The sequence below is a fragment of the Heptranchias perlo genome, chromosome 13, assembly GCF_035084215.1.
Source record: "Heptranchias perlo isolate sHepPer1 chromosome 13, sHepPer1.hap1, whole genome shotgun sequence".
Lineage (NCBI taxonomy): Eukaryota > Metazoa > Chordata > Chondrichthyes > Hexanchiformes > Hexanchidae > Heptranchias > Heptranchias perlo.
In genome coordinates, this window is record NC_090337.1 from 37,737,442 (window position 1) to 37,809,125 (window position 71,684).

At 40.3% G+C, this 71,684-nt stretch overlaps 3 protein-coding genes and 1 long non-coding RNA gene across 9 annotated transcripts in view; 1 reads left to right on the top strand and 3 right to left on the bottom strand.

Moving 5' to 3' along the window:
- c18h3orf33 (c18h3orf33 homolog (H. sapiens)) overlaps positions 1-3,974 on the bottom strand; it is an 18,949-nt gene extending 14,975 nt beyond the window's left edge. Inside the window, exons 1-3 of one of the 2 annotated variants that reach the window (XM_067995339.1) lie at positions 3,861-3,974; positions 3,578-3,637; positions 296-449 (exon numbers count right to left, since the gene is read on the bottom strand). In XM_067995339.1, the coding sequence (XP_067851440.1) occupies positions 296-449; positions 3,578-3,637; positions 3,861-3,944 (298 nt within the window). In that variant the 5' untranslated portion in view covers positions 3,945-3,974. The remainder of the gene's footprint in view (positions 1-295; positions 450-3,577; positions 3,638-3,860) is intronic. The other variant, XM_067995340.1, reaches the window with a different exon arrangement.
- A 2,169-nt stretch (positions 3,975-6,143) lies between these two features.
- slc33a1 (solute carrier family 33 member 1) lies at positions 6,144-31,383 on the bottom strand. 5 transcript variants are annotated; one of them, XR_010965513.1, is made up of 9 exons: positions 31,295-31,362; positions 25,993-26,789; positions 23,233-23,426; positions 19,273-19,457; positions 16,852-16,969; positions 14,569-14,784; positions 14,240-14,408; positions 11,412-11,488; positions 6,144-6,449 (listed from the first exon to the last, which is right to left on the bottom strand). XR_010965513.1 is itself a non-coding variant. In XM_067995342.1 (7 exons), the coding sequence occupies exons 2-7, from the start codon at positions 26,741-26,743 to the stop codon at positions 14,241-14,243; spliced, it is 1,632 nt and encodes a 543-aa protein (XP_067851443.1). In that variant the 5' UTR covers positions 26,744-26,789; positions 31,304-31,383; the 3' UTR covers positions 11,706-14,240. The 5 variants fall into 5 exon arrangements, 2 of the variants coding, with proteins under 2 accessions (XP_067851443.1, XP_067851442.1); XR_010965511.1 differs by having other exon boundaries at positions 6,144-6,543; XR_010965512.1 differs by having other exon boundaries at positions 6,144-6,546.
- A 15,627-nt stretch (positions 31,384-47,010) lies between these two features.
- Positions 47,011-71,684, top strand: part of gmps (guanine monophosphate synthase) — a 27,218-nt gene continuing 2,544 nt past the window's right edge. The window contains exons 1-15 of the mRNA XM_067995343.1: positions 47,011-47,147; positions 52,187-52,365; positions 60,209-60,323; positions 60,616-60,713; positions 62,491-62,594; positions 64,040-64,233; positions 64,374-64,539; positions 66,460-66,611; positions 67,073-67,246; positions 67,691-67,796; positions 67,906-68,021; positions 69,308-69,433; positions 70,075-70,190; positions 70,342-70,472; positions 71,096-71,268. Coding sequence (XP_067851444.1) covers positions 47,121-47,147; positions 52,187-52,365; positions 60,209-60,323; positions 60,616-60,713; positions 62,491-62,594; positions 64,040-64,233; positions 64,374-64,539; positions 66,460-66,611; positions 67,073-67,246; positions 67,691-67,796; positions 67,906-68,021; positions 69,308-69,433; positions 70,075-70,190; positions 70,342-70,472; positions 71,096-71,268 — 1,977 coding nt within the window. The 5' untranslated portion in view covers positions 47,011-47,120. The remainder of the gene's footprint in view (positions 47,148-52,186; positions 52,366-60,208; positions 60,324-60,615; positions 60,714-62,490; positions 62,595-64,039; positions 64,234-64,373; positions 64,540-66,459; positions 66,612-67,072; positions 67,247-67,690; positions 67,797-67,905; positions 68,022-69,307; positions 69,434-70,074; positions 70,191-70,341; positions 70,473-71,095; positions 71,269-71,684) is intronic.
- Positions 64,278-71,684, bottom strand: part of LOC137331508 (uncharacterized) — a 15,944-nt gene continuing 8,537 nt past the window's right edge. Inside the window, exons 2-3 of the long non-coding RNA XR_010965514.1 lie at positions 68,248-68,377; positions 64,278-64,497 (exon numbers count right to left, since the gene is read on the bottom strand). This is a non-coding gene — a long non-coding RNA (uncharacterized lncRNA). The remainder of the gene's footprint in view (positions 64,498-68,247; positions 68,378-71,684) is intronic.

The following is a 71,684-nucleotide window of genomic DNA, read 5'->3' on the forward strand; positions in this document are numbered from 1 at the left end:
TCAAATGACTATATGTTCAAGTCATTTTAAGGTTCGCTCTTATCAGTTGCATGCAGAAGGTGATATCACAAGCAGTATTTTAATCAGTCCCGAGCCAAGTCTGCAGTTCACATACATATGTTATCTTATATTACCAAACATCTTAAAAGCATCACAATAGTTAGACTATTTTAGGCTAATGAAAGGAAAATCAACCAGGATTCCTACTTCTGATTGCATTCCAGGAACCCCTGCAGGAATGTACATATACATGGACATCCAATGTGGCCAGGCTCATTCCTCCATTGATACTTACTTTTTCTTTGCAGAGATGAAATAACAGGAAGGGTAATGGGAATATGTTCCACTTCTAGTCCATTTTCTGTTACATGATGTACTCTCCCTCGAAGTTTGACACTTTTTGCAATAAAGTTATCAGGTATTTTTGTGACACAAGTAAATTTAGTAACCTGTGAAGATGAAGGAAAATGATAATAAAAATTTTCATTATTGATCTGACTCTATATTAGCAACTTTAAAAAGCATCTCAATAGGATTTTTATGAGTTTGCATGTAATAAATCACATGATTTTAAATTTGTTGCTAAACCCATTATATTCTACAGTAGGGCTCAATCAATCTCTAACAGGATGCCATTGTTACTTAGCTTCCAAGTTGAGAAAAAAGGAAAACTGTTCCCAGCATGAAAATAGTCTCAGCCAAGGTACTCAACACATTCTAGAAATACATATAATAAAAGTATCTTTAAAACCTAGCAGAATAGGCAGATACCAGGTTCCATTAAGTTAGCAGATCTCACCCAGGGCAGCAATAAAGATACCATTATTAGCTTCAGTGTTTTAGGCCAGCAAAGGAAAAATCAACCAGAATTCCTACTTCTGATTGCTATCCAGGACCTCCTACTCGAAAGTACACATGCATGGACATCCAATGTGGCCAGGCTTATGCTCAGCTGTAATAATCCTCCGTGGATAAATAACCAGAGTTCATTGTCTATGTTCAGGCGAGAAGTATGGACAGTTGGGCGAGATACCAGAGGTCTGGCAGTATCTATAGAACATACCCATCACAAGCTACTGCCTTCAAAGAAGGGGCTGGGGAATTGAAAAAAAAGCTCTTGTTTTGCGACAGGCTCTAGACCCAGCCCCAATCCTTTCTTCTATTAAATCTTAATAGGACAAATGTCTGGTGGTGGTCTTGTTGAAATTTGATTACAGCTGAGCTGTGTTACTAACTTTTTGTCTGAGCCCAGAATCCCAAAACATTTAGTTTGACGACCACTATGTAACAAACCACAGTCAGCAATACATTAGTACCACAGTTGAGAACTGATCATCACTGTATGGCCAATCTTAGGACACAAGCATGTGACCTTCTATTCCACATTGTAGCTCCAATGTGTTATCCTTCCATGCAGAGCTTAAGACAGCTGTTTTAATGAAATAGCATAGCAAGCAACTAAGTTGGTCGCTATATAAATATACATTGCTATTGTGACTACTCTTCCACTTATCACTTGGAAGCATGAAATAAAGACCAAGCAATGACTGCTTGGATTTTTTTCATTCTCGGGACTTGGGCACCGCTGGCAAGGCCAACTTTCATTACCCATTCCTAGTTGAGAAAGTGATAGTGGGCCTTCTTCATAGCGGTTTGATACAACTGAATGGCTTACTTCAGAGGGCAGTTAAGAATCAATCACGCTGGTGTGGGACTGGTGTTACATACAGGCCAAACTGGATAAGGATGGCAGCTTTGATTCCCCAAAAGGCATTAATGAACTAGTTGGATCTTTACAACAATCTGAAAGCTTCTTGGTCACTTTCATGGATACCAGCTTTTCATTTCCAGATTTTAAAAAAGTATATATACAAAATTCAAATTCTCAAACTGCCACAGTGGGAGTGAACTCACATTTTTTGGCTTATCAGTTCAGGCCTCTGAATTGCTACTCAAGTAACATAACTATCTCCCCTACAAGCTCAGCAGAGTGAAAAACTGTAATGGTCCACTTCCACTCTGTGGAACAACACATTGGTAGACTAATAGGCTGCACGACCATTCTGCCAATAGTTTCTTTTGTATATATAATCAAATTAATTGCAAAATCATGAACCTATGAAGTGCAATTTTGTAAATTTACTAGATCAGCCATTGTTCAAGGCAAATCATATAGTTTCATAATGACAGAAGCAATGAACCATGCAATGGAGTGCATTATTCTGCTGCAAAGATTTAAGCATGCCTGTCCTTTTAAGGCCATAAAAATTTAATTGCAGTAAGTAAACAGATCCTGAGGTCATTCACTTCAATTCTTCTTTGGTGAGGGAATTTTGCAGATTGAAATATGTTCATTAGTTTCAGACTGCAGGCAGAAAGAGTCAAAACTTCAAAATTATTTTACAGCTGGAACAAAGTGATGCACGCAGTATGATGCTTTTGTGCTCCACCTGCACCATTTTTAATAGATTGGTAGTGGTTGGTCCTACTCCCAGTAATTCAGATGATCTGCTGCTTTATAATGACAGGGTTATTATGCCACACAAGGCACAATGTATTTTTCTACTGCTAAAGTACAGCTGTGTTCAAGCTGGCCCGTCTCTTTATGGCCAGAAATTGCAACTGCTGAAAGTAAACATGTCTGAGGTCCATCTACAATAAAGTGCAACATTTGGAGTATGATATTTGGGCACACAGGCCACATTTTAATAGCAAATTTCCCATGGTACTGCTCACAATAAGAGGATGCCCTTTTGTAAGTGCAGGAACATTATGCAATGTAAAATATTATTTTACTGCTAAAGTGCAGGCCCCTGTCTCTTTAAGGCCATGAGATGTAATTGCATTGCATTTTGGTGTTTAGTTACAAGTCAGGTGACTAAGGAGCAAAGCTCCTAAAGCTTGTGATTTCAAATAAAGCTGTGCGACTCCTTATATTTGTCCACCCCAGTCCATCACCGACATCTCCACATTACAACTTCATACATGTTATTCGTTTTCTTTCATTTGATTTTATTTCAGTCAAGAGAGGGTTCTAAACACTTGAATCATCAACTTGTTTGTTCTCTTTAGGTTGCTATTAATTACAACATTTTCTGTTTGATATCAGATTTTCAGCATTTCCGGTGTTTCTTTTTTTATCTGCTCAATTATTGATACCAATATCAACACACGTGGGGGTGATTTTAAACCCGAAGAACGGGTGGGAGTTGAAAAGTTTTTTTTTGGGTCGCAACCGCAACATTTTCAAACTTTGCATTCCCAGTGGGAAGCCTGTACTTTCAAGCACCGACGTGAAACCCAGAAATAAATCCGAGTTGCGGTCGGGACCCAAATATCAACTATTTTCAACTCCCACCCGCCCGTTCTTGGGGTTTAAAATCCCCCCGCCACCGCCCGTGTTTCTGTAAAGATGAATTTCACTAACCCACTGCAAGGAAAATGACAAATTTGAAAGGCAAATTCGGTTTTTAAAAAACCGTCATTGGTATGCCTGGTTTTATGGTGCGGGAGCGAAGTTGTAAGAGAAAATCCCTCGCAGATATCAACGGGCGCATCAAGCTCGAGGGCCACTTACTAGTCTGACGCTTCTGCCTAATAACACGATTCCAAATAGTGCCAGGCCCGTGCTGATGTTCTGCAAAACAAACGGGAGTAACAGTGCGGTCAAATACTGCCAACCCTTCCGCGCTCACAACTCTTATAACCGCGTCGTCTGCTAAAGCCCAAGTTACAAATAAACCTTTTGGCTGAGTGTTCGAGTTCGGCCTTTTTACTGTAGCTAAAATATTCCAACAGCAAGACTCCTGGCCTAAAGTGGCTCGAGCTGCCTTCGCGCGAGTATTTGATATGCCCCATACCCGCAACACGTGAATATGCTCGTCCCCAAAATCCACAACACTGCTGAGGTACGAGCCCAGCACCTTCCCAACCTCATCCGACATGTTCACTCGCACTCTGACATTACCCCGCGCTGGGTGATGGGAAGAATGATTCATAAATAACCGAACCCGCTCGCGGCAGTCCAGTCGGTGCCCGGATAATAGACACGGGGGGGGGGGGGGGTGTCAAAGCATCCTTGCCCTGTTTTTGTTCAACATGGCCCTTACAGATTATTGAACAAATATGAAGCAACCCCCATTGTTATATATCCGACACCGCACGGAAGGGCTTACTCTGGAAAGTGACAAGGAAGGTAGGTGTAAGTATAAAGATCATATTAATGAGATTCATTTTTTACGTTCATTCTCAGGATATGGGCATCACTGGCAAAGCCAGCATTTATTGCCCATCCCTAGTTGCCCTTGGGAAGGTGGTGGTGGGCCATCTTCTTGAACCACTGCAGTCCTTGTGGTGAATGTACTCCCGTAATTCTGTTAGATAGGGAGTTCCAGGATTTTGACCCATCCACGATGAAGGAATGGCGATATATTTCCGAGTTGGAATGATGTGTAACTTGGAAGTGAATGTGTTCCCATGCACCCATTGCTCTTGTCTTTCTAGGTGGTGGAGGTCACAGGTTTGGGAGGTGCTGCCAAAGAAGCCTTGGCATATTGCTGCAGTGCATCCTGTAAATAGTATACGCTGCAACCAGAGTACACCGGTGCTGGAGGGAGTGGATGTTTATGCTGGTGGATGGGGTGCTGATCAAGTGGTCTGCTTTGACCTGAATGGTGTAGTTTATTGAGTGACATTGAAGCTGCACCCTTCCAGGCAAGTGGAGAGTATTAGATCATACTTCTAACTTCTACCTTGTAGGAGGTGGAGCAGCTTTAGTAAGTCAGAAGGTGAGCCACTCGCCAGAATACCCAGCCTCTGACCTGCAGCATTTAAGTGGTTGGTCAAGTTGTTTCTGGTCAGTGGTGACTCCCCTGGATGTTGATGGGAGATTTGGCAATGATAATGCCATTGAATGTCAAGGAGAGGTGGTTAGGCCCACTCTTGTTGGAGATGGTCATTGTATGGCACTTGTGTGGCACAAATGTTACTTGTCACTTATCAGCCAAAGCCTGGATGTTGTTCAGGTTTTGCTGTATGCCAGCATTGATTGCTTCATTATCTGAGGAATTAGAAAATGGAGCTGAATACCATACAATCATCAGCAAACAGCCTCCCTTGTGATCTTACGATGGAGGGAAGTTCATTTATGAAACAGCTGAAGATAGTTGGGCCAAGGATGCTGCCCTGAGGAACTCCTGCGGTATTGTCCTGGGGCTGAGATGATTGGCCTCCAATAACCACCTTCCTTTGTGCCAGCTATGACTCTAGCCACTGAAGAGATTTCTCCCTGCTCCCCTATTGACTAGTTTGACTAGGGCTCCTTAGTGCCACACTCACTCAAATGCTGCCTTGATGTCAAGGGCATGCTCTCTCTGCTCACCTCGTGTCCATATTTGGACCAAGGCTGTAATGAGGTCTGGAGCAGTGGTACTTGCAGCACCCGAACAGAATATTGGTGAATAGCTTATTGGTGAGCAAGTGCCGCTTGATAGCACTGTTGGTGACGCCTGCCATCACTTTTAGCTAATGTAATATAAATTGGAAATTCCCACATGGTCTAGAATCAGAGTTAAGAAATATGTATTACTGCTTTCTAACTCAATATGTTAGGAATAGGAGAGGTAGCTCATATCTTTACTTGCTAATGGGAAATGACCCAGTTAGGATATTGGAAAAAGAATTAGTGGCAACAACCCCTAATATGATTAAATTTGATATGATCCAGGATAAACAATTTCAAAAGAACAACTTCAAGGGAATGACAGAAGAGACTGGGAAGGAGAATCAAGAAAATCTCAATTGAAGGCAAATGGAACACCTTTATGGACATAATGAGCAGCATACAGAATAAATACATACCAAGGAAGAGTAAGTGCAGAATAAACAAATATAGCTGTAAATAGATTTATAATACAATATGAAGTGAAGAAGGATATGCTTTATAAAACCTGTAGGAAAAATGGCGAAGAAAATCACTGGGAACCCCCACAAAAGCAGTCAGAGCAGAAAAGGAGGAACTAGAAATGAGCATAGCTGTAGTGCAACAATGAGAAATTCTTCCAGTATTGTAACGAGGATTTTCAAAGAAGAATTCATAGCCCTTAAACATGTAAACTGCAAAAATATTGAAGACAAATTAAACATAGTTTTATATTATGTTTTTTAATTCATTCTTGGGAATTATGTGTCACTGGAAAGGCAGTTATTGCCCATCCCTAGTTGCCCTGAGGTGGTGGTAGGGCGCCTTCGTGCGTTTCGGGTGGTGAAGGTGCTCCCACAATGCTGTTAGGTAAGGAGATCCAGGATTTTCATCCATCGATGAGAAAGGAGGGGAACTTGGAGGTAGTGGTGTTCCCATGCATCTGCTGCTCTTGTCCTTCGAGATGATGGAGGTTGTAGGTATTGGGAGGTGTTGCCGATGAAGCCGTAGCCAATTGCTGTAGTGCATCCTATAGATTGTATCATGGCTGCACTGTGTACTCTCACTGGTGGTTGAGGGGTGGATGTTTGGACTAGTGGATGATGAAGTGCCGATCAAGCAAACTACTTTGTGATAGTAATTTTAAATGACAAGATTTTAAAATTAACTGAATAAATTGGAGAACTTAAATTATAACAAAACGAGTTATTAGTTTTGTTTGACTCTTTACAATTACAGAAGAAAAACTCAACTCCCACAGACAAGCTCAAAGCACGTGCATGACCACTCACTCAACAACAAATGGTTACTGATGAACACTGCAGCACAACTAAACAAGTACCAGTGGATTAATAAATTAATTAATGAAATACTGGCTGTCACTCATTTGATAAATTAACACAGAAGCAAGCACTAGCAAATTAATAAATGAATAGCACAGCAGGCACCAGTGAGTTAATAAATTAATGGAGAAATGGGCATTAGTGAATTAATAAATTCATAAGTGCAAGTGTGAATTAATAAATTAATGTAGACAGTGAATTAATAAAACAGCAGGTACATCACTGAAGGAATAAATTATCAGGCACCAGCAAATTAGTAAGTCAATTCAACAACTAGAACTAGTGAATGAATAGATTAATACAGCAGCATACCTCCAGTGAGTTAATAAATTTATAGAGCAGCAGGCACACCAGCAAATCAATAACACAATACAGAAGCAGCCTCCAGTAAATGAACAAAATGATGGAGCAGTGGGCAATGGTAAACTGATAGATTTATACGTCGGCAGGTACCAGTAAATAAATAAATATATTCTAACGGAATAGATCAGCAAATATTACATTAGTGGAGGAGCTGGATATACTCTGGCTGTTGCATATGTGCAAAAAAGTGCCCCACATAGAGGCATGGTATGTGATCAATTGCCATAATTCATTCATATGGCACAAGTGTAAATTTGCACATGCATACAAAAGCCTGAACCCCTTCAATATTCTTCCTGCCCTGACTGCCGCTCATGAATAAAGAATTTGTGCATAGTGAAATTTGGAAAAAAAACATTCCCTTGTCAATAACTGCACAGAAACAGAGGGTCAGTAATATGGACAACAAAATAAGTGGAGCAAGTGTCAGTGGGGGAACATTTAGGGAACAGCGATCATAGTATAAGGTTTAGATTAGCTATGGAAAAGGATGAGGACCACTCTGAAGTAAAACTATTCAATTGGAGGAGGGCCAATTTCAATGGGATGAGAACGGATCTGGCCCGGGTAAACTGGAATCAAAGATTGGCAGGCAAAACTGTACTTTAAAGGCTGCCCATTGTTTAAGAGGAGATGGTTCGGGTACAGTCTAGATACATTCCCACAAGGGAGAAAAGTCGGACAACTAAAACCAAAGCTCCCTGGATGACGAGAGGTAGAGAGTAAGATGAAGCAGAAAAAAGGGGCATATGACAGAAGTGAGAACCAGGCTGAATACAGAAAGTTCAGAGGAGACGCGAGAAAGGAAATGAGAGGTAAAGAAAGAGTATGAGAATAGACTGGCAGCTAACATAAACGGGAGTCCAAAAGTCTTTTATAGGCATGTAAACAGTAAACGGATAGTAAGAGGAGGGGTGGGACTGATTAGGGACCAAAAAGTAGATCTATGCATGGAGACAGAGGGCAAGGCAGAGGTACTAAAATGAGTACTTTGCATCTGTCTTTACCAAGGAAGATGATGCTGCCAAAGTCACAGTAAATGAAGAGGTAGTTGAGATACTGGATGGGCTAAAAATTGATAAAGAGGAGGTACTAGAAAGACTAGCTGTACTTAAAGTAGATAAGTCACCCGTCCGGATGGGATGCATCCTAGGTTGCTGAGGGAAGTAAGGATGGAAATTGCAGAGGTACTGGCCATAATCTTACAATCATCTGTAGATATAGGGGTGGTGCCAGAGGACTGGAGAATTGCAAATGTTCAAGAAAGCGTGCAAGGATAAACCCAGCAACTACAGGCCAGTTTAACCTCGGTAGTGGGGAAACTTTTAGAAACGATAATCCAGGACAAAATTAAGTCACTTGGACAAGTGTGGATTAATTAAGGAAAGCCAGCACAGATTTGTTAAAGGCAAATTGTCGTTTAACCAACTTGATAGAGTTTTTTGATGAGGTAACAGAGAGGGTTGATGAGGGCAACATGGTTGATGTAGTATATTTGGACTTCCAAAAGGCATTTGATAAAGTGCCGCATAATAGGCTGAAGCCATGGAATAAAGGGGGCTGTGGCAGCATGGATATGAAATTGGCTAATAGGAGAGAGTAGTGGTGAACTGTTGTTTTTCAGACTGGAGGGAGGTATACAGTGGTGTTCCGCAGGGGTCGGTACTAAGACCATTGCTTTTTTTGATATATATTAATGACTGGGACTTGGGTGTACAGGGCACAATTTCAAAATTTGCAGATGACAAAACTTGGAAGGGAGTGGAAAAGTGAGGAGGATAGAGATAGTCTTCAAGAGGGCATAGACAGGCTGGTAAAATGGGCCAACACATGGCAGATGAAATTCAACACAGAAAAGTGTGAAGTGATACATTTTGGTAGGAAGAATGAGGAGAGGCAACTGAAACTAAATGGTACAATTCTAAAAGGGATGCAAGGACAGAGATCTGGAGGTGTATGTGAACAAATCGTTGAAGGTGGCAGGGCAGGTTGAGAACGTGGTTAAGAAAGCATACAGGATCCTGGGCTTTATAAATAGAGGCATAGAGTACAAAAGCAAGGTGGTTATGAAGAACCTTTATAAAACACTGGTTCAGCCACAACTGGAGTATTGTGTCCAGTTCTGGGCACCGCACCTTAGGAAGGATGTGAAGGCCTTAGAGAGGGTGCAGAATAGATTTACTAGAATGATTCTAGGGATGAGGGACTTCAGTTACATGCATAGACTGGAGAAGCTGAGGTTGTTCTCCTTAGAACAGAGAAGGTTGAGAAGAGATTTGACAGAGGTATTCAAAATCATGAAGGGTCTGGACAGAGTAGATAGATAGAAACTGTTCTCATTGGCAGAGGAGTCAAGAACCAGAGGACATAGATTTAAGGTGATTGGCAAAAGAACCAAAAGGCGACATGAGGAAAAAAAAACCCTTTTTTTAAAAAAAAACACAGCGTGTGATTGTGATCCGGAATGCACTGCTTGAGGGGGTGGTGGAGGCAGATTCAATCGTGGCTTTCAAAAGGGAATTGGATAAATACTTGAAGGGAAAAAATTAGCAAGGCTACGGGGATAAGGTGGGGGAGTGGGACTAGCTAGATTGCTGTTGCAGAGAGCTGGCACGGACTCGACGGGCTGAATGGCCTCCTTCCGTGCTGTAACCATTCTATGAAACAAATATTTCATAAGCACTAAAACCCCATTTTCCCACTAAATAAATATTTTGCTTAAAAGCGTTAAATTAGCTCATTAAACTGCAACAATATTTTTTTCAGGTTGTGAATGTACATCAAGTAAAAGAATTATTTATTCTTGAACTCCTGGCAAATTAAAAGATATGATTTAAACATCTCAAAAAGCTGAGAAATGAGCTTGGGAAATGCAGCACAGACATGGATAAGGTAATTTATTTCAGGTTAAGTTGGTGCAAATGGATCTTCCATGAATTATTTATTTCTGATCAAAAAATAATATACTCCACATAAGGCTGATCGACCGAAGCAGAGGTGGGAGGGAAGCAAGACAGGAGAGAGCCATGTCTGGAATTAGAGGGGAAATCTGAATTGCAGAAAGTGCTTTAAAGAAAACCATCTTGCAGACACAAAATAACTATTAATGGGAGTGTGGCTAAAGATAAAATGGCCTTTATTTATACATTCCTTTGCCTACATTTAATATTAACCCTTTCCCATGTTTAAAGCTGAGGATATACAGCAAGATGGTATGCAAGATGTATCAGTTGGAGATATTTATCTGGTATTTAGCAGTAGAGGTGAAGGGAGAGGGTTTTAGCTGCTCTTGAGAGCATTCTTAGTGCTTTAGTAGCACTGGGGGATGGGCCTAGGGTTTGGCAGAACTAGGATGGAAGTCTTGAAGTTTGACATTACTGCAGTGGGGTTTGACAGCATGGGGGTTCTTCTGATCAGACATCACTAAGGGAAACTGGCATTTGGCACAAGAAAAGGTAGGTGAGGTTTGGCTCATTGGTGTTTTCCTGGAGTCTGTCAGCAGAGGGGGAAGAGGGAAAGTACAGGCCTGACAACACTGCTTTGGGGAATCCCATGCCTGGTAGCACTGGTTTGTCACTTCCAAGAAATCTCAAAATATTGAATTTTATGATTGGTTCCTGAACGTGGTTTCATCTCTGTCGCACAGAATTCAAAACATCATAAATTCTGTCAAAATATGGGTGATAATCACAGCTTTTCCATTTGCCTTTAAAATTGAACTCGGGTTTTTTAATCTGGAAAAAAAACCTCAAAATTAAGATGAGGACTGTCTGGTTGGGGTTTTCTGCTTCAGTGCTCACCAGCTCACGATTTGTCACCCATTCATTTTAGTGGGAGGATGCTTGCATATTAGTGAGTGGAAAAGCAGAAAACCCCGTTTCTATCTCTGACAGCTGTGAGTTAGAAAACTATTAACAAAACACAGGTGATAATAAGAGGCACTCTGCTCTCAAAACGCAACTTATTTTAAATTTGAAAAAAAAACTAGGATGAGGAAAGACATTCATTCTCAGTTCTTTTCTCAAAAGGTGTCAGAAAATATAAACATTCTAATTACTAACTGAACAAAACACAAGCAATGTTCAGAGATTTCTATTTGCTTCAAAATTCAACTTTTTTAAAAAAAAATGAACTCATATTAGGATGAGGAAAGAGTTTTTTTTTACACCTTAATACACTTTATGAAGTTAACAGAACATAAAACGTGTAGGTAGTATAGTCTGTCTTTTTTTAAAATCTCACATACAGACAGCCTTTCTATTTAAAAGACATGAAATAAACTTTACCTGAAAAAGCTTTTGAAATTTGTCCTCTAGTTTTTCTTTGACTAATTTTCAGATAGTTATGGAGAAACAGCTAGAAACTAAAGAAAAATATTTCAGCAGTTCAGCTGACTAAATAGTAACAATGCATCCTAGGCAATTAGGTACATTCAATAGGCTCAAACTGCACAATTTGCATTCAGCTAACAGACTCGCAGCTCTGGGCAAAATTTTGTTCAAGCCCAGAGTTTTGGGAGAGGCTGAGGCTTTCATGCAAAAAATGTAATGAAGGCATCAAAAGACACAAAGACACTGCAATCAAATTGTGAAATGTAATTTTTTGCTTAAAATCATTTTGTATTTTAGAAATTTCAGTAACATAAATGCAGAGGATTTTCTTTACATAAAGCATTTTGAGTAACTTGGAAAAAAGATAATACACTACCACCTAGACCCATGCCAGGTAATAGTTACAGATTATAGTGTTGTCATTTAACACTGAAATTCCCATTAGACTAAGAGATATTGTTGTTACAGGAAAATGCTACAGATAAGTGTGGATAGTTGAATTTTAGAACTCCAATAGGAAATGTTTACATAGGAGTTTTCAATGGAGTATGTAACCTGTACAAGAATTTTGAGAAATATGAACTCAATTTGCATTGGAATAAACTAGGATGCAGCACACTTAAATTGGTTGAATAAATGGAATAATTAATTCAAGCTGGCGTAAGCTTTGTCTTTATGATTTAGGAATGAACAGATTTAAATAAACTGAAAAATCAAATGTGCAAATCAATGTAAATTGTGCAAGAAAAATGTCATTAAGTACAAGTAGGAGTTTGTCAATATAAAATAAAGTTCACAAGCAACTTGGATGACCAAATAAATGGCTTTATGCTTGCAAACCATTTCCAAAAAAAACCTGCATTTATATAGCGCCTTATCATCACATCAGGATGCCACATAGCAGTTCACATTCAATGAATTATTTTCTCATTGATATCAAGGCAAATGTAGCAATTAATTTTCACACAGCACGATCCCATAACAGCCAATAAGATGAACGACCAGTTCATCTGTTCTTGGTAGTTTTGGCTGAAGGAGAACGTTGGCCAGAACACCATGAGAGCTCCACATTCTTCTTCGAATGGTGCCATGGTATTTTTCACAGCCCCCTGAACAGGCCGACGGGGTCTCAGTTTAACATCTTATTCGAAAGATGGCATCTCCACTGCTGCACTAAAATATTAGCCTAAATTATGTACTCAAGTCCTAGACTGGGGCCTGAACCCATCACCTTCTGACTCAGTTGATTACTACTGGATGATGTCACTGGATTTAGTTGAATCAACATTGACATCACCCAGTTGCAACCTTGGCTTCATTTTACTTCTTTAATTAACATGTAATACAGCATTACAAGAATTAAAATAACCATAAGGTTATGGACAGATCTGATTATTTTAAATGAAACCCTTTTGCTGTGCAGGATTACAAGGTTCAATTTTGGTGCTTGGTCAATCAAGTGCAGTTCTTCCTATTCTATGCAAGTCTAATTAGATGCAACTTTGTCCCAAATATATGTAATGGAATTCAAATGGTTTTCAGAAATTGAATGCAAAATTGAAATACTGGGGATAATTTTCATCTTCACTGCTTGGGAGTGGATCACCTGCCCATTATAGAACACACAATTTCTATAACGGGCGAGCAATCTGCTGTGCCAGTTTATCGCCCAAGGTGAAAATTACCCCCAATGTTTCAGCTTTGAACATTATTGCAAGCTCTGTGATCATTTCCTCTGATGTGCCTGTCGAAGCAATTAATTGTTAATTATACTTTGAAAATTTCAGTCAGTATTTGTTTTATACTTGCCTGACATTAAATTAGAAAATTCCCAGTCTAGATAGAATAAAATTGGTTTGTACTTTGGTGACATCAGCTGATTAACAATCTGTACAATAGTACCTCTCATCAATGAAGCTTATTCACACACTAGTATAATCTAGTGTACAATAAAATATATCATAATGCACGATTGCTTTTTAGCCCATCACATTCAGCATTTTGGTCTAAGCATTAATAAAGACTGCTGCCCTTTGAACTGTACAATGGATTAAGTGAGACACCTGTGAAATACTGGTATTCAAGATGACTGCAGCCAAACAATGGTTGAAATCTTCTAGGTAGAGATGATAAAATACCACCTACTGGTAACTCAAAAACACTGCACTACATCATTTCAGTTAAGTCTTAAGATGGCCTAAGCCTCTTCTGTAACTTTCAGGGCAGAAATCTAATTATCAAACTCTCAAAAGGAGCCAGTGTTTGCAGACACAGTATCACAAAGCACTAGACAAGGCTCTTTAGGTCTAATGTGCAAAAAGCAAGGGCCATTTAAAATACAGTGCAAAACTGTAGGTTAAATTTTTCAGTGAAAAGTGTTTTGATAAAGAACTACAATTTCTAAGAAACTATATATAACTTATAAATGTTACAAATTATCTGTCAGTTACATAAACCAAATGAAAAACAGGAATGAGTTGTCTGCATCTCACAGAAAAGTAAGAAAAAAGTGATCTGTTTTATATGGCACCTGAAGCAATGCAAGTTGATAACTACCTATGTATTGTGTGCTATTGCATAGGTAGTTAGTTTTAACTAACCAAAGCAAACAAAAACGCCGTATCAAAATTAGTACTATACATACTATCACCATTTATACAGCAAATATAATCATACTCAAAGAAACTTCATAAAACTGAGTAAAATCCCTTTTGTATTATTCCTTGAAAACTGGTCGAGAGATCACAATTTTATTTAACACTAAAAGTTCTAATCATCACAACCTCAATTATTCCTCTTGCACTGCCATGTGGATGGGTGCTCATCCTGTAGATTTCTGAATTTGTTTCCAAAGCAAAGCCACCATACGAGTCCAATAAAAATGCAGAATATAGATTCCACGTAGTAGCCATCTGTTGTGATTGAACAGGAACCACCAGATTTTGCACAAAGCTGTGTGGGGACAAAAAAAATAAAACTAATTGGAAATGGAATGTTTCAATTTTACCCCAACAGAAAATTGATTTGTTGTGAAGTTGATCAAATCTGAAAAACAATCACTTATACAATACTATAGATCAAGCATTTCTAATTTTAGAAAATGAAAACTCACTTCAGAATCAATTGCGTATCTACAACTTTGTTCAGGTGCACCTATACACTTCTTGACTGTAAGTGGATCCACCAACCAAAGAGCTAATGTAGCTGGCCAGTTTCCAGCAAGATTAGAAACGGTATTCAATAGAGTCATGTATGTTCCTCCAATCGAAGGATCACTAATTTTAGCATTAAATGACATGACAGCAACATACATGCTATAGACAGCCACCTAAAGGAACAGAATATTTAAAAATCTCAGTAATACATTAGGTAAATACAGTCAGTACAACATAATTCCAAGTAAATTACCTTTTTAAAATCTATAATGAACTTCATTCAATAGGAATGATCAGCAAAAAAGGGACAATGTGTTTTAAACTGGAGTACTGTGGAAAAGCTTAAACTATACTCCTACCCACAGCTATATTTAGACTCGAGTGTTGGAACTACTAATGTTTCCAATTTGTATCAATGACTTAGATTGAGAAACTCAATGCAAACTGGTCAAATTTGCAGGAAATGTGAAACAAGATGGGGTAATGGAATCCAAGAAGACAGGCTAGAGATTACAGAATGACCTAAATAAAATGAGTGGGCCGAACAATGGCAGATGAAATTTAATGCAAAACGTGAAGTATTGCACATAGGAAGGAAAAGTGGGCAACATCTATATTCCATGAATGGTGCTGAAATAACTAATGATAAAGTTTAAATAGACCTAGAAGTCTTAGTAGACTCGAAGTTCAACATATCCAACCAATGCAGAGCAGCAATCAGCAAAGCCAATATCAAACAGTAGAATCTGAGGAAGTTGTGATCAAACTGTACTCTGGTCAGACCACAGCTTGAGTACTCCAACCAGTTTGGGTCACTGAGTAACAAAGAAGACATTCAAGCACTGGAAGCAGTGCAGTGAAATGCAATGAGGCCAATGAGGGGTCTGAGTTATGTGGAAAGACTGGGCTTTTCAGCTTGGAAAAGAGGTGTCTAAGGAGGTGATCTTTGAGATGTAAAGGATAGCAAACAGTATGGAAAAAGGTTAATTAAACTGTAGGAATAGGACAAGGGGACAGAGGTTCAAACTAGTAAAATGCAAATTTAGGACTGCTATCAGGAAGTTCTTCTTCACACAGAGTGATCAACGCTTGGAAAGGATTTCCACGCAGGATGGGAGGAGAAAATCGTAAGAAAAGTTAGATACGGCAATAGGGGAAGTATAGGGTTGTTTTCGATGAATGAATTAAGATGGGCCGAATAGCCTTCACCATCCATAAATATCTTGTGATTTTGTTCTCCAACTACCTTTTTATGTCATTGTGACTATCTTTTTATCTGACCTCTCATCTCTTTATCCCGAATGAAACATGCAGCAACTGACTTCAAGTTGTATTTAATGCTACTCTGATCAGCTGTCATGAGTTGCATATGAGTAGTGAGAGTTGACTGTTCCTTTTTTCCCTTCCTTGGGGTGTTTACCCCCACCTTCCCTCAGATTTCTCCAGTGAAATTCAGAACTGATCATATTGTACCTACTGACTTAGGTAAATGTACAATCACAGTGGCATTAATCGATGTCTAGCTTTACTTTTGAATTGAAAGATCAGAAGGACCATACTCAGTAGCGTGATCAATTGCTTATGGAATTATGATTCATTTTAAACTTAGACATATTTGAATCAGGCCTCACTAAGCAGCCCATTAAAAGGAACTAATTATAGAAGTGCAGGGCCACAGACTCATTATGTTGCCAGTATCGGTCGCTGCCAAAAGAAAACAAATCTCTGTGCATACTGAGTTCTGGCTACCAACCGAAGTTAAATCTTAATGTTAGGACAAGGGGACAGAGGTTCAAACTAATAAAATGCAAATTTAGGACTGATATCAGGAAGTTCTTCACACAGAGTGAAGAACACTTGGTAAGGATTTCCACGAAGAATGGGAGGCGAAAATTGTAAGAAAAATTAGATAAGGCAATTGGGGAACAGGACGACACTGAGGCAATGAACGGCAGTGCTTATTTCCTATTCTAACCCAGCTCTTTTTCTTTTTGAGAATGTTAACTGGATGTTAGCAACCTCTTCAAAAAAGGGCAGAAGAGGGTTTCTCTTCTCTCTAGATACCTAACTATCTGGGTGATAAATGTTATGTTTGCCTGTCCAGAAATATGAATTAACAAGTTCCAGTTTTGCTTTTTGGAAAGTCACTAAACGTATGCTATCAGGAATATTGCATAGAAGATGATTCTACTGCATTACACTGAATCTTTTCTATTGTTATAATGGATACACTCACTCACCTGATGTAAGGCATAACTGAACAGCAGTACCCCATAATAATAAACAGGAAACTCTGTGCCATGTTTCATCATAGAAGTCCAATAAACCAACAAGGCAAATATCAAACCCATAACTAATCTGTAAAGAAGAGATGCAGTCACACACCATTTTAAATAAAATTTGATCATAAAAACATTTTGCACAAAATTATAATACTGTAATGGTTCACATAATAGTCACAGGTTAACATATGTTTGGACTCCGTTTCATAATGCAAAAAAAAAGTCCAGGTGAATATTTTAAGCTAAAAATTACAATATAAACTTTCATTCATGCATGCTGTGATTACAGACATGTTAAATTTTATATAACAATGCATTGTTATTAGTGTGTTTCTTCCTCATCACCATAAATAATGGTTCACTTACAGAAAAATAGCCCAGCCCATTTGATACACAAACCCAAAACAGGACGATGGGGTAGAATTTCCACAGGGGTTCTCCCATCTCCTGCCGTAACTTTGGTGAAAGAATAGCAGAAACCCCGGCGATGTAGCACAAACAACTGTTTATACCATTTCTACAGCGGGAGATCAGAAGAACCTCCACAGAAATTCCAGATGAATATATCTACAATCGGTATCGGGAGACGTACTTATATAAATGCCCAATGTTATAACCCTATTTACTGGCTTGTTTTGTTCAATGTGTTAAAAGTGCTGTTATTAATAGGCAACAATTGGATTGTTCCAGCAACCATTTGGTTGACGTTATTCTTAGTTGGGGAAACACCACATAGTTCATCCGAAGTGTTTGAGACAGATTAATTTGTTCCCAAGAAAGGGAGGCACACCATTCAATTGCAATAAAAATGTTTAATTAGCAGCTCTGTTTGATTGAGAGTTTAATTTTTAATGTTCCATTCTATCTTCAAAGGATTCTGAAAGTATACCTTGGGCTGACTTGCTTCAAGTCAATAGTCCTTCAGACAGGAGACTCTGGGAATTTAGCAGTGAACTGTCATGTAAAGTTGTAGACAAGGATCATATTTCAGGTCCAGTTTTGCATTAAGTGTTAGCACAAGAGACATGACTTAATTTTTCTACAATTCGAGGAGGACTGGTTATGTCTGCAATTACTGTGTGTATATACATTATTTATCCTTGCTACTGTTTTTTTTACATTCATAAATTTATTCTCTAGTTCATAGTCTAAGCTACTATCTGAGAAGTATTTATTCAATTACTTTTTGAAGTCAAGATCATCACATGGTGGCACATAATATTTAAAAGTAAGCTGAAATTATATTTTTGTTCAACCTCTGGGCTTTCTGCAGTTAAGTAGGTATTGGACACCCTCCAGTTCATAGGTATTGAACTTGAAGAAAATATTGGAGATGAAAAGCCTAAAATTACATGTAAAGAATCTCACATATAGAATTATGATCAAGCCCCCCCCCCCCCCTAAAAATAATGAGTTTTCAAAGAGGCTTGATCAGAATATTTGCAGCGGTGAGTGAGAGGCAAAAAAATTACATGTCGTCACAGATCTCCCATGGCAGCGTTCAAGATGAGTCAGATAATGGACTGTTTTAGAACAATAGGGGTATCAACAAAGTGGGATGGGGACTGCTTACATTTTCTAAGTGTCAACATACTCAGGTAATCTGAATAATTAGAGGCGGTTTACTTCAAAAATTCAACTTCTTGAAAATGAACAATGAGGAAAGACACTGTCTCTCAAAACTTAGTGATTCTAAAGTTTATAGAACACAAAAAACTACAGGTGTGTAATCAACAGATTTTTTCCCTTACTCTCACACAGAGCCTGTTTAAAAAAAGCATATCCTCTCAATTTTATATTAAAAAATTATAAACTTTTGCCTGAACGAAGTTTGTGAAACTTGTCCTCTAGCTTTTCTTCAAATAATGCTAAAAGAGAGCAGAAACTGCTTGAAGCTAAAGAAAAATATTCTAGTGTGAATGATACCGATACATCCTGGGAAACTGGGCACAGTGTACACGCTCAGACTGTGCAATCTTAATTAAGCTCTGGGCAAAAAATATCAAGTCCAAGCTTACCCTTTTGGGGAGAGGCTGAAGCCTTCAAATAAAAATTTTAAACAAAAGCATAAAAAAACAAGCGCCAATTTCAGTTAGTGAGGGGAAAAGTTGAAGAAGAAACGATTTGTGGGGTAATACAATGCCACCCGGTAGCCAGACTATGCAATGTGGCAAGTTTACATAAGCAGTTTCTATGATAAACATTGAAATGCAGACATGCAAATTTATAATGGAAAAGCTGTTGCAGAAGTGTAACAAAAAAACAGCAACTAAGGTTCTGTAAACAGGAAGTACATGCAGTCTAAGATAAAAATATTTGTACATCTAATTTCCCTCTCACCCCCCAATCTCTTTCAGAGGAAAGAAAAATACACTTTACCTAAATGGCATTGCCCAGTAAAAAACATTCAGTGGTTTTCGACCGGCTGTGTATTTGCTTATCACAAATGGCAGCAATATTTGCAGAGGAACCATAGGTACAGCAAGTAGAGCCAATTGCTCTTTAGGCACACCCAATTGAACCAACTTCAGTCCAGTAACTTCATCAGCAGCTGAGAAGCCAATCTGCAAATATACAGGTTCATTTGGAAAATTGTCAACATAACTTTTGTAGTCTTATAAAAATATTTCTGCAGATTTAAAAACAGCATCTCTTAATTTACAATAATTTTTTCTAAATAAAAATGAATTTTCATAATGAAGCAGTAAATATTCATTTCAACTGCACTTTCTAAGTAAGAAAAACTAAACCACATTTACATTACCTGGCTGGAAATGCAGTTCTCCTGCCCAGGAACATATCCTACACATGTGGTTATAGGCATGTGCAGAGCTCTCCTCCCAGCAGTTAAATTTTAAATATTTAGAGAGCATGGGCAGATGTGTCTCTCACACTACTTCTCTCCAAGTCAGGTTGGGCACTGACTGCAATTTTTATCATTGTTATTGCAATATCTGATATGGTAGAACTGCGGGCACACTACAGATGATGATCTGATAACCCCAGCACTCAAGTTTAATTCCCTGCTTTATCAGGACCAAGCAGATTTAAATAACTTAATTTTTTTTAAAGCTGCCAATTAAACACATTTGAAAAAAAAATCAAAATGTTTGTGAATTGAATGGCTTAACTCTTCAGACACCAAGTGCAAAGACTAAAATTGTAACAATTGCATCAAGTTAAGCAGGGATATAATTTCAGTGAATAAAGCCATTTTTAAAATCCCATCTGTACTGTGACAAAATTCAAGAAGCCTATACCGTGCTAAACCTTAGACAAAAATGTCTAATTTTTATCAGTGCCATCTTTATAAAGGGCTGCTACTTGTTCTTTTCTAGTTTGTACAAAATAGAACACTTCTCTTATCAAAGAGTGCAAAAGGATCACCAAAAATGCATTAAATAACTGAAAGCGGGAGAAACTTTGAGAAAACGAATACAATGACCTAATTAATGTCAGTTTTTAATATTCACTTTTATGAAGAGATGGGGCTATGGGGAGAAAGCAGGGCAATGGGATCAGAGTTAGATTCTCTATCAAAGAGCTGACACAGACATAATGGGCCAAATACCCCCCTTCTGCACTGTAAATTTGTATGATTCTAAAAAGGCACAATTTAATAAATTATTTGATTACAGCAGACCTTCTCCCTCCCCTCGAGTCATTGTGCCAGCTTTTTGCCATTTCAGCAGTTCTTATATTCAAAAAAATATATTTTTATGCACAATTGTACAGTGATGAGTAAATTTCCCATGACAGATCACTAGTCAATCATAAGGTACTTTTGTTATATAATAGAATTTAGTTGACCAACAGCAAAATTATTTAAAACCACCAACATATCATTGATTTCAGATAGATTGCATGAAAGTTTGTGTGACTGGAACATAATTACATCATGGCATGTATTGATGTAATTTTTGTAGACATATTGCAAAAATATGCATGGTTAAAATACTTAAAGGAAAGTTTAGGGAGGTGATTGAAAGTCTAGGGAGAGTTTTGTTTTGCTGAGTTCTCTCCTCTTCCCAGTTTTTTTTAAAAAAGAAAATAATTCTCTTCGAGTCTTGGCTTTTTAACATTTTTTTTATTGCCGCCATGGACACCATCAAATAAGATTTTAAAAAATAACTAGTTATAAATTACAATGCCCTTATTTTATATCCATCTATGCCACCAAGTTAGCTTGAACACATTATACTGGTACCCTTGCCCTGTACTATCTACTGATAAAAATATGTGTCTTGCTCCATATTAATACTGCACAATGTTTTGTGAACTCATAACATACTGCAATTGGGTTAGTTGAGCTAATGACATTAAGAATTAGGCAAAAATGGATCACTCTCATCTTGCCGTGCGAGATGTTAACAAGTCTATAACACCACCCTCACTAGGTTACTGAAGTACAAAGGAACTTAATCTAAATCCAGGCAATTTTATTTTGTTGTACATCATAAACTGACAAAGTAAACAGAAAGCTGCTGGGAAACTATTTTAATTTGCCCAAGGTGCAGCAATTAAAATTAATGACAAATAGAAAAGAAAGAAATTCAAATAACTTATACTTATCAGTAATTATCTGTAATGACAGTTGAGTTGTAAATCTTTCAGACATTTCCCAATTGAATATATTGGGATTACAACTGCAGAATGTCAAAGGTTATGGAATTTTGAACAAGCCTCAAGTACATCTAATAACTGAGGCTGATATGCTTACATTACATCACCAAAGAGGTGGCTTCAAGAATCAATGTAGAGAATACTTGAGCTGATCAATACCCAATTATTATCCTGGTCATAGATTGTTACATATCATCATGACTCTAGGCATGTTTCAGGTTGGAGGGCGGGGGGAGGAAAATGAGGAAGAGCAAACAAAACCAAAAAATATATTTTAGCCAGCCAAAGGTATATTAATGTTGATGCTTTAGAGCAGCCTACTGCTTGTATACTTGTGGAGTTAATGGAGATAAATCATTGTCCAGCTAAGCAAAAAAATACATTAAAAAAATCTCAGAACTATGTTTACTGGCATATTCATTTGTAATCACTTGTTAATCTAAACAACTCAATAAGGTAGTCAATCCGCAGCTCAATAGTGTTCCAATATGCTGTCCCATGTAGTAGTAAACCACATAAGGATTGGGAACAAGTCATTTGGCCAGGGAATGGCACATGGAAGCAATATAAAATATTCATGATAATAGCAGATCACCATATTAGAAAATTAGCCCAATAGCAATCTAGAAGAATTTGTGATGTTCAGAGTCCTGAACCTTTCAGCTCCAAAGCTGGTAGTGTCTGAAAGAGGCAAAATAATATTTACTTCAAGCACAAGTCAGTGTTGTTGACACTGTTCAGTAGTTTGTTCTTTTACTGTACAGTTTGAAATACATACTTGAATGGCACATAAAATATCTACAAAATAAAACTAAAGATTTACAAATGATGCAATAGCTGAAAGAGAAGTGTCAGTAAACGCAAGTATAACTGCATAAATGAAAACCTTACAAACCATATACTTTTGACTAAGTAAATAGACTACCAAGACATGGCTCCCATGTTAACCATTATGACAGCTTTATGAAAATTAGTCAGAGAGTTACAATTGGCACATCAGCTAGGACATTTACCTGGAATTCAAGATATCTGGGTAACCCAGGCGGACTAAATGGGAGCACAGAGTATTCTAGCCAAGAATAAGAGGAACTTGTACAATTGTTAAGCAGATTTGGGTGTGGGGCAGGAGTAATTAAGGGATTTACTAAAGAGTTTCACTACCCTCTTGCCACATGTAGCTCCGCTAAAAATGTATGCCAGAAATTTCTTCAGGAGAGTCTTCCCGATCGGCCGCTGTACCTTTGGCAGAAACCCTAAATACATTGTGTAAACAGGGTTTCTGCCGAAATTACAATGGCCGATCAGGAGAACAATCAAGAAAATTTCCAGCAGTAATATTTTCAACTACCTCTCTGAAAGAGATCTTCCTGTTTGCATACACACAAAAATGTTAATGCTGTGGCCTAGAAGTGCCCCCCACTTTAACCAAAGAAGATACTATCTGAAACAAGAAGTATTTACATGGTATAAAACCTCATTACTCACTATACGCAATGTTTTTAAAAAATATCTATATTGGCAATGGAAGCAGAAACTATTCTAGCTCAAACACTGTTGCACATAGCAGTTTTAAGTTCTTTATTAAAGGTTGCAACAAGCTAAAAGCAAACCATGATCTATAGATAAAAAAGTAATATACACTGTCAAATGTTAATTGACTGTAAGGTGCAATATGGTTTCCAAGATTGTTCCAAAACTTAAATTAAATTAGCTTACTTTTGATGTTAGCAGCATGACGCAGAAATTTAAGATAGCGGGCATCTTTATTATACAGATGAGCGACTTGTAGGTTTCCTTGATTCCTTGCTGAGCAACATCATGCAACGACGTTTGTCCCAAGTGTTCCTTTTTAAGTACCATAACCAAAGTTGTTGTCACCAAGAAAACTATTCCCCAGAAAAACAGAAAATCTAAAAGTAGGAATTTAAAAAAAAGTATGTGAAATATCTGGAATTTCTCAGTAGTAGAAGATGCTTATGTAATGCCATAGAAAACAGTATGACTACATTGTTTATACTTTAAAATTGGGCAGTCAAGTCCCATAACTTTTTTAAAAAATTTATGTGTGAGGAATTGAGTTTTTCACTTTCACCTGTCATATCAAGTGTGTATGAGGTAATGAAAATCTATCCTACTACTACAAAAAGACCACAGAAAATGTACAAAACTTTCAGAAGAGCTTGATTTCAATTCATGCCCTGTGGAAAAGAAGCCCTTCTGGATAGGGGTGACGTTGCTGAATAAGAATCGACATTCAATCTTGGATACAGCATCAGTAATACAAACCTCCACTGTAGATGTAGCACAGGTTAGCTGCAGCCCAAACTTCCTCCCTTCCTACTGTTCTTGCCTTAGACACACCCACATTATGGCAGCTTAACATTTCTATTTCTCTTTCTGATAGTCATTCCTACACACTCACAAATGCGAGTCTCCAATTACAGATAGATCTGAAACAGGAGAAGCTGGCAAAGCAAAACAGGAGAAGCTGGCAAAGCGGAACAGGATCCCACAATCAGAGAAGAAAAAAAGCAGACATCAAGAGTGCAGACTGCCCTACCAACATGATAATGGAAAGTTAAATTTGTTACATACAATAGAGTTTTTTAAATTATGATGAATCTTGATAGAGTGAATAGAAAAAAGGTCAGTGATGAGAGATCGTCAATTTAAAATTCAGATTGTAAGAGGTGATTACGAGAACTATCTGTACACAAGACGGTTGTTGGAGCATGGAAGCTTTGTCACAGGGAGTAGTTGAGGCAGAGACCATTACATCTTTTAAGGGAAATTTGGAGAAAGATTTGAAGCAGAGAAAAATACTATTGGAAAAGCACAGGGCAGTGGAATTAGTTTTAGATTACTCTAGCAAAGAACCGGCATGCATATGATGGGCCATATGGCCTCTTTCTGCACTTTAAACTCCTATGATTCAAACCCCAGAATTAAAGCACACACCAGAGGAGTCTACTACAAAAATAGAATTGTGTCGTGATTTTCATTTTTTTTCTTTTTATCTCAGTTTAACAAATACCATGTTCAAAATAAAGGTTGTACATTTAGTTAAAATTACAATCTATTGACTCAGGCAAAATGTCTGCAGACCCTTTGTGACAGTTACATTGTATATTGACACGCTAATATTTTGATTGCAAAATTATTCGAGCTGATGTCTCACCAAAACAATCCTTGTTAGCTATTTGATACAGGTGTAAATGTAATTTGCTCGGCTGTAGCATATTACAAGCAGGCAAACTCTCAGCGGAGGCAGAAAGGGGGTTCCTGAAGCCACCAGGGGAGGGGGATTGCGGCATACTCCCATTCCCTCCAGCGGGGCCCAGGAGAGGAGGTTTAGACTGTGGTCCCCTTTACTCCTCCAGGCATAGATTTTTGTCTCAGCAGATGCAGGGATTAGGGGGGTGGGGGAAGAAGGGAGGCAACAAATCGCTCAGTGTGAGGGAAAAGGCCAGCCACACATTAATCAATGGATCAGAAAGAGCTGCAAAATGGGAAAACTTTCAGTTGGGGGAAGTGGATTAGATAATCTATTGGGCCTGCACACGTACCATATAACACCCAAGAGGAGTGCACCAGAGCTCATTCATGGGGAGATGTTCTGTGCATTGTAGCTTGGGTGCAAGATTTAAGCAGAACGAACACAGCAGGAGCCAATCATGGTCCATGTCATCAGGCCAGAAGCGGCACTCCCCGATGATGTGATATGTGAACTTAGCGATACAGGGAAGTCCGGCAAAAACTGGGTGGGGGTTTTCGGAAGCTGCTGTTGATGGGTTAGCAGCTGAAGCGGGCAATAATTGCAAAACCAGCTGGGAGCGCAATACTCGCTCAGCGGAGGCGTAGAGGGATTCAGTAGACATTCATTCAATGGCCAATGAGGTTGGATTCAGACCAGAGGTTCTGACTAGAGCTGGGCAGCAGAGTTCTACATGTTAGGCCACTCGAGGAGCACAGGTGGAAATTTAGCGAAGCTGACTTTACTGGTGGATGTGATCGATTTTACATTCAGGCCAAAGGGAATATTAACTTTAGCAGAGTTATATTCAGTTTTATTCCCCCCTTCCAAAATATAACATTTCAACAGAACACTAACCGTTCATCCTCCTACTGCAATAAGTGCTGCCATCCAATGTTTTTATACTGAAACTGCATGCTGACTCTTGGGGTCATTGAAATGCATCAATAACTTTGCAATTAACATTACTGACAGGATTTTTTAACATTGTAAAGGTCAATCACAGTGCCACCTAAAAGCATGACAGGTACTGCAGGTAAATGCTGACATTTTGTAAAATGGATTTTGTTAAAGACAAAGCCTGACATAAGAATTTTCAATGCATTTTGAACTGAATATTGCGACCCAGTCTTTGATTTTAATATGTAATAGTGTAAATGCTTCCCAAAGAAACTCAAGATTGAAAGTTGAGCAATTTTAAAATTAGATCTTCAGCACTTTACCTGAAAGAGTGACAATTCCAGTTGGTTGAGATTCAGAACGTAGATACTTGTTGCAGAACTCTGCTGATTCCAATGCCAAGAAGAGCACATTACCCAGAAAGTACCCTGCTGTCTGTCCAACTGAATTGCAAGTAGAAGCAAGTCCTACATTTTCTTTGGACAACATAGTTAATGCCCAGCCATCCACTGCTATATCCTGAGTAGCAGCCAGGAACCCAAACATAAAAAACACAGCTGTGAGTTTAACAATATTGGGGCTTGTTAGCTCATCACTTTCCAGTAATGCATCCACTTCAAGTGACAGATAAAGCATAAAAAGCCCCAGAAAATACTGGGTTGGCACTAGCCAAGATTTTCTCCGCCCAAAGTTTCGGAAATAAACAGCATCCACTAAGGGTGCCCACAGCAGTTTCAGACTGAAAGGCCAAAACACAAAGCTGTAAATAGCTTGGTCTGAATAACTAACATTTTTGCTCTGCAGTATAAGTGGAATGCTCCCAGCCACACCAAGTGGAATTCCCTGCAAGACATAGAGGAATAAGAGCAACAAAATGTTATTGAAATCTTTTTTAAGGAGTATTTGATGATCAGATTCAGATAATCCATTGTCATAGTCTTTTAATAGGGCTTTGCTTCCATCCATCTCCAAATTGGTCTCATGGTTCCACACTTCATTTTGCATGCGCCAAGTCTCAAGAGGATTTTGAATACGTTGTCTGCTGCGCTCTTTGGGTATTTCTGATGACGGCATGTCAGATCTGAAGACTAGGGCTCAATTAACATGTCACATTAGGAGCCTAAAAACAATAGAACAGTGATAAAACTTATGATTTGTAAACTTGCAGACAAAAAAAGTTGCCTGTAATGGGCAGTCAAATATTTTTAGAAGCACTTTACATCGATCACAAATGATATCTGCATTTCCAAGAGCATTTTCCATTTTATTTAAGGATCTCCTAAATTATACAATTGGAGCTCTCCTCCATAGCACTTTAATATGCCCCTACTGCAGGAAAGCATTTCTGCTGCATCTCTGGAGCATTTTAATTTCTTACACACTATCTGAATGAAAGCTTCATTACAGTAACTTTAATTGCTGAATTTCAGGCTACTGTTTCAAAACAGAAATGCACTGGAAGCCAAGAATTATCAAAACTCATTTTACTTAGGATTCTCAATAACCAGGAAGAAGCAACCATCAACATCGCTCAACCCATCTCTATCCAAAATGGTTTTGAACCCATGTTTCAAGAGAAAAAAAAGTTATGCATATCAAATCACCCAGATTTTTCAAACAAAAAAGGTGAAGAAAATAGTTTGGTTAAGTGTTCAGCTTTTTGACAAATATCAGTTCTTTTCTCCCATGTTTTGGAGGATCAAAAGAAAGTTATCTGTAGCTCATTTTTTGTATCACAGCTCCAATGACCAAAAGCAGTTACAATTGATACATCAAGAATTTAAATTTGCATTTTGCTACTGAATTTACTTAATGCCCAACTGTAGCACCTTGTCAGGACTTAAAGCCACAACAAGCAGAATATTTTTCCAGCTTTCTCCCATCTTTCCTAAAGTGTCAACTCGTTCTTTGGTATGGTTCCACAGGCCATGTAACCTTAACCCAGAACCTCACATGCCCATTCTTCATGTGTAAGCCTAGACAGTGAGTGCTGACAGGCTGTATTGCCACTGAGACCATCAAAGCCAAATGCTATCCTATTCTTTCTTGACTTTATTTTCTAGCAGGGCTCACTGGATAGCAATTAGGAGCAAAACCATGGCTGATTTTCCCCCTTCTAAACCTAAGGATACAGAGGCCATTGTAACATCTTTACTTTTGTTCCCATTGAGCTCAGCTATCTCAGCAGAATCCCAAAATCAAACCTGGATCCTTCTGGTCAGTATGGCTTAGTGTTATGCTGAGCGGTGCCATTCCCCATTGGGAAACTGTGTTTTATCTATGAAAAATCTTGCATATGGTGTTCAATTTCTGTATATATTAATCTTGCTTTCAGTACCATGTTTTTTTAAATGGAAAATCCATCAGTCCACACATCACAATGAAAAAAGTGCCATGTCATCATTTTGTAATAGGAAAACTCTATGTCAACCTTTCACCATCGCGGTTTCTTGATGAACCATACGAGTCACTCAAAATGCTGTTTGAAATATTTTCATCCACTTTTCTTTTCTCTTACTGAAGTTTCTAATGTCCAAAGTAAAGTTTTAAACAAAATTTTGAAAATCACATATTTCATAGTATTAAGACATGAAAGTTGATAGTCATTAAAATTTTTACTTCAAGGCCTCAGCCTGTCTCTAAAGATGGGCCTTCAACTGGATATTTTTAAATCAACAATTAGAGAGCTTTCAAGCACATCTATGCATATGCTCAAAATGTAGTTTGCAAAATGGCCCAGAATGCAGTCTGTGCATCAACAAGTTAGAGCAGTGTGTCTACTCACCCGGTGAGGATGAGTTTCTTTATTTTTTCCCCAAAAAACCTGGAAAGAAACTAGAGACTGCATTCTCAAAGCTTTATTTCAGGCAAGTCTGGTACTTATTTAAATTTATTAACAAATACTGTTGCCTATCATGACTTGCTCAGACAATACTTGTGAACAGCAGCACCTATGATCATGGTTTCTTTGTTGATGGTTAGAAAAGAAAAAAGATTGCTCACAAAAGATTCTAAGTTACATGTATTTAGTTGTATATCCAGTTTTTTTTTTAAAAAACTTTCTTCCTGAACCATTTTTGAGGTTTAAGAATGTTTTTATGTACTTGGAAATGGCATAAACTATATTACTTGAGCATTTATGAAGTAATTTGTTTGTTTACGGAAATTTTTATTAATGAATTTGCTGGCTTAATACAGTCTTCAATAGAGCAATAAATCGAACATCTTCAGCGTCCACAAATCTTCTACATGCGAGGAGCACACATCAGGAAATTGTACACTCCCAGCCTGCGATTTTCAATCAAGTGACTTTAAGAAACAGAAAATGTGTGTTTCAATGTTTTAAGGCAAGAACAGAGACAGGACCCAGTTGACGATGGGGAACGCGGTGTGGAGTATCCGAGGGCGCAAAATGGGCTGACGTGGTGGGGGGGGTTCTAATGGTTCAAAGGGAGCCAATGACAATTTGGTTCCCACTCAGTGTTCCCTCCTGTAGGAGTTAAAAAAAGGCATTGGATTATATATTCTCAATTTTTCCAAGGCTGTTGGGAATCTGAATACCCTTGTTTGATCTTCAATTCTCCTCACTCAATTAAATAATGCCTGCTCATCTTGACTGGATTTTGGATACCAATCAATTTGTTCCTGTCTATATTGCAACCTCTATTCTGTACTATTTCTACTTTGAAATTTCTTAGCATGATAAATTTAATAAGTAATTTAAATTTCCTCTGAATTGTATGCATTGGAATTTTTTTTTAAACATAGATTGAAATTTATAAATGGTGCCACGCAGAAGATGTAGAAATATAAAAACAAATGGAATCACAAAAATACTAAATGAAGAATGATCCTAAGCCATTGGAGCACATTGCTAAAGTCAGGTAAGACTACAATACTTCAGTAAAAACACAGGTTAACATTAACACTTGGCAGCAGTTTGCATAAGCAGCAACCCACATTTTTACATTGAACAGTGGACATTTAGGTCTCAGTTACAATGGTGTAGGGTTCGGACATCAAATTGTGAGAACAAACCTTGAGCAAATCACAATCAACAGCCAAGATGCAGTTAGTGTTTAACACAATGCCTTGCATTTTTGAGTGCAGTCCATTTGGTTAGACCACACTTGGGAGTACTGTGCAGTTCTGGTCTCCATACTATAGAACAGATACAGAGGCATTGGAGAGGGTGCAAAAAAGATTCACAAGGATGATACCAGAACTGAGAGGATATACTTATCAGGAAAGGCTGAGCAGGCTGGGGTGACCTGATAGAGGTCGCTAAGATAATGAAAGTGGTTGATAGGGTAGATGTGGAGAAAATGTTTCTACTTGTGGGGGAGTCCAAAACTAGAGGTGATAAATCCAATAGGGAATTCAGGAGAAACCTCTTTACCCAAAGAGTGGTAAGAATGTGGAACGTGCTACCATAAGGAGTAGTTGAGGCAAATAGCATAGATACACTTAAGGGGAAACTAGATTAGCACATGAGGGAGAAAGGAATAGAAGGGAACGTTAGTGTTAGATGAAGTAGGGAGGGAGGAGGTTCTTGTGGAGCATAAACACTGGCATAGACCAGTTGGGCTGAATGGCCTGTTCCTGTGCTGTAGTTTCGATGTTACTTGTTTCCTCATTAAATACAAATTGTTTCTTACCATTGTTCAAGTTCTTGATGCAATAAACTATGACCTTCACAAGAGGATATTAACATATTTTGTAGACAGTACTATAACTTATGCACATACCATAATTCACTTACACTTCTGAAAGTCATATGATAACACTAATATAAAAAAAAATCTTATTTCAATTAATGTAAGCCCTATTAACTATTAGCATAATTTTGGTGAGATATGCCAACAGAACTAAAACTGTAATTTAATCTGTTATTCACTGCCACTCTTCCACAATTCAGTATATTGTGCAGGAAATATTTTTCAACAATGCACATTGCACCAAACTGGTTTTACAGTTTTAAACTACCAACAGGGTAGTGACTAAGGAAAAACCATATGCCAGGCCTCTCTCTGGCCACTTGTCTGTAACTACTGTCTCCTTAAATAGGGTTAAATAAATCTTTATTATGCATAAACATATTTTAAAAAACACTCAATATTATTCTATCTGGTTGGTTTGGTGTTTTTTTCGGATTTAAAGTCCAGGCAGCCTCAGTGATCAGCTCATTACGAACACATAATAAACCCGCGGACCCAACAAAGCCACGTGACAACCACCGGAGTCATTGACTTCCAGTAAAGCCGGTCCCGGAGCGCTGGAGCTCCCGCCCGTGGGTCAAGTACCGGCGACGGTTCAACTGCCAGCTATGTCCGTTGCCAGCGGGCGGCGTGCGGACTTTAGCGGCAGGTCCTTTCAAAAATCAACTGCTTGGTAAAGGCCAGAATCCCGGCACTCTGCCCGAGCAGCAGCCCTTATTCGGCGGAAGCCGCTCGCACACCGCCTCAACTGAGAGGCCGGCAAACCCACCCTCCTCTCCCGGGATCAGCAGCGTAAACCAGGAGAGATCCTCCATCACTCCTCACGCCTGGATCCATGCCAAATTATAAGATGCCAGTAAGAGAAGAGGATATAATACAACCACTGAACCTGCGATTGGAAACGCACCTTCCTCACCTGCTGCCGCTCTCCTCTAGTCCCCAGTTTGCGCGCTCCTCCCTCCGCTCTAGCTCGGCGCACTGATACAGCCAGTGACGTGTCTAATTCTGATGGGTCTGAGCACAGTCCCTGCCTGCTATACACTCATTACTGTAGGCAGGCCTTTCCTTACTGTTTACTCAGAGCCGACAAGCTGAGAAAGGCCGTGGTAGCTTACCCATCGAGATACCGTCCTACTCAGCATCCAGCTGCGTCTTAAATATTTCCAATGCTCTCACCTTTACAATGCGGGATATGGTAGCATAGTGGTTATGTTACTGGACTAGTAATCCAGAGGCCTGGAGTCATGAGTTGAAGTCCTGCCACCTTTGAATTTAATTAAACAAAATCAAGAATTAAAAAAAACTAGTATCAGTAATGGTGGCCTTGAAATTACCAGATTGTCATAAAAACCCATCCAGTTCACTAATATCCTTTAGAGAAGAAAACCTGCCGAACTTACCTGGTCTGGCCTATATGTGACTCCATACCCACAGCAATGTGGTTGATTCTTAATGTGCCTTCTGAAATGGCCTAGCAAGCCACTCAGTTGTACAATCTCGCGACAAAAAGTCATAATAAGAACAAAATCGGAGGGACCACCTGGCATCGGACCACTAGACACAGGACACGACAAAGGCAAACCAAGCCCAGTCGACCCCGCAAAGTCCTCCTCACTAACATCTAGGGACTTGTGCCAAAATTGGGAGAGATGTCCCACAGACTAGTCAAGCAACAGCCTGACATAGCCATACTCAGAATCATACCTGTCAGCCAATGTTCCAGACCCTTCCATCACCATCCCTGGGTATGTCCTGTCCCACCGGTAGGACAGACCCACCAGAGGTGGCGGTACAGTGATATACAGTCAGGAGGGAGTGGTCCTGGGAGTCCTCAACATTGACTCCGGACCCCATAAAATCTCATGGCATCAGGTCAAACATGGGCAAGGAAACCTCCTGCTGATTACCACCTACTGCCCGTCCTCAGCTGATGAATCAGTCCTCCTCCATGTTGAGCACCACTTGGAGGAAGCACCGAGGGTAGCAAGGGCACAGAATGTACTCTGGGTGGGGGACTTAAATGTCCATCATCAAGACTGGCTCAGTAGCACCACTACTAACCGAGCTGGCCGAGTTCTGAAGGAAATAGCTGCCAGACTGGGCCTTGGGCAGGTGGTGAGCAAGGGAAAAACCTACTTGACCTTGTCCTCACCAATCTACCTGTCGCAGATGCACCTATCTATGACAGTATTGGTAGGAGTGACAGCCACACTGTCCTTGTGGAGACAAAGTCCCGCCTTCACACTGAGGACACCATCCAAGATGTTGTGTGGCACTACCACCGTGCTAAATGGGATAGATTCAGAACCGATCTAGCAGCCCAAAACTGGGCATCCATGAGACGGTATGGCCCATCAGCAGCAGCAGAATTGTGTTCCAGAACAATCTGTAACCTCATGGCCTGGCATATTCCTCCCTCTACCATTACCAACAAGCCGGGGGATCAACCCTGGTTCAATGAGGAGTGTGGAAGACCATGCCAGGCATATAAAAATGAGGTACCAACCTGGTGAAGCTACAACTCAGGACTACATGCATGCTAAACAGCAGAAGCTACATGCTATAGACAGAGCTAAGCAATTCCATAACCAACGGATCAGATCAAAACTCTGCAGTCCTGCCACATCCAGTCGTGAATGGTGGTGGACAATTAAACAACTAACGGGAGGAGGAGGGTCTGTAAACATCCCCATCCTCAAAGGTGGCAGAGTCCAGCACGTGAGTGCAAAAGACAAGGCTGAAGCGTTTGCAACCACCTTCAGCCAGAAGTGCCGAGTGGATGATCCATCTCGCCCTCCTCCCGATATCCCCACCATCACAGAAGCCAGTCTTCAGCCAATTCGATTCATTCCACTTGAACTCAAGAAACGGCTGAGTGCGCTGGATACAAAAAAGGCTATGGGCCCAGACAACATCCCGGCTGTAGTGCTGAAAACTTGTGGTCCCGAACTATCCACACCTCTAGCCAAACTGTTCCAGTACAGCTACAACACTGGCATCTACCTGACAATGTGGAAAAGCAGGACAAATCCAATCTGGCCAATTACCGCCCCATCAGTCTACTCTCAATCATCGGCAAAGTGATGGAAGGTGTCGTCGACAGTGCTATCAAGCGGCACTTACTCACCAACTACCTGCTCACCGATACTCAGTTTGGGTTCCACCAGGACCACTCGGCTTCAGACCTCATTACAGCCTTGGTCCAATCATGGACAAAAGAGCTGAATTTCAGAGGAATTGCCCTTGACATCAAGGCAGCATTTGACCGAGTGTGGCGCCAAGGAGCCTTAGTAAAGTCAATGGGAATCAGGGGGGAAACGCTTCAGTGACTGGAGTCATACCTAGCACAAAGGAAGATGGTAGTGGTTGTTGGAGGCCAATCATCTCAGCCCCAAGACATTGCTGCAGGAGTTCCTCAGGGCAGTGCCCTAGGCCCAACCATCTTCAGCTGCTTCATCAATGACCTTCCCTCCATCATAAGGTCAGAAATGAGGATGTTCACTGATGATTGCACAGTTCCATTCGCAACCCCTTCAGATAATGATGCAGTCCATGCCTGCATGCAGCAAGATCTGGACAACATCCAGGCTCGGGCTGATAGGTGGCAAGTAACATTCACGCCAGACAAGTGCCAGGCAATGACCATCTTCACAAGGGAGGGTCTAACTACCTCCCCTTGACATTCAACAGCATTACCATCGCCGAATCCCCCACCATCAACATCTTGCGGGTCACCATTGACCAGAAACTTAACTGGACCAGCCACATAAATACTGTGGCTACAAGAGCAGGTCAGAGGCTGGTTATTGTGCGGTGAATGACTCACCTCCCGACTTCCCAAAGCCTTTCCACCATCTACAAGGCACAAGTCAGGAGTGTGATGAAATACTCTCCACTTGCCTGGATGAGTGCAGCTCCAACAACACTCAAGAAGCTCAACACCATTCAGGACAAAGCAGCCCGCTTGATTGGTACCCCATCCACCACCATAAACATTCACTCCCTTCACCACTGACGCACCGTGGCTGCAGTGTGTACCATCCACAGGATGCACTCACCAAGGCTTCTTCGACAGCACCTCCCAAATCCTCAATCTCTACCACCTAGAAGGACAAGAGCAGCAGGCACATGGGAACAACACCACCTGCACGTTCACCTCCAAGTCACACACCATCCCGACTTGGAAATATATCGCCGTTCCTTCATCGTCGGTGGGTCAAAATCCCTACCTAACAGCACTGTGGGAGAACCGTCACCACACGGACTGCAGCGGTTCCAGAAGGCGGCTCACCACCACTTTCTAAAGGGCAATTAGGAATGGGCAATAAATGCTGGCCTTGCCAGCCATGCCCACATCCCATGAACGAATAAAAAAAATTCTATCCCGAAGTCCATTGCACATGTTGATCACTCTTGTGTGAAGAACTTACTAAATTTGGCTTTTTCTAGTTTGTCCTACAGTCAGTATAATTTGAAGTAGTGTTCTGGATTTGCCTTTCCACACTATTTATCTTACTAAAGAATATCCTTTAGTATTGTTCATGGTGAGTCAGCAGTTTTATAAGAACATTAGTGTTGTGCCAAGTAATTCAACCAAGGACAACGCTGTTGTTGTGTGGTGATCAGACCTCTATCTTGCGGAGGCTGAACGCCAACTCTTTGATACCTCCTCCTACCTCCCCCGGACCGTGACCCCACCACCGAACATCAAGCCATAGTTTCTCAGACCATCACTGACCTCATCACCTCTGGAGATCATTCCTCCCCACCCCCCTCCCCCCCCACCCCACAGCCTCCAACCTCATAGTGCCCCAACCCTGCACAGCCCGCTTCTACCTCCTTCAAGATCCACAAACAGGACTGCCCCGGATGACCCATCGTTTCAGCCTGTTCTTGCCCCACGGAACTTATTTCTTCCTATCTCAACTCTTTTTTCTCCCTTTGTCCAGTCTCTTCCGACCTACATCGGCGACTCTTCCGACTCCCTCTGCCACTTTAATAGCTTCCAGTTCCCCAGCCCTAACCGTCTTCTCTTCACCGTGGACTTCTCGTCCTTCTACACCTCCATCCCCCACCAGGACGGCCTGTGGGCCATCCTCTTCTTGAACGGAGGCCCAACCAGTCCCCATCCACCACCACCACCCTCCTCCACCTGGCTGAACTTGTTCTTAAGTTGAACAACTTTTCCTTTGATTCCAGTCACTTCCTCTAAATAAAAGGTGTCGCCACAGGTACCTGTATGGGTCCTAACTATGCCTGCCTTTTTGTGGGATACGTGGAACATTCCTCATTCCAGTCCTACTCAGGTCCCCTCCCTCACCTCTTTTCCCGGTATATTGATGACTGTATTGGTGCCGTTTCCTGCCCTCGCCTCGAACTGGAAAATTTCATCAACTTTGCTTCCAATTTCGACCCTTTCCTCGCCCTCACGTGGTCCATCTCCGACTCTCCCCTTCCCTTCTTTGACTTCTCTATCTTCATTTATGGGGATAGGCTGTCAACTAATATCTATTATAAGCCCACCGACTCCCACAGCTACCTTGATTCCACTTCCTCCCACTCTGCTTCCTGTAAGGGCTCTATTCCCTTCTCCCAGTTTCTCAGTCTCCGTCGTATCTGTTCTGATGATGCCACCTTCCACCCAGTGCTTCCGATATGTCTTTCTTTCTCCTCAACCGAGGATTCCCCTCCTTTGTAGTTGACAGGGCCCTCAACTGTGTTCGTCCCTTTTCCCGCATTTCTGCCCTCACCCCTTTCCCTCCCTCCCTGAACCATGATAGGGTCCCCCTTGTCCTCACCTTCCACCCCATCAGCCTCAACATTCAATGTATCATCCTCCACCATTTCCACCACCTCCAGCACGATGCCACCACCAAACACATCTTCCTCCCCTCTCCCCTTTCAGCATTCCGAAGGGACCATTCCCTCCGCGACCCCCTGGTCCACTCTTCCAACACCCCCAACAACCGCTTTCCTCCCCACGACACCTTCCCATGCAAGCACAAGAGATGCAACACCTGCCCTTTCACCTCCTCTCTTCCCACCGTCCAGGGCCCCAAACACTCCTTCCAGGTGAAACAGCGATTTATTTGTACTTCTTTCAATTTAGTATACTGTATTCGCTGCTCACAATGCAGTCTCTTCTACAATGGGGAGACCAAATGCAGATTGGGTGATCACTTTGCTGAACACCTCTGCTCAGTCTGCAAGCATGACCCTGACCTGCCGGTTGCTTGCCATTTTAATTCCCCATCCCGCTCCCACTCTGACCTCTCTGTCCTTGGCCTCTTACACTGTTCCAATGAAGCTCAACGGAAGCTCAAGGTACAGCACCTCATCTTTCGTTTAGGCACTTTACAACCTTGTGGACTCAAAAAATTGATTTCAATAACTTCAGATCATAACCACTGCTCCCATTTTTTTGGACAGCAAGTGCTGGTAATGGTTCTGCTGTTGCCATTTACAGCTCCTATAGACCCATCTTTTGTTTCTTCACATGTGCCATTATCACCCTCCTTGCTTTGCACCATCATCCCTTTTGTCATTTAATCACTCCTGCCCTCCACCCTATCAGACGCCTTCCCTTTTGTTCTTTCCTCCCCCCCACTCCGCTTTCGCTGTCTGTGTACTTGCTTAAAAACTGTTTAATCTTCAACTTCTTCCAGTTCCGACAAAGGGTCATCAACCTGAAACGTTAACACTGTTCTTTCTCCATAGATGCTGCCTGACTTGCTGAGTATTTCCAGCATTTTCTGTTTTAATTTAACCAAGGAAATTGACTTATTGACATTGCAGACAGCCCCGTGACCTTGGAGCACTGGGAAGGTGTCCAGGATCTTACAGTACTGTATTGGGATCTAAGGGTCTAAAGAAAAAAAGATTTGCATTTATATAGCGCCTTTCATGACTTCAGGATGTACCTTTAAAGCCAATTAAGTATTTTTGTAATGATGTTATTGTTGTAATGCAGGAAACATGGCAGCCAATTTGAGCACAGCAAGTTCACACAAACAGCAGTGAGTTCATGACCAGATTATCTGCTTTACTGATATTGGTTGAGGGATAAATATTGACCAGAACACAAGGGGGAACTCCCCAGATCTTCTTTGAAATAGTGCCATATGATCTTTTACATCCATCTGAGAGGGCAGATGGGGCCTTGGTTTAACATATCATCAGAAAGACAGCTCTTCCGATTATGTAGCACTCTCTCGGTACTGCACTGAAGTGTCAGCCTAGATTTTGTGCTCAAGTCTTTGGAGTGGGACTTGAATCCATTACCTTCTGACTCAGAGACAAGAGTGCTACCACTGAGTGCTACAGCTGACCGTAGGTTCATCCTACCAGTTGTGTTTCTCTTTAAGATTTTGAAATGATCTAAACTACTTGGCACAAAACCTCCCTTGGTAAGCTATTCCAACAAACCAATCAACCTCAGTGTAGTAATCTTTCTTGCTTCTTGCCTGAATCTACTTCAAATCAGTTAAGTGTCAACATGGCTCACTGATATCATTCTTACCTCTGAATTAGAAGGAAGGTTGTAGGTTCAAGTCCCACTCCAGAACTTGATCGCATGGTCTAGGCTGACACTTCTCTGCTGTACTGAGAGAGTGCTGCATTGTTGGAGGTACCATCTTTTGTATGAAACATGAAACCAAGGCACCATTTGCTTGTTCAGGTGGACGTAAAAGATCCCATGGCACTATTTGAAGTAGAGCAGGAAAGTTCTCCCAGTGTCTTAGCTAACATTTATCCGTCAGTCAACATTTCCGCAAACAGATTAGCTGGTCATTAATTTCATTACTTTGTGAACCTTGCTGTGTGCAAATTGGCTGGTGCATTTGTCTATAAAACACCTCAAAAAAATTAATTCATTAGCTGTAAAGTACTTGGGTGCTATATAAATGTAAGTTATTTTTCTTTCTATATACTTGTGTAACTTTGTTCTGCTATTCTATACCAAATCAAATATCCCTAACTGATCCTCTACCTCCTTGAGTCTTATTAGAATCATGGAATCATAGAAAGGTTACAGCATGGAAGGAGGCCATTCGGCCCATCGAGTCCGCGCTGACTCTATGCAAGAGCAATCCAGCTCATGCCACTGCCCCACCCTTTCCTCATAGCCCTGCAAATTTTTTCCTTTCAAGTACTTATCCAGTTTCCTTTTGAAGGCCATGATTGAATCTGTCTCCACCACCCCCTTGGACAGTGCATTCCAGATCCTAACCACTTGCTGTGTAAAAACGTTTTTCCTCATGTCACCTTTGTTTCTTTTGCCAGTCACCTTAAATCTATGCACTCTGGTTCTTGACCCTTCCGCCAATGGGAACAGTTTCTCTCTATCTACTCTGTCTAGACCCTTCATGATTTTGAATACCTCTAACAAATCTCCTCACAACTGTCTCTGTTCCAAGGAGAACAATGTCAGTTTCTCCAGTCTATCCATGTAACTAAAGTCCCCCATCCCTGGAATCATTCTAGTAAATCTCCTCTGCACCCTCTCTAAAGCCTTCACATCTTTCCAGAAGTGCGGTGCCCAGAACTGGACACAATACTCCACTTGTGGCCGAACCAGTGTTTTATAAAGTTTCATCATGACTTCCATACTTTTGTACTCTATGCCTCTATTTATAAAGCCCAGGATCCCCTATGCTTTTTCAATCGCTTTCTCAACCTGCCCTGACACCTTCAATGATTTGTGCACATATACCCCCAGATCTCTCTGTTCCTGTACCCCTTTTAGAGTTGTGCCCTCTAGTTTATATTGCCTCTCCTCATTCTTCCTACTGAAATATATCACTTCGCATTTGAATACCTTAATCATATCCCCCTTTAGTCTTGTCCTCTAACAAAGAGTCCTAGTTCTGTGAGTCTGTCCTCATATGTTTTATTTTCTGGCCCCAACCATTCTAGTAACTTTTCTCTGCACCTTTTCCAGCTCAGCTGTATCCTTCTGAAGTGAGGGTTTCAGGTGCGTCCTTTTTTTTTATTCGTTCATGGGATGTGGGCGTCGCTGGCGAGGCCAGTGTTTATTGCCCATCCCTAATTGCCCTTGAGCAGGTGGTGGTGAGCCGCCTTCTTGAACCGCTGCAGTCCGTGTGGTGAAGGTTCTCCCACAGTGCTGTTAGGAAAGGAGTTCCAGGATTTTGACCCAGCGACGATGAAGGAACGGCGATATATTTCCAAGTCGGGATGGTGTGTGACTTGGAGGGGAACGTGCAGGTGGTGTTGTTCCCATGTGCCTGCTGCTCTTGTCCTTCTAGGTGGTAGAGGTCGTGGGTTTGGGAGGTGCTGTCAAAGAAGCCTTGGTGAGTCCTACTGTCCTGTTCCCTTGTAAATATGGAACTAAAGAACTTAGCCAATTCTTCAGCTATGTCCACATTTAAACATCCTTTTGAGAAGCCAAATGGTCCTATACTGTTGCATTTTTTCCTTTACCCCCGGAAATTCTTTCCATTCTAAATTTTACAACAATATCAAGGAGTGAGCAGAATACTGCAGTTTTAAACTTTTTTAAAAAAGTTATATTTTTGTTTCCATAAAGGTGAGAAAGGTTTCTGTTGGGATCGATTTTGTTCACATTTGGCATTCATTGTCTGCTTAAGTCAGATGTGGAGCAATGTCCAACAATGTCCCTTAACACCAAATGGCAAAAGAACACCCCACTCTGATTTTATTTTCTTCCCATTTCGCACACCAACCATTCTTATGGCTTCTCAGAGCATGATTGTAATTTTTACATAGATGGATGCTGTAAAAGTACCGAACAGTCTCTGGAGACCTTTACAATAATATCACCTCATAAAGTCTAGAGTACATGCCAGAAGGAGGAGACGGCTAACATGAAAAGGAAGATGGGAGCATAACCTCCCACCTCACATGCCACAGTATGAGTGGTGCAACTATCCTCCCTTAGCCTTTGTACCAAGTAACTCCTCATCCTAAGTGACTTCAATCTACCCCTAAAGTCCTCCAGTCCCCTGTTGTCTGACATCTTCCCTTTTATGTTTACACGGTCACATTATTTACCTATATTTTCCAACCCATACCCATGGCCAGGCTTTGACATCAATATATTTCATGCCCTCACTATATCCAACGTTTTGACCACCGTTAAGGCTAAGTCTAACTACTTCCTTATTTGCTTTATCACCCACAATCCCTTACACACACATTATTCTCACCATTTGTCCATGGAAAAAAAACTTCCCACCAGATCTCTCATGAATCCTGTCTCACTTTCAATTCCCTCTCCTTTGGCCCTCCACCAGCCATGATACCTCTGCTGCTGTAGACCTACTATATCATTCTGTCACTTTGATCTTTTGTGCCTTATTCCCAGCAAAACAATCATTCTCTCCCACCCTGTCATTCCCCTTGTTACATTTCCTGTCTTCACTCCCTTAAATCAGAAGGGCACAAATTTGAGCGTACCTGGCACCCATCAGTCTTGTAACCAATCGCCAGATCAGACTTCGCCGTGACTCACTATTATTTCAAAATCATGCTGGAGGGTACTCCATGACTAACCATGTCTTTAAACCCCTTTCTACTACTCTTCTACTATCGCTTTCAATTCCAAAATAGTGTCATCCTCTGTGACATTGACTGTGCAGCGCTATCCCTCCTTGATCTTTCTGCAGCACTTGACACGGTTAATTATTCTGTCCTCCCTAATTGCTTTTCCTCTGTTGTCCAGCTTCATGAGACTGCCCTTGTGTGATTCCAGTCTTATCTATCCGGATGCTGTCAGCACGTTTTTGCAATGGCTTGTCTTCCCATCCGCACACTGTCACCACAGGAGTTCCTCAAGGATTTATCCTTGGCCCCCTGCTTTCCTCATCTATATACTATCCCGAAGTGATACCATCTGCAAGCATGGGGTCAGTATCCATATGATGCTGACAATATCAAATTCTACCTTTTTACCATTTCACAACCACTTCTATGCTGTTTGCCTGTCTGACATCAAGTCTTGGGATGAGCTGCAACTTTCTCCAGCTAATCATCAGGAAACTAATGCTATGGTTTTCAGCGCTCATCACAAACTGCTCCGTGACACTTCAAACCAGTCCATGGCCTCAAACGCTCCAACACTTTGATCTTCAGGCCTGAAACACCTACATTTTTTCCTTTCTTTACAGATGCTGCTTGACTTGCTGAGTGGTTCCAGCATTTTCTGTTTTTGTTCCACTGGCTTGGTGGTCTATTCCTCTTAATACCACATTGTAACACGCCTTGGAGCAGTTTGTACCTTAAAGGCACTATATAAGTGCAAATTGTTGTTATTTTCCCTCCCAGCTCCCTTTTCCATTCTGCAACTTTTTGTCCGATTTTCTCTTTGCTTCACTCTTTTTTTATTCTCCATGAACTTTTTTCCCTCTCAATGACTGCTCAAGGTGTTACGGTATCATGGTTAAATGCAACTACATTGCAGCCACCTGGCCATTAAGGACTTTAACTATTTGGTCGTACTTTGGGAATTTGCCTCATTGTGTATAAATGTGCATACATGCATATATAGTAGTTACAACACAGTAACAAGCTATTTGGCCCAACCAGTCTGTGTAGGTGTTTACCTTCCATGTGAACAATTAGTTCTATTTACATTTACTCACCCTTTGGCCACACCCCTTCAACCCCTTTTCCTTCATCTACCTATCCAATCTTGAATGTCAACATAATTTCTGCCTCATACAATAATCCTGGAGGTTAATTCCACAATCTCCCAAATTTGAAGAAGTTCTCCTGCTCTTTGTTCTGAATGACTTCTATTTAATCTTGTATCTATGCCCCTCAACTACTGGAAACTGGTTGCTTCTACCTACCCTGTCCCATTCTTTCATAATTTAAAAGATTTCTATTATTACACCCCGTAATCTGCGTTGTTCTAACAAAAGAGACCCATCTTTCAAGTCTTTCTTCGTATTTGTATTTCTTCATGCCAGGCAGCATACCAGTGAATCTGTATTGTATTCTCCTTAAAGCTTTGGTTTTCTATCGGCCAATTACCTCTCCATCAGTCTACTCTCAATCATCGGTAAAGTGATGGAAGGTGTCATCGACAATGCTGTTCAACGGCACTTACTCACCAATAACCTCTCAACAATGCTCAGTTTGGGTTCTGCCAGGACCACTCGGCTCCAGACCTCATTACAGCCTTGGTCAAAACATGGACAAAAGAGCTGAATTCCAGAGGAAAGGTGAGAGTGACTGCCCTTGACATCAAGGCAGCATTTGACCGAGTGTGGCACAAAGGAGCCCTAGTAAAATTGAAGTCAATGGGAATCAGGGGGAAAACTCTCCAGTGGCTGGAGTCATACCTAGCACAAAGGAAGATGGTAGTGGTTGTTGGAAGCCAATCATCTCAGCCCCAGGACATTGCTGCAGGAGTTCCTCAGGGCAATGTCTTAGGCCCAACCATCTTCAGCTGCTTCATCAATGACCTTCCCTCCATCATAAGGTCAGAAATGGGGATGTTCGCTGATGATTGCACAGTGTTCAGTTCCATTCGCAACCCCTCAGATAATGAAGCAGTCCCTGCCCACGTGCAGCAAGACCTGGGCAACATCCAGGTTTGGGCTGATAAGTGGCAAGTAACATTCGCGCCAGACAAGTGCCAGGCAATGACCATCTTCACAAGGGAGGGTCTAACTACCTCCCCTTGATATTCAACGGCATTACCATCGCCGAATCCCCCTCCATCAACATCCTGGGGGTCTCCATTGCCCAGAAACTTAACTGGACTAGCTACATAAATACTGTGGCTACAAGAGCAGGTCAGAGGCTGGGTATTCTGCAGCGAGTGACTCACCTCCTGACTCCCCAAAGCCTTTCCACCATCTACAAGGCACAAGTCAGGAGTGTGATGGATGAGTGCAGCTCCAACAACACTCAAGAAGCTCAACACCATCCAGGACAAAGCAACCCACTTGATTGGCACCCCATCCACCACCCTAAACATTCACTCCCTTCACCACCGGCGCACTGTGGCTGCAGTGTGTACCATCCACAGGATGCACTGCAGTAACTCGCCAAGGCTTCTTCGACTGCACCTCCCAAACCCGCGACCTCTACCACCTAGAAGGACAAGGGCAGCAGGCACGTGGGAACAACACCACCTGCACGTTCCCCTCCAAGTCACACACCATCCCGACTTGGAAATATATCGCCGTTCCTTCATCGTCGCTGGGTCAAAATCCTGGAACTCCCTTCCTAACAGCACTGTGGGAGAACCTTCACCACACAGACTGCAGTGGTTGAAGAAGGTGGCTCACTGCCACCTTCTCAAGGGCAATTAGGGATGGGCAATAAATGCTGGCCTTGCCAGTGATGCCCACATCCCATGAACAAGTAAAAAAAATTCTTCCTTGACTGTTAGACTGATTTGTTATCTTTACTGTACAACAACAACTTGCATTTATTTCTGGGTGAGGTCGGCAAGGACTGCCACTTTTTACCCAATGAAAAACTGCACAGAGACAAATCTGCAGATGGTAAATGTGGAAGCATAAAGAGACTCAGTTGTGAATGAAAGAAGCATTTTTTTTTAATGCAAGGACTGAAAACTGAACTTTGACTGTTCAGTTTTCAGTTTTGAAAATTACCTGAATTGCACGGTTCATAACTGAATGTCTGGGGGCAATCTTGAAGTTACCGATATTGCCACACTTGGTTTGTATCGGCCTTAGCATGTCAAGTAAAGATCAGACCAATGAAGTAGGTATTTTTCTTAGGAATCTAGGCCCGGAATTCGCTGCAATTGATGTGGTGTATATGGACTTTCAAAAGGCATTTGATAAAGTGCTGCACGGTAGGCTTATCATCAAGATCGCGACCCATGGAATAAAGGGGGCAGTAGCAACATGGATACAGAATTGGCTAAGTGACGTGAAACAGAGAGTAGTGGTGAACGGTTGTTTTTCAGACTGGAGGGAGGTGTACAGTGGTGTTCCCCAGGGGTCGGTGCTGGGACCACTGCTTTTCTTGACATATATTAATGACTTGGACTTGGGTGTGTACAGGGTACAATTTCAAAATTTGCAGATGACACAAAACTTGGAAGGGTAGTAAACAGTGAGGAGGATAGTGATAGACTTCAAGAGGATATAGACAGGCTGGTGGCATGGGCGGACATGTGGCAGGTGAAATTTAACGCAGAAAAATGTAAAGTGATGCATTTCAGTAGGAAGAACGAGAAGAGGCAATATATACTAGAGGGCACAACTCTAAAAGGGGTACAGGAACAGAGAGATCTGGGGGTATATGTGCACAAATCGTTGAAAGTGGCAGGGCAGGTTGAGAAAGTGGTTAAAAAAGCATATTGGATCCTGGGCTTTATAAATAGAGGTATAGAGTACAAAAGTATGGAAGTCATGATGAACCTTTATAAAACACTGGTTCAGCCTCAAGTGGAGTATTATGTCCAGTTCTGGGCACCGCACTTTGGGAAAGATGTGAAGGCCTTAGAGAGGGTGCAGAAGATTCCAGGGATGAGGGACTTTAGTGGATAGACTGGAGAAGCTGGGGTTGTTCTCCTTGGAACAGAGATGGTTGCAAGGAGATTTGATAGAGGTATTCAAAATCATGAAGGGTCTGGACTGGGATAGATAGATTTTTGGACTCTAGGGGAATCAAGGGATATGGGGATCGGGTGGGAAAGTGGAGTTGAGGCCAACGATCAGCCATGATCTTATTGAATGGCAGAGCAGGCTCGAGGGGCCATATGGCCTACTCCTGCTCTTATGTTCAATTGTGCAAGCAGTCTGTAATCCCAGTGCTATTTCTGATTTACTACTTGGATATTAGTACGGTGTAAATGGGCACATTGTGATCACTAATGACCACATTCACAACGTTTTGGATTCATGATCCGAAATACAGATTTAAAAAATCACATTTGGATGGTAGTTTAAGGCTAGGGACCAGCACCCTGCACCCTCCAGATACGCTTTGCACTTTGTACCAATAAGCCAGACACTGTCAGAACTGGACCACAGAATAGCAAAAAAAAAGCACCAAATGAGGACAACACAATTATTTCTTAATTTAAACAGTAAAGTATGATTCTTGTGACTGAAAACATACTGAGCCCTCCAGTGCCATTCTGCAATGGTCTAAGTGACTGTGATGATCACAGTGGCGTTAATTCAGCAAACTCAATTGCCCAGAATTTGCTGGAGCAGGGCATCTCGTGGCGTGCGCTGTGAGTTGGATTTTTTTCCTCACCCTTCAGCTCCATTTATTTTTGTGCAGCAAATTACTGGAAGTGCAAATTGATAAAGGGTCATTGCGGCATCTGGGTCCTTGGTGAACGACAGGACCAACAGTCTATCTCCTTAACCAATGAAATTTAAGGATAGAGAAAGAAACAAAGTGAACGACAGAGAAGGAGATAGGGTGAATTTAAGTCAAATTAGATACAGAAAGAGAAATAAAGAGAGGGAAAGAAAGTTTGGATTGAGAGAGAGAAAAAAAAGACAGAAAAAATTAAAAATGTAACGTTAAAAAAACCTCTAGGAACAATTTACTGTCTGCAGGAGTGAGACTCCACAGTTTCAGTTGTTCCCTTTCTGGCCCTCCGAGATTGAGTGACATTGCAGGAACATAAATCTCATAATTAAAAAGGTCCTTATGTCGTGAAATACCAGCCCTAACTTTCTGCGGTGAGTTTAATTCGTATTTATGGCTCAAATCTAGCAATTTCTTGAAATCCATTTTTGCGAGGCTAGTGCCCGATTTTGTGGCAAATTGCAATTCACGGTGTATTTCTTCCTCGCCACCAGTTCCTGGGTTTTTTACACACTAATAACAGTGAGCACCATGAGCTCGCCGTTACTTTCCCAGCAAATTCTAGGCCGATGTCACCATTGATTTTAATGAAAAGCGGAGCGATGACAATTAGCTGTTCAACTTTTCCAGCCCGGGTCTCTGTGGAGCAGTGCAAAAGCCCCAGTAATTTTTTATGGTGTGGCGTACATAATGGCGTAAGTCACTCAGGCCTTAATTTCCTGTATTGCCTGCACCATAATAATGTTGTATGCCGTAGATGCACCATTACTTTGACACAAGTTTTCAGTAAATTCAGGCCATCCTTTGCTCAGGCAGGATCTGAAGATTAACTGTGCTCTGGTTAATTTAATTATGGCATACAGCTCCTTCGTCATAGAAAGTAAAGATTATAGCAATGATAAATGGTGTTTAAACTGATGGATTAAAAAACCTGAAATTGTGAACTTGTGCAAGCAAATACCATCCAGCCCCTGGAGAGGGAGCACGCGATATCTGGGGGTATGCTTGAAGCCTTTCGTGACTGTTGGGCACCGCAGGGACTGGAGTGCATAGTGGATAATAGTAATAACATTATTATTTAAATTTATAAGTTTCCTTGGTTTTGTGGTTAAGTTCTTCATTAGTTGTGCCTCTTTAAAAGGGGGACACTTTTGTTTGGTTTTAGACTGGTGACACTGGGGGCAACCCAATGGCACCATATGGGTCATTTCAGAAAAGAATTCCACCCAGCCCTTGAGCGGTCACATGACTCTGCTCAGCAGCTCCCCCCAGCGGCGGGGCGGGAAGCTGCGCTCGCTGGGGGAGGGGCTGGGCCGGTCCGGTCTCGCGCGGTGTAGTGTGGGCTGGTCTCGCATTGTCGGCGCGAAAGCGGCAGCGCGTGGCTGGAGAGCAGAGGCGCGCGCGCGGTGGGAGTTGCCACCGGACTGGGAGCGATATCGATGGCGCTGTGTAACGGCGATTCCAAGGTCAGTTTCGACGGGCGGGGAGCGGGTCGGGCCTTGGTGTCGGCCTGCCCCCGCTTTACACAAAACCCCGCAGTATCCAGTGCTGCGGGCGGTGGAGGTCTTGTGGCCGAACAAGCGGGTTGCTGTCTGGCCCCTAAGTGTTGTGAGCTGCAGGAGAACTCGAGGCTGCGGCCTGGAGATCCGGCTGCTCAGTTGTGTTTTCTTCGCCTCTTTCTCTTAGATGGTGACCTGAGGCCTGGCTGAGCAGCGCGGTGTCGAGGCCGCAGGGGAGGTTGTTGTTTCCCGCCTGGTTTGTTTAATTCGGTAATGACTTGTTATGTTGGAGAGGCGGGCCCGCTGCCCGGGGGGGGGGGGGGGGGGGAAGGGAGGGAATGAGAAAACCGGCCTGAGTCTGGATCAGGAGCTGCTAAAGTTGCACTCCCAGCATTCAGTGTGTTTGTTGAACTCTGTAAAGTAGAGCCGCGCTCGAGTCTTCAGTTTTAAAAAAAGACAGCTCCGGGCGTCCGGTGCCAGAGATCGGAGAGGCCTGTGTGCAATGGGTTCGTGCCCTATCTTCGTCATTAATGTTAGGCTGCAAAATGGTCATTGCCCGCAGGAGCGTCCCGAAGAGCGATTGGTCGTTATCAAAATGGGTAAATATAAGACTAACGGTAATAATGGACAAATGTTTTTGTAATGGGGCAAGTTTTGTTTAAAGGGACAGCATTCTGCCCGATAGGCTTTAAAACAAAACAGTAAATACTTTCCTGCATGATCTCAACACGTGCAAGTCACTTTTTAAGTAACCTATTCTGCTTAGATGTGCCATAAAGATTGCGTTTTAAAATATTTTCAGATGTTGGCATTGCTGCTCTTGGGGTAATTTTTGTTCGATGGTCGATAGTGCACATTACCGTGTACTTTGGTATACTGAACATTTCCTGGTTAAGTGAACTTTGTTTCTTGCAACCCTACACTAAAATATGCATACTAGAGTTGAGTATCCTCCAATGATCAGTGCATCCAGCATACTTCTAACTTGTATATCACCTGGGAAATTGGGACTAGACAGTAGGAAGGGGCTAGTTTGGATACTCACATGGCACCTGAAATACTATGTGTAGTTTTGATAATTTAAGATTCAAGAGAAGCAGTGCAGAGAAGAGCCATAAGGCTGAACCCGAAGAGGATTGAGTTCATAGTATCATACAGCACAGAAGGAGGCTGTTTGGCCCATCATATCTGTGCTGGCTCATTGGTAGAGCTATCCAATTAGTCCCACTTCCCTGCTCTTTCCCCATAGCCCTCTGGGGTCGAGAATTCCAAAGATTCACAACCCTCTGAGTGAAGAAATTTTTCCTCATCTCGGTCCTAAATGGCCGATCCTTTATCTTGAGACTATAACTCCTAATTTTTGACACTCCAGCCAGGGGGAGCAGCTTCTCAGCATCTGCTGTGTCCAAGCCCTTGAAGAATTTTATACATTTCAATAAGATCACCCCTCATTCTTGTAAACTCCAGAGAATATAGGTCCATTCTACTCAATCTCTTGTAGGACAACCCTCTCTCCCCTACTGTGCTTTCTGTCCCTTAGCCAGTTTTGTATCCATGCTGTCATTGTCCCTTTAATCCCATGGGCTTTAATTTTGCTTCCAAGTCGATTATGTGGTACTTTATTAAATGCCCTTTGAAAGACCATGTACACAACATCATCGCACTACCCTCATCAACCCATTCTGTTACTTCAAAGAACTCAACCAGGTTAGTTAAACACAATTTTCCCGTAACAAATCGGTGCTGACTTTCATTTATTTTTCCAAGTGCCAATTAATTTTGTCTGGAATTATATTCTCTCAAAGTTTCCCCACCACTGACATTAGGCTGACTGGCCTTTAATTGTTGGGTTTATCCCCCTCCGCTTTTCTTGAACAGGCGTGCAACATTTGCAGTCCACCAGTCCTCTGGCACCACCCCCATATCTATGGAAGATTGTGGCCAGAGCCTCTGCAATTTCTACCCTTACTTACCTCAGTAACTTAGGATGCATCCCATCTGGACCGGGTGACTTTTCTACTTTGAGTACTGTCAATCTTTTAAGTACCTCCTCTTTATCTATTTTTATCCTATCCAGTATTGCTACTACCTCCTCCTCTACTGCTACATTGACAGCAACCTCTTTTCTAGTGAAGACTGATGTGAAGCATTCATTTAGTGCCTCAGCCATACCCTCTTCCTCCACAAGATGATCTCCTTTTGTCCCTAATCAGCACTACCCTTTTACTGTTTAATGTTTATAAAAGACTTTTGGATTCTCTTTTATGTTAGCAACTAATCTATTCTCATACTCTCTCTGCTCCTCTTATTCCCCTTTTTTTAAGATCTCTACTTTCTGTATTGAGCTTGATTCTCTATTGTATTATGAACTGTACATTTGTCATAAGTCTCCTTGTTTCATTTTAATTTCTATATCTTTAGTCATCCAGGAAGCTCTAGCTTTTGATCCTTCTGTTGTGAGAAAAATGGGCTTTTCGGCCTTTGAATGAGAACTGGTAGAGGTATACATGTTCAGAAAAGGTGTAGAAAGAGTATATGCAGAACAAAGGCACATATTGTAATTGACAAGCAAATGTCGGACTGATGTCAGTATGTTCTTCACATGATGACATGTGGAATAAACTTCGAGGAAGGTTACAAGCGGCTCAAACGATAGATTCATTAAGGAAGTAATTAAAGGGGAGCCTGTAGGTTACTTCTAGATGGATCAAGTGTGGTTAAGTACACACTGGTTATTCGCCTCTCCCAGGAGATCACAGATTTTTGAATAACCCATTGCAGAGCTCTACCTATGCATGTTCGTCATAACGCAGCACTGCTAGTACAGTTGCTTTAAATTGGTACTGGTTATGATGTAATCAAGAGTGCTCCGCTCACTGGACTTCAAATTGATGACAGGAGATGGTTGATAGATGGAGCTACATTTTCTAGCCATGGTTAGATGTGAACCCCTGTCCGGCAGGGTTGAATCTGGGAAGGAAGACAGTAATTCTGAGTTACTACTATATTTACCAAGGTGGGCAAAAAAAACGGAATATTTTGATTGCTTGGCTGTTGCAAAGAAATTGATCGTCAAAGGAAAGGACATCTTTTTAATTGCAGAGATTTTTGATGTCCTCAGTCCTTTTGTATAAGATTAGAATAGGTGCTCTCCGAGGAATCATCTTGTGCAGTGTAGCATCACAGACTTTGATCATAGTGTCACTTTGTATCTTGCCTATTTTGCTTGATATAGTTTTATCTGTAAATGTGGAGAGAGAGCCTGAATGGAGTGACCTAGAACTATGCTGCTGTTCCATCTTCTGAGGTGAGAAAGAACTTGCATTTAAATAGTGCATTACTATAGTTCTGAGGGCATTGCAAAACTTTTCATGTGATAAATTACCATTTTTTCCTGTTGTGCAGTCAGTGTTCTGTGGGTAAATGTAGGGGCCAATTTGCACACTACTTTTGGTGCTGATGGTTGAGGGAGGAATGTTGAGCAGGACAATGGAAGAACTCCCTTTTCAAATATTGCTGTGGGTCTTTTCCATCAACCTGAACCTCTAGAACAGGGAGATGGAGCCTCAGTTTAACATTTTAACTGAAGAATGACACCTCTGAAAAAGTAAAATACCCTCAGTACAGTGTTGAAATGTCACCCTAGCTTGTGTAGCCAAGTGCAAAAGGAGGATTGAACACACAACTGAGAATTGTGCGATTGCTGTCATTTGAGCCAAGCTGACACTTATAGTTAATGAGCAGAAATCCCACATGCTACAAAAGGTGATTTGCCACAATTTGTGGTTCACTTTAGTGCAGCCCAGATTTAACAATCTAACCTGTACATGGTAAGTTTTGGTTCAGAGAGACTTGGTCTACTTATGGAAAGTGCAGTCTAGTCTTGAACATGAGAATTTTTTTTGTTTGGGGGGTTGGGGGGTGGGAGCTTAAACTGTAACACTGGCCTCAAACTGACACCTACGATATGACAACCACTAAAATGCACAGCGGGTAAAACGTTTTAATTAGAGGTTAACTTTTAAACTTCAGATATTTGTCCTATTGACATACATTTACGTACTTGATTGGGCAATGGCAAAGGTCTGATTGACAGAATGTTTATCTCTTTAAAATTACAATCTGATTGGTTTTGAAGCTTGCTTTTGAAGTTCCAATGAATTTTGCATTGATTGTACTGCTGCTGGCCCCAGGCAAAGGAAGAGAAATATTATGATCTGGGAGGAGACAGCTATAGAAAATTTGATGGAGTAAATATATACTGCCAGCATTTTTTGATGTGTGGTTTGAGCAGGCACTAACTTTTTTTAATCTGAGTTACACAAGAAGTTGCTTCTGAATTGAAAGTGTTTAGTGCAGGCTTTTTGAATAATGTGTCTTTACAAGCCGAAATAAACTTATTTCTTATCCAGACTTAGTAAGTGGGCATCATCTGTCAGCTGCTAATATATTAGCTTTGTAAATTTTATCTTCAGTGCTATACCATTACAGGAAGAACAGTTTACCGATTCCAGGTTTCTTTTCCAGTGTTGCTGAAAGGTGCATTTAAACAGCCTCATCTTGGTTCCTTTCTGTTGGTATGGTTTGGATCAGGAACTCATCATTGCGCTACAACCGTGGAACAGAATTTTGATGCTGTGACCCCTTTCGCTATCTAGTGTATTTTGAACAAAACATTTTTTTGAGAAGCTTTCTGTGTGTAAATTGTTGAAGATTTCAGCTGATCTGTTGTGTTAAACTTAGTTTTTCCTTCTTAAAAAGTTGCACAGAGCTGAACTGGTGTATTTTTAAGTTGTCTATTGTACAGTAGTAGTGCACCAGTTCCTAAAATTAAGACTTGTGAAGCGACAAAATGTATGTTTTAATAAATCTTAAGTTTCAGCTTGTATATTGATGTAGTTATTGTGAATGAGATATGGCATGTGTAGCAACTTTTCAGAAGTTTTTTTAAAATTAAATTGATCATAAAGGTATTCTGTTATCAACTTTGATTCTCTTTTGAATAGGAGACTGCTGGAGGAGACATCAAGGATGCTGGGCATCAGTATGAAGGGGCTCTGGTGATTCTTGATGCAGGAGCGCAATATGGAAAAGTAATTGACCGGCGTGTGAGAGAACTTTTTGTACAGTCAGAAATCCTGCCACTGGAAACACCTGCTTTTGCAATCAAAGAGAATGGTTTTCGGTAAGAATTGGCTTTTGGTGCAGTTTAAGTGGATGAGTTTGTGTTTCGGGGGGAGGGAGATGGAGATATATTCAATGATAGTTGTTTAGAATATGATCAATAATATAAATTTATTCTTTTTACAAGGATGATGAGAAAACTTTCAAAATGCTTCACTGTAGTTCTCTATGGAGAAACATGATAATTGTATTGTGTTTTCATTCTTGGTTGCCAGACTACTTGGAATAGTGGAAATGCTACTGAAATTAACAGGTGTTGGAAACTCCCTATCTCTGCAGGCTGGGATATGTTGTTTATCATTTGGGGTTCATTTATCCAGAGGCCTTCAAGTTACAGACTTAGAATTCCATGCACCTGTAATCATTTTCATTTAACAGCACAGTCTTAGATAATGGAATGGCAAAATACCAACAAGGTAAGAGAAGGTGAATTGCATACCAAGTGAAGCTTTAGTTAAGGGAAATGCTGGTTTCTAGTGGAAAAATTCAACAGTACCACAGGGGTTAAAAACAAGAAATGTATACATTTCAACTTACATTTATTCTGATTCTGAATGAAACATAGGCCTGGATATTTAAACTTCTGTGGTGTTGGAAGTTACTTCTACAGCTTGCGTTTATATAGCGCCTTCTAATAAAGTAAAACGTTACAGGGCTTATGTCATGCTCGATTTAAAAAGGGATCTTGCCCTGGTGGATTGGAATCAAAAATTAGTAGGCAAAACAGTAATTGAACAATGGGAAGCCTTTAAGTAGCAGATAGTTCAGGTACAGTGTAGACACACTCCCACAAGGGGAAAAGGAAGGGCATCCATAGCTAGAGCTCCCTGTATGACTAAAGTTATGGAGGTTAAAATGAGAGGAAAAGGAGGCTTATGACGTCTACAGTTCATAATACAGTAGAGAAACTAGCTGAGTACAGAAAGTATAGAGGGGAGTGTAAAAAGGGGACTAAGAGGGGCAAAGAGAGAGTATGCGAATAGATTAGTGGCTAAAATAAAAGGGAACCCAAAAGTCTTATAAACATATAAATAATAAACACATAGTCATTGGTAGGGTGGGGCCGGTCAGGGACCAAAAAGAGATTTTCTTGTGGGGGCAGATGGTATGGCTGAGGTACTAAATGAATACTTCGCATCAGTCTTCACTGGAGCAGAGGATGCTGCCGATGTAGCAGTAAAGGAGGAGGTATTGGCGATATTGGATAGGATAAGAATAGATAAAGTGGAGGTACTTAAATGATTGGCAGTATTCAAAGTAGAAAAATCACCCAGTCCATGCACCCTGGGTGTTCTAAATTAGATAGCCAGGTGGTGAAGGATAGAATACTAGAGCCTGGTCTTCAGTTGCTTCCAAGCCTTTATTCTCAGTTCAACATTACACACCCTCCTATAAATGGATACAAGAGAGTCCCCAATTGATAGCCACCACCTGAATACAATTAACACTAATTGATGTCACAAATACAATTAACAGGTTCCCATCTCTCTAAAATTAAAAAAAAATAAACTTTATATATACAAAACAAACAGAATTTCAAAAATTAGAAACTTCCATACTTTGTACAACTTGTACTATTCAAAGCTTAACATTGTAAGGCGATCCTTCTCCAGGACCCCATATAATCTTGATGGCTTGAATCCACCCATTTAATTTTAGAGATTTCCTTTCCAGCATTTCTTTCAAGCCAGCAAGGTCAATCCGTAATCTTCTCCCTCTCATTTTTCGTAGTGTACATTGTCCCACAATGAACGATTGTCTACATAACATTCAATGGATATACTATCTTCAGTGCTCCCATTGTACAGGATGTCGCTCAAGATATTTGCCAAATAGATCCCATATCCACTGTGTCTATAAGAGCCAGTGTTTCAGTAGCTAATAAGCAGATAATGAAGCAGCCTTTGCCTGTATGCAGCAAGACCTGGATAACATCCAGGCTTGGGCTGATAAGTGGCAAGTAACATTTGCTCCAGGCAATGACCATCTCCACCAAGAGAGTGTCTAACCACCTCCCCATGACATTCAACGGCATTACCATCGCCGAATCCCCCACCATCAACATCCTGGGGATCACCATTGAAAAGAAACTAAACTGGACCATCCACATAAATACTGTAGCTACAAGAGCAGGTCAGAGGCTGGGTATTCTGTGGCGAGTGACTCATCTCCAGACTCCCCAAAGCCTTTCCACCATCTACAAGGCACAAGTCAGGAGTGTGATGGAATACTCTCCACTTGCCTGGATGAGTGCAGCTCCAACAACACTCAAGAAGCTCGACACCATCCAGGACAAAGCAGCTTGCTTGATTAGCACCCCATCCACCACCCTAAACATTCACTCCCTTCACCAGCACACCGTGGCTGCACTGTGTACCATCTACAAGATGCAATGCAGCAACATGCCCCAGCTTCTTCGACAGCACCTCCCAAATCCACGACCTCTACCACCTAGAGGACAAGGGCAGCAGACGCATAGAACACCACCACCTGCATGTTCCTCTCCAAGTCACACACCATTCTGACTTGGAAATATATCGCCGTTCTTTCATCGTCACTGGGTCAAAGTCCTGGAACTCCATACTCAATAGCACTGTATGAGTACCTGCACCACATGGACTGCAGCGGTTCAAGAAGGCAGCTCACCACCAACTTCTCAAGGGCAATTAGGGATGGGCAATAAATGCGATGCCCACATTCCATGAATTAATTTTAAAAAAGCCAGAGTACTTTTAACAACCCTTTTTATTTTGTTAGCTTCCCAAGCTTAAGGACAACATTTCTTATTCACACCCATAAGAAACACTATGAAACCAGCTGCACTAGAATACCCATCAGGAAGATTAGCATGTGAAGCATCGCTAAAGATAACTAGCTTCAGTTTCTTTAGGTTACCTAAGGATGGGAACTTAAGCACATATTTATCTATATTTAATTTTCCTAATGTTTTATTCGCTCTTAAAACATTCCCAATGGGCTGTTTCATTGAAGTACTTAACTCCAACACGTCAAAACTAGCATCTGGTCTAGTCTGAGTGCACAACCAGTTCAGCTGACCAATCGAGCTTCGTAATTGCTCTGTCTCCTTCAGATATCACATCACCTTTCTGTGATGACCCAGCATGATAACCGGGATGGGAGTAACACTTCCTAAATAGGACTGTTGATTTAAAGTTATATCAGACCCACTCTGCTTAATATCTAAACCAATATATTTAAAAGCCCCACAGGCCTGACTCCGAATTTTAAATTCTACTCTAATCTTAATGATGAATTTCTCAAATTCCGCAGTACCATCCCATAAGAAATCATCAACATGCATCATGAAAATGCCTGAAAGTTTTCCGTCATGGTACCGATAAAACATTGCGGGATCCACTTTTAGTTGAACACAACCTTTTTTCAGCAAAACAGATCTCACTGAAAAATACCATATCTTGGAAGCATCATTCAGGCGTAGGCGCATTTGATTAATTTCCATAGTTTTCCTTCCGCATCTGCTGCCCCTTTAGGCAGTTTCAGAAACATTCTCTCTGAAAAGTATCGCTCTGCAGAAATGTGGTTTTTATGTCAATTGACCCAAAAGAACCAAAAAAGATTTTTTTTAAGATTACCTTTCCAGCAGTGGGAGAATCCACTCAAACATCTGTATCAGAGTTTCTCTTCAAAACTCCCAGCTACCAACCTCGCTTTAGCCTTAAGTCCCATCTGCAAGGACTTTTTCAGTACAAACCCATCTATGACAAAGCTGGTTGACCCTTATCTGCTACCTCAGAATAAACTCCAAATTCTTTCCAACTGTCTAACTCCTTTTGTTTTGCCTCTCTTTATCCTCAAGTTTATTGGCAGCCACAAAACTTCATGATCATGAGGACTTCTGCTCCTAGTTACGTTACGTGACTGTTCTGTGTTCTAGTTAAGCTACATCTTCTACTTCTGTTTATCTGTTACCTCAGAATTACTTTCTTCATGTGTCATTTCAAAGACCCTGCATCTTCACTCTGGGCAGTTTGCCTCATGATACTTAGAGGCACATCTAAAGCATCTACTAATTTTCCCTTGGGCATTCCTGGGATTTATTCGTCCATTATTACTGTCCCAATTTTGTCTTCTGTTGATATGACTGGATTTGCTGTACCTGCTTTCATCACCAATCTGGCTGTCTTTAATCCTTCTGTTACATCGACACCTACGTCAGGTCTCTTGAAAATTTTGAAACCTGGACTGGCGCCTGCGTTTAGTATCTGGAACATTTCGAAACCTGGTAACCATCGAATCTTCCATTCTTTGTGTCACAGCGGAAGACCCCATTTGTTCCATGAAGACTGAAGGGAATGACTGTTTCCCCAGGACTTTCTTTGAGGCAGCAAACATTTGATCCAACAGAGTCTCATTTTCCGAGAACTGGATGTCCGTTAGTACCAGTTGCCTGTCCATATGAAACCCCTTAGCACAATTTTGTAATTTAAACGCTAGTACCGATCCAGGGATTCCCAATTGGAACTTTGTCAACTTTTTGTACAATTTGTTAAAGTCCATGATATACTCTTCCATTGAAAGACTTCGGAAAACGGATAGTTAATCAAACGCTGACCAGGCCTCATAGGCACTTAACAGGTCATTTTTCTTGTAGATTTGATCCAGAAATGCTATTAGAATGATAAAACCTTCATTATCCAAAAGATCGGCATCCATCTCGGAAAATACCTTACTTAATGATTTTGCTTCATTCAGGAAGCAACAAGGCCATGCCTTGTTTTCTCTTTAGCAGAATCGTGACCTGTGTCTACATATCAACCTCATTCTTCCACTGGTCATATGGTTCAAACTCAGAACGCTGGAGGGAAATCGTACCTTGACAATTTAAACTTGCTTTCTGCCATTTTCCACAATGGCCACTAGGCTTTCAAGTTTTGTTTTAAGTCCAAAAAAAAGAACCATCCTCTGCTACCATGTTCTAAGCTGGATAGCCAAGTGGTGAAGGATAGAATGCTAGAGCCTGATCCTCAGTTGCTTCCAAGCCTTTATTCATAGCTCAACATTACACACCCTCCTATGAATGGATACATACAAGAGTCCCCAGTTGATACCCACCACGTGAATACAATTAACACTAATTGATATAAATCACAGATACAGTTAACACTAGGTTACTAAGGGAAGTAAGGGTAGAGATTGCAGAGGCTCTGACCACAATCTTCCAATCCTCGTTAGATATGGGGGCGGTGCTAGAGGACTGGAGGATAGCAAATGTTATACTCTGGTTTTTTTTTTTAAAAACGAAGCGGGATAAACCCAGCAAATATGGGACGGTCAGCCTAACGTTGCTGGTGGGGAAACTTTGAGACAATAGTCTGGGACAAAATTAATTGGCACTTGGAAAAGTATGGGCTAATAAATGAAAGTGAGCACGGATTTATTAAAGGAAAATCGTGTTTGACTAACTTGATTGAGTTCTTTGAAGTAACCGAGAGGGTTGATGTGTGTATGGACTTTCAAGAGGCATTTAATAAAGTACCACATAATAGATTTGTTAGCAAATTTAAAGCCCATGGGATTAAAGGGACAGTGGCAGCATGGATATGAAATTGGCTAAGGGACAGAAAGAAGAGAGTAGTAGTGAACAGTTGTTATTCAGACTGGAGAGAAATATACAATGGGGTTCCCCAGGGGTCAGTATTAGGACCACTGCTCTTTTTGATATATATTAATGACCTGGACTTTGGTATACAGGGTATAATTTCAAAGTTTGCAGATGACACAAAGTTCAGAACTGTAGTAAACAATGTGGAGCATAGTAACACACTTCAGGAGGATATGGACAGACACATGGCAGATGAAATTTAATGCAGAAAAGTATGAAGTGAAACATTTTGGTAGGAAGAATGAGGAGAGACAATATAAACTAAATGGTTCAATTTTAAAGGGGTTGCAGGAACAGAGAGATCTGGGGTGCATGTACACAAATCTTTGATGGCAGGACAAGTTGAGAAGATTGTTAAAACATGTGGGATCGTTGGTGTTATTAATTGAGGCAGAGCATGAAAGTGAGGAAGTTATGCTAAACCTTTTATAAGACATGGTTAGGCCTCAGCTGGAGTATTGTGTTCAATTCTGGGCACCACACTTTAGGAAGGATGCAGAAGAGATTTACTAGAATGGTACCAGGGATGATCACTTATGTGGAGAGTCTGGAGAAGCTGGGGTTGTTCTCCTTAGAATAGAGAAGGTTATGGGGAGATATGATAGAGGTGTTCAAAATAGTGAATGGATTTACAGAGTAAATAAGGAGAAATTGTTTCCAGTGGCAGAAGGGTCGGTAATCAGAGGGGACAGATGTTCTTTTGCCAATCACATTACAAGAAGCGACATGAGGATACATTTTTTTTTATTACGCAGCAAGTTATGATCTGGAATGCACTGCTTGAAAGGGTGGTGGAAGCTGATTCAATAGTAACTTTCAGAAGGAAATTGGATAAATACTTGAAGGGGAAAACATTGACAGGGCTATGGGGAAAGAGCAGGGGAGTGGGACTAATTGGATAGCTCTTTCAAAGAGTCGGCACAGGCACAGTGGGCGGAATAGCCTTCTGTAAGATATGTCCGCCTCCCCTTGACTGTCATGTTCAATTTCTATAAAACATTTTTTTGAAACCATTCAGAGGCGACCCTGCAGGATTTCTAAATAATTTGTCTTTCTAGAGAAATTCGGTCCTGGACAATCGTCTACACCGGAGACCAGTAACATTCAGTCTTGGTTGTGGTTGTTACATGGTATGGAATTACCTTTTGTAAAAGATACCATTTTTATTTTTTTTAAAAAAAGCTTAAGCTATTCAAATTCTCAAGAGAAGAAGTTCTAATGGTCCATATTTGTGAAGAAATTGAGATGAAAATAATTTCAGTATTAGTCTCAAAAGTATATTAATTAATGTTTGATGTCTGCTAATACTGAATGATCCTCTAGACCAGTTATGTACTATTTGTCGGTTAAATGCAATTTCAGCTTTGCCTCTGCAAAACTTTTGATGTAAATCTGGTATGAGATTGCTGAAATGACAGTGTGTTGCATTTTAGCAATGATGTGGAGATGCCGGTGATGGACTGGGGTGGACAAATGTAAGGAATCTTACAACACCAGGTTATAGTCCAACAGTTTTATTATTTTATTATTATAAAACTGTTGGACTATAACCTGGTGTTCTAAGATTCCTTGCATTTTAGCAAGTGTGAGACCCCATCCGGAAAAGGTAGCTTCACAGCTTTAAAAACTTCCCATATGGTATGTTAGTTTTTTGTACTCTGGTTGATTTTAATGTATGAATATCTACAATTTCAATTTGTGTATTGTATCTTACAATAATCTTGGATATCTTTTTGATAAAGTCCTAATCTTGTAATTGGAATAACTGGCTGGGGAAAGTGGCTTGAGACTGACATTTTCATGGAGCTGAAATGTGATGGTCATTAGGATCAGTTTCCTCAGTTATATTAAATTTAATTGCTTTACGCTCTTGGGTTCTGAAAATTCTCCCAATGATACTGATATTCACTGGATTTATGAAAACAAAAGAGGCATTAACTTTGTCACTATCAGCGCTTTCTTTTAACAATTCTGCTTGTTCTATTTTGCGCAGAATGTTCCATTCCTTTTTGTGTTTAATTCCAGTTCTATTGGAGTTCCTCTTACTTTCTAATTTTCTTACTTTTTTTTAATCGTTAATATTACATTGGAAGCTTCTCTTTCATTATAGAATTTGATTACCAGTTTATCTTTTTAATACACTTATTACATTCCTACAAATATACAAATGACTGGCTCTTAAATACTGTTTGTTTTGCAGAGCTATCATCATATCTGGGGGGCCAAGTTCTGTCTATGCAGAAGATGCTCCATGGTTTGATCCAGCAATATTTAGAATTGGCAAACCTGTTCTTGGAATCTGCTATGGAATGCAGGTACTGTGCACAAATTCAGATCATTAATGTAGGTGTTTGATAAAGACTGAGATTATTATCTTAAAAATCACACTTTTATCTATACATTTTTATTTATCAGTGGTACTATGGTGGTGTAATTTCATTTGAAACTGTGTTGAGTTATGCAGTAGTGCATTTCTGCTGGCATAGTGTGGTTTCACCAGTTGTCTTGGGTATGTCATCTATTTGACAATGGATTGGAATTTCAAAGTTTTATTTAGGGGAAAATTGAAGCATGACCTACAAACCATTTTTTAATTTAAATTCACAGATGATGAATAAAGTTTTTGGAGGTACAGTGCACAGAAAGAATGTGAGAGAAGATGGTGTATTTACAGTAAACATGGACAATAGCTGTTCACTGTTCAGGTACTGATGGCCTATTCTAATTCAGATATGTTTGTAGTTTTTTGTCCTTGAGAAATGAGCAGTTGAAACTGGTTCATGGTTTGAAATTAATTGTAGATTTTGTAATTGTAAAAAGTTGCTGGTTAGTTTGTGGTTTTCGTACTTCAGTACATTTGAGGAACCATTTGCCACAATGCAGACCTTTTTTGTGTTCAGATGTTCTAACTGCTTTTCTTCAAAAAAAAAGAAATCCAGTTTTGTTATCTGGTGTGATGAGCAAGCAATTCAATGTCAAGTATAGCATAGGACAAGTGCAAATTATAAGTCTCTCTACCCCAGCAATGGCCCAGAAATTGCTCAGAGTGGCGAACCAACAGTGCTTGCCACTCCATAGATTTATACTAACCCACTGACTTACTGGGTGCAATTCCTCGAATAGGAAGCGGAGAAGAGTCCAGCGTTAGTTCGAGCGAAGCTAGGACCCGTGGGAGAAGCGAGAGGAGCACACTCTCCCCTCGACCAATCAGATTGCAGCATTTTTGGCAAGCTGCAAAACTGTTTCTGCAGGCTTGGAACGTGAAATCCAAGAAGTGAAAGGTACAACATTAAAATCATTGTAAAAACAGTTACAGACAGCGAAAAAAAGAGAGCGTAAGAAATAATCGAATTAGAGACAAGGGAAAAGTTTTTTTTAAACAAAAATTTTCAATTTTTTTTTAATGACCAAAAGCTATTTAAAATAATGAATAATGAGACTCCACATTTTTTAAAGTTAATTTTTAGTTGTTTGGCAGTCATTAAGACTTATCGAGCTATTAAAACTTAGTTTAGACCTGGTATTTTTAAGCGTACCTGTTTTGTGGCGATATTACTCACTTTCCAGCTGGGCAGCTGAGCAAGTTGGTGTTTTTTCAATGATTTCACTGATTGCAGCCGGTGATACACCTTTAATTCGAAGCTGTCATATCGCCAGCGAACCCGTAGGAGCAAGTTCCGGATTTCCATGTTTTACCACACATGCGAACGCTGGAACTTGCTCCTCGATTTCGCCACTATCAACGGTGACAACTACACCAATGTGTCTGAAATCCACCCTCAGAACCAGTTGTCTTTATGTCCTGTCTAAGCAAGTTGGCTATGTTGTGCTGAATTATGACAGTTTTATGCTGTAGACCTGCAGCTGCTAGCAACTGGGTTGAGACTGCCCAAATATGTTTTATGTGGGATTTAGTCAGCAGAGAGATGAGTCTTTCTGCCCAGAGATGACAAAATGCTTGCTTACTGCACCATTTAGTCTTTGTAGTCCATATATTTTTGTGCCAGGCTTAATAAATCTAATATGTATTTAGAAAGGAAGGCTAGGAACGTCTACAACTTGAAAAGCTTCATAGAATTTTTCCTGCATTAAATTCTCCTCCCTTAAAAGATGGCACTTTTGTTTTGATTCTTCAGTGGAGCAGTTTTGTGCCAGTAGGCACTGCTAGATTTCTTTACAAATATCTGACTGTCTTGTAAGTACCTAGAAAGTCTGCTAAATTATATGCTTTCTCAACTATTATTTACCAATGCTTTTGAGACTAAATTGCATACTTTTCCTTCAAGTATTGCATGGGACTTCCTCTCTTCACGGCCCCAAAGAAAAAAATGAAAATTATTTCCAATGGAACCAGCAATTTCATGTTGGCCTTTTTGTCAGATATCATTATTAAAAATTAATATACTTAAAAGCCTGATAAATTCCAGTGTCTTTTATTGTTTAGTCTTCTATATTTCTTTATTACATTTCCCCCTCCATTAGAGGTCTACAGAAAGACGAGCTTGTTTTGCTCACTCATGGTGATAGCGTGGACAAGGTGGCAGAGGGCTTCAAAGTCGTCGCACAATCTGGAAACATTGTAGCAGGTATACTTGAGACTCAATTTAACATTGAATAGTTTGTGTGAAACCAGGTTTGACCATGTTTGTGTTTTGAATGCAGTGTGATAGGCAAATTGTTATAGAATGGATAGTCAGCAATTTATCCATGCTTTGATTATGACCAGTATTACTAGCACAGTGTTTTGTTTTTTTGTGCGTGCATGTGATGATTTTTACATAGCAGTACCCAATTGTTATTGAATTTTCTTAGTGGTGACAGTGGATCAACATCTAGAACCACAAAGGAATACCTGCATTCTGGAACTCTTGTAGTTGACTTGCTTGTCCAACTCCCTTCTGATGGGATACCTAAAATGGTGGGCCTTTACTTTTGTTAGAACATATATGGTAAATCTGGGAATGTCTCCTGTATGTAGGAGATTTTAAACTTTTTTTCAAAATAGCATCATAAAAAAGAAGGCAATATTTTATACTCCTTCCATCCACACACCTACTGCTCCTTTTGAGGATATGTCCCGGTATATCGACCGTCTAAAATGAGTGATGGAGGGAGCAATCAGGACGCTAGTTCTTTTGCACAAGCTTTTGGCTACCTGATCAAGCTCTGTAGTTATGCAGTACCATTAAACAAACTCTTGTTTCCAGGTGTTATTTTTCATCATGAAATTGCTTTAAAATGATTACCCTTTCATAATTTTTGCATTGTGGATTGAGGTAATTAACTTACCTATATTCCATAAAGGATCACTTGAACTTACAGCACAATCTATCCCTTCCAAAGTGGAATGTATATTTGTGTTTGTGGACAGAGGGTAAGAGAAGAGGGGGGCTCAGCAGTGAACTGTAACTGTCTATAATAAAGCAGTGGAATTCAGAGTAGTAAGAAAGTGCTATGAGGGGTAGTGTAGTACAGCAATGCGACTGTTTCTCACAAGTAGGAACATTGAGAGGGCGTTTGCGCTATGCCGCACACATCTCATGGTCAATTACAGACCATGGTTGCCAATGGCCTGTGTTGTGTGATCCACAATGGGACCTTTTTTGATTTTTTAAAAAAGAAAACATGCATTCCACACATTGTCCCAGGGCTGGTAGTCTGCTTCAGGTCTTCATATGCTCCACTCTGGAACTGGCAGTCAGAAGGTGAGAGATTGACTGGTCGTGATTCCCCACAGAGACACAGCTGAGATAGCTTAAGTGTGTGGAAGGTGGAAGATGGCTAGTGCAAACTTATATCCCATCACCCAAAAGCACAGCTGAGCTCCTGTGGTTTATGTTTATTGTAAAAGCTATTAAACGCACCTCCTTTAAGAAATATACTTTGAAATGCTTAGTTTATGGAAATTAAAGCAAGTTAGAGTATGAATTACTGCCTATTTTTGAATAGTTTTCCACTAGATTTTATCTTTTGCAAAAGAGTATTTTTTAAAAAGTCATGCATGTTAATTTTCTATTTGAACTGTATGCAGCTATAGCAAATGAGTCTAAGAAGCTCTATGGTGTTCAGTTCCACCCGGAAGTAGACTTAACAGAACATGGCAAAGACATTTTGAAGAATTTCCTGTTTGATATAGCTGGTTGCAGTGGTACATTCACAGTCCAGAACAGAGAAGCAGAATGTATCAGAGAGATACAAAAGAAAGTTGGACATTCCAAAGTTTTGGTAAGCTTACTTTAATATAGATATTTTACACTAATAATGGGGAGGAAAAAAGCTTTTCGTGGCATAGTACACATTTGCTTTAATAAACAGAACTGGTTTTCACAGTTTAGAAATTCTTACTTTTGTCACTTGATCCACAGGTTTTACTGAGTGGAGGAGTAGATTCTACTGTGTGCACGGCCTTGTTGAATAAGGCTTTGAACCAAGATCAAGTAATAGCTGTTCACGTAGACAATGGTTTCATGCGGAAAAGAGAGAGTCAGTCTGTGGAGGAAGCATTGAAGAAGCTTGGTATTAAAGTCAAAGGTAAAAATGAAAAATATCTGTAACTAGGTTAAATGATAAATATTATAACACTGTTTAAATTTGTGACAATATTCCTATCAGGAATATTACAGACATGTATACAGCACATGGACAGTGGAGCATATAGCACAAATTTAGGAAGGACATTAAAGCTGTAGAGTGCAGCATAGATTTACCAGGATGATGCCAGGGAAAGGAAATTACAATTATGAGGAGAAACTTGAGATGCTGGGACTATTTCTACTGGAGAAGAGAAGGCTAACAGAAGATTTGATAATTTAAAAGAATTATGAAGCGCTTTGGTAAAGTGAATAGGGAAGGACTACTTCCTCTGGTTCGGGAGTCAGTGTGAGAGCTCATCAATATAAAATTGTCACTGAGGAAAGACGTTAGAAATTCCTTTATGCAGAGGGTTGTTGAAGCCTGGTGTGCTTTGCCAGAGGGAGTGGTTTAGATCATTGCATCTTTTAAGGGAAAATTGGATAAGTATTTGAAGCAGATGATAATACAATGGGAGACTGAACTAGTGGGATTAATTTTGGATCACCAGCCAAGAGCTGACATGGACATGAAGGGCCGATTGGCAGCCTCCTCTTCTGTGCTGTAAACCTCTGGTCTGTTGCCCCACTTAACTTTTTCTTGTATTAAATATAAACTGCTGTAGAGTAATTTACCCATAAAATATTGGAAGACTGTTTCTTTTATATTTGAACTCTCTTTAGCCCCTTTGACCATCTTCTCATTTCCATATAGACCAGGAAAGCTTTTGCCATAAATGCAGTCTTGTATAATCATAGACTGAGCCATTTTAAATCAGATTCCGTTGATTGTTACCAACTCATTCAAAGACCAATTACACTTTATGCTTATGTATTCATTCTGGTGTTAAACCTATTCTTGCACTGGGTTTTCCTTGGACTAGGAAAAATTTATCATGTAGAAGCTGTGCAGGTTATATTGATTTGTGAAGTGAGATTTGGGCACATTGATTTATTTTATCATCAGTCATAAATGAGCATATAAAGATTGAATATTTTTAAAGCAGATATATACTAGGGAATTTGCATTTCTGTTTGAATTACCAACATTGTCCTCTAAATTTGTATCATGGCAAAAGTTGAGATGCTTTTTGTTTTTACTAATGTTATTACATTTTAGTACTGAGCTATTCAAGGCAGTGTGAATTGAGAATAGAAACCCACATTTACAGTTGTCATTCAAAATTTAAGCACATTTTCCTGATTTCCACAGCTCTGCACAAAAAGATGATGCTGCCTATAACAAATGCTTCATTCTGTGTTTATCAAACTGCAACAAACATTTGAGTTGGTCTGTCTTCTAAAACTGTAGTAGACATTTGATAAGATAATTTGTACTCCTGCAAGTTGAACACCAGCATCACTAATGGCTCAAAGTTCAGAACCCACCTTATATTGGAATGGTGGAGAGGAGGGGAAATAAAATTGGTAGCTCCTTGTTGCAAAACTGTCAGTTTGAATACATAGAATCATAGAATGATACAGCACAGGCCCATCATGCCTGTGCCGGAAAGTGTGTACTTTGAACTGTGTACCAAGTTTGCCGTTTGAGTTTAGGACCTGAGTTTGCCAGATTCAAAATGTAAGATATTCACATGCTTTTCCGTAATATGCTACTTGTATGCCACTGACCCTGGTACCCTGAATTCCTATTCGGCTGGCTTTTGCTCTTAACCAAGTTCTTGCCAGTCATTAGCAGAAAAAGCACAAGACTGATGCAAATCCTTGTAGGACAAATTGTCTTGTCTGTATACATAAACATAATTATGTACAGCTACAGCTTTAACCATTGTGATATTCAGCTTTAAGTTGAGTTTGAAGATTAGAACTCTGCTGTTTATCTCTGCAGATTATTACTGTTTTTTTCACTTAATATTTTCAGTGGTTAATGCAGCACATGCATTCTACAATGGCACAGCAACTCTACCAATTTCAGAAGAAGATAGAACTCCCAGGAAGAGAATAAGTAAGACCTTAAATATGACGACAAATCCAGAAGAGAAGAGAAAAATAATAGGGGATACCTTTGTGAAGGTACTTTTTGAATTAAATTTGTAGCATCAATTTTAAGTGGAAAAGGTCTTGAATGTAGTTCAAGTCCTAGTATGAAGTCATGTATCTATCTTGTCTGAGCTGTAAAATGGATTGTCTTAGTTGATCCTTTTTTCTTCCCATCCCTTATCTTAGTTTTTCTGCCATGTTAGTTTCCAGCTTAAACCTGAACTGGTGAACTGCTCACAAACTTCTAGTGATTAGCTGAAGGAGAGCTGTGCAAGTTTAATGAGCCTCTGATTTTTATTTTTCATTCCCTGTTGTTGTAGTTGTTTCAGGCCTGACATTCTATCTCAGATTAGGAACTCCTATTACGGTTTGTGTGTGTGAGCTCATGTCCTATTTTGTGGTGCAAAACAAAACTAATGTTTTAGTTGAGCATATTTCAAAGTGCTGTGTAAGACAACAAGCACCAATATTTCTTTTGATTCTCTTTATTCTAGGTTGCAAATGAAGTAATTGGGGAAATGAATCTAAAGCCTGAAGAAGTGTATCTTGCTCAAGGTACTTTGAGGCCAGACTTAATTGAAAGTGCTTCAATAGAAGCAAGTGGGAAAGCAGATGTCATCAAAACTCACCATAATGATACCGAACTGATAAGAAAATTAAGGGAAGAGGTCAGTAACAAATTTTATCAGCTTTGTTTCTTGACTATAAATTTAGCAAACTAATCTCTGCAGGTTTATTTAGTGTGATTTAAAAAGAAAGTTTAGTAAGTTGGTTGCTTAGTCCAAAGTTTAAATTAATTGAGCCTGTAATACCTACTTTTTGTTTCAAAGGTTTCCCTAACAGTTTGGTTCACCACAAATGGTATGAGTTTGTTCTGCAGCTTAGCCTTCAGTTGGTCATATTTTCTGTAGTAGTCAGCAGTGTTCTGTCTGTTAGTAAATAAGAGTGCAGTAATGAGCAATTGTATATTTGCAAGTGTTTACAGTTTCTTCAAAGTTTAAAATATGCCTAGTCTCAAAATATGTCTAATTTCATAATTTATTATTTAGATTGAAAGAATTTTATAGTTAAATTTGAATGCATAATTTATTACGTGTCTTTTTTTTCTGCAGGGTAAAGTGATAGAACCACTAAAAGACTTTCACAAGGATGAAGTGAGGGCATTAGGCAGAGAATTGGGTCTTCCCGAAGAGCTTGTTTCAAGGCACCCTTTCCCAGGTAAACAGAATACGCAATCCTACCTTCATTAAACTGGAAGTCATTCCCTTTTTGTAATTCCTCTTGTATCTTAAGTAATTTCTGGTTTATGTTGAATTTTCTTTCAAAGGTCCTGGTCTTGCCATTAGAATAATCTGTGCTGATGAGCCTTACATTTGCAAAGACTTTGCAGAGACTAACAACATTCTGAAAATAGTAGCTGATTTTTCTGCAAGTGTGAAAAAAGTAAGTAAAAGTGGGTATTTCCTGCCAACTTGCTTGCTAGAATTACTGGTGTAGGCTTCATTCATGAATTGGGAGAGCATTTGCCATTTCAGTTTTAATAGGGCCAAAAGAAGTCATTTGTAATACAATGTACTGCTCAATAAACTAGTTTCATGCTGAGCACATTCTATATAAACCAGCAGTTTTCAAACTTTTCTGTGGTGACCCCATGCAAATAATGACTTACTCAGGAATACCCTGTTAAGTTTCAAAAGACAATAGCCAAAATTTGCTGCAATGGTGACATTACTGACAAACTCCATAGTTAGACCGTTGTGCTCCCTGATCCTCCGGTGGCGAATTTGCACCACAATTTCCTGAAAATAAAAAAAAATAATTAGACTACGCCATAGTAGCCGATTGGGAGCAGCCAATATCTGATACACATCTAAGGTACGACACAGAACGAAACAGCATCTTTCCATAAAAGTAAAAGAGCTAAACAATTTGCGTAGTTGTCCAAATTTTTCAGATTTGAAAAATCGATTGATATAAATGGAATTTTATTTAGTGGGAACTTCATGCAAATGGTATCAAAACCTGCCGAGCGATTGAATACTGATTCTGAGCTCTCCAGCACCATTCTGTAATGGTCTGAGTAGCGGTGGCAATCACCAGTGGTGTTAATTCAGCAAACTCTACCTCGCCGTTGATTTTAATGAGAGGGCAGGGCTATGATTAGCTGTTCAACTTTTTCAATGAGGGTCTCTGGAACAGTGCAAAAGTCCCAGCAGATTATGGTGTGGTGTACATAGTGGCATATGTCACCAATGCCAAAATTTCCTGGAATTTCTGCACTATAATAATAGCGTGGCAACAGATGCGCCATTACTATGACACAAGTTGTCAACAAATTCAGGCCCAGTATCAGCAACCCAGAGAAACATTGATAGAATTGCACTATAAATTAGAATATAACAGAATTCTGAGATAGATTTCTGTCTTTGTGTACTTTAAGGGTTGAGGGACCCTAGTTTCAAAGCAATGATGTAGGTGGGACAGCAGTACCATATAAACTTATCTAAGTATCATTATCCCTTCAAAATTGTGTCAAAAGTAGTGAGAAACACTAGACCAAAACAAGTACATTTTCTTTGTTGCACACTAACCCAGATGCAGGATTATTTGTATGGTTTAACTATCGATTGTATATAGAAACATTTCTGCTGATTTTCAGCAAAGAATGCATTTACAGAAAATATTAATCTAAAGGTCTTGGGCAGTCATGATATTATGTTCTTGTACAGCCACACACTTTACTGCAGAGGGTCAAATCCTGTACAAGTGATGAAGAACAAGAAAAATTGATGCAAATTACAAGTCTGCATTCACTCAATGCTTTTCTGATGCCAATTAAAACTGTTGGAGTACAGGTGAGTAATGCATTGTAAGAAATGGGTAAATCATTGCAAAAACTGTTAAACTTGATATTGTTTGTAATAAATTTCTTTTAAAATGGAGTTTGGACAAAATTTAATAGTTTCGACAGATTATGTAATCCGAAAATAGAAATGCATTGGGTGTAAATTATTCCGTTTATTGCTCTTCTAGTTATCAGTTTAAAGGAGCGGAGTAACTTTCTGCATTACCCTGAGTGTACTGTATTATATTTTAAATATGTAATAACTCTTGGAAAGCCCTAACTCACCTGTTTCGACAGTGGGTTCAGTAGTCTGTAAATTTACTCACCTGCTACGAGAAGTGAGAGGTTTGTAGATAGTTTTGCATCTGCTGACTGTTGCTGTGTATGTGTATTTATGTATGTGTAAAATATATACTACTGAATTGGCAGGATTACCATATTTTATTATCACTACCAGTTAGAGCTAGCTACCCACTGTTTAGATTTTGGTCATTACTAATATGTATTCTTTCAGGAAAAATGAGCTGCTGTATTTTTATACTTTTTAACAATTTATTAAACTCTAGGCTCTTTGATAATGTATTTTCTTCAGTGGAGCCTGTATATTAGGAGTAAAGTTTGCTGTACTCTTTTAATTTTTTTTTCTTGTAGGGTGACTGCAGATCATACAGCTATGTTTGTGGCTTATCTAGTAAGGATGCACCGCACTGGGATTCCCTCATGTTCCTAGCCAGACTTATTCCACGGATGTGCCATAATATTAACAGGTTTGTTGTTTCTATATTGTAATTTTAAACCAATTGAGTGTAAATATGATGTGAAAATTAGGCATTACTATTTTTTGTGGAGTATAAAAGTTTATACTATTAGAAGCTAGTTCAGATTTGTTCTGTATTAACGGAAATGTTTGTGTTTCAGAGTTGTGTACGTTTTTGGACCACAGATCAGAGAACCTATAACGGATGTCACGCCAACTTTTCTAACCACAGGGGTGCTTAGCACACTCCGGCAGGCTGACTTTGAGGCTCACAACATTCTTAGGGAGTCTGGTAGGAATACAGTTAAACATTCTTGAGAAACTTTATTCTGAAGTGGGATGAATTCTTAGTGGAGATAAGATTGTACATTCCTTTCCACTAAATTAATCTGATGCAATCATTGTTCTGATTTTCAGAAATTTGGGGTGGCAAAATAGTTTTTTTTCCCCCCTTCCCTTCCATTCATATATTAGTGGGGTGGTCAAGAGACTACTGCCAGATCTATAGCACTTTCTAATGCTTGGTTTGTAGGAATGCATGAGATTGACTTAGGATGATTGTCTCAACTTTTTCAATACTTGCAATGATGCAAACAGCTTTCATTGAGAGACTCAGTTGATATGAGGTTTCGGAGAATTGGAGATGCAAACTGCCATCCTCCAGTGCGACACATTTGTATGTCAACCTGCTTCGTCACAGAACTACCCTCCACTTTTCTGTTCAGATACTCTTAGGTTTTTCCAGATAAAGAAGTTTTCATAATCATTTGAGTTTGTCTCCAACAGCAGGTAGAAATTAACCCAATCTATGGTTACTTTATGACTTAAGCATACTTTAACATCTGCAGTTGTTCTAGCTCAGTGCATCAACATTCTTCAGTAAATGCTGAACTACGTATGTGTGTGTGCTTATAGGTTTCTCTGGGAAAGTTAGTCAGATGCCAATTATTTTAACACCATTGCATTTTGACCGTGACCCACTGCAGAAGCAGCCATCCTGTCAGAGATCTGTGGTCATTCGGACCTTTATTACAAGTGATTTCATGACTGGCATCCCAGCAACTCCTGGCAATCACATTCCTGAAGAGGTGAGATTCGAATTTTGTAGTTCTTGGAAAATGTTGCAGTTTTTTCCCCCCCACAATTTAGAGGGTGTTTCCTAGCATTGAAACAAATGTATTACTGAATATAAATAAATTTCTGTGGTTGGTTTGCTACTGAAACTAATGTGGTGTGCAAATATACTTGGTCAGTGTATTTTGTTTAAATTTTTTTTCTAGTCTTATCTCCTCTCCTGAAGTTTCGCACTCCTGGGGTAAAATTCTATGGATGCAAACAGCAACCGATTGGTTCCTTGCTGAAATGGCCATTCTTCAAGTGTGGGTCTAGACAGTGAGTGTCAGTAGACTATTCAACCATGCAGGGCATTGCAGCTGAGCCTATTCTTGTTCTTGCCATACACCCAGTCATGCAGTTTCCAGTAGAATAGTGATCAGTACTAGGA

What these genes read in the sequence shown, in the direction of transcription:
- slc33a1 (XM_067995342.1), bottom strand. Translation starts at nt 26,743, where the DNA reads ATGCCGTCATCAGAAATACCCAAAGAGCGCAGCAGACAACGTATTCAA. An exon ending in TACTGGGCAATGCCATTTAG is followed by an intron (nt 16,970 to 19,272) that starts GTAAAGTGTATT and finishes TCTTCTTTACAG; the next exon opens with ATTAGTTATGGGTTTGATAT. An exon ending in TCAGTTATGCCTTACATCAG is followed by an intron (nt 14,785 to 16,851) that starts GTGAGTGAGTGT and finishes CTGTTCCTTTAG; the next exon opens with GTGGCTGTCTATAGCATGTA.